The sequence below is a fragment of the Lathyrus oleraceus genome, chromosome 5 (genome assembly GCF_024323335.1).
Source record: "Lathyrus oleraceus cultivar Zhongwan6 chromosome 5, CAAS_Psat_ZW6_1.0, whole genome shotgun sequence".
Lineage (NCBI taxonomy): Eukaryota > Viridiplantae > Streptophyta > Magnoliopsida > Fabales > Fabaceae > Lathyrus > Lathyrus oleraceus.
In genome coordinates, this window is record NC_066583.1 from 175,111,959 (window position 1) to 175,184,047 (window position 72,089).

A 72,089-nucleotide genomic window follows, 5' to 3' on the forward strand; every position below is an offset into this window, starting at 1 on the left:
ATTACCATGTGTGTGGCGCGTTGACTAAAGCGCATCGTGGATAGCACACACTTGTCCATCAGATCTTCCATCTCAATTAATGAGGGAGATCTGATGGCCCTTGTTTTTTTTGTATTTTATGAATTTCCATTTAATCCACTTATTTTGTTTAATTCATAGAAATTTCACTTTTAACCCAAAAAATATGGAACTTTCACCAAAAATCTTCAAATATTTTTTTCTTCCATATTATGAATTAAATTTTTTTTTTGGATTAATTTTGGTATTTTTCATGTATTAAATGTTTTTATGCATATTTTTAATTGTTTAAAAATACTTCTGACTTTTCAAAAATAGTGATTTTTTTGTCTAAGGTCCTTTGACCTTGTTTGACCTAGGAAATATCCATTGGCCATTTATTTGGTATTTTGAAGGGATTTTAGGTTTTGACCAAATTAAAATACATTTTTATCCATTTTTAAATTGATTTTTAATTGATTAAATGTTTAAAAATGTTGTTGAGCCATTTTTATGGTCTTGTGTTGTTTGAATTTCTATTTGGGCCTTGGTCAAGGTTGATTTGACTTTTGTTGGATCAAAACCATTGGATTTAGGGGATTGATGAAATGTACATTTCATCTCCCAAAATGAATGGATGGTTTTGATTTGATGAAATTCCTCCCACGATCAATTTGTATTTCTATCTTCCCCTTCGTCTTCATCTTCAATCCTATTCCTCCCCATTTCCTCATTTGACCAATGAAATCTCTAATGTTTAAAGGCTAATTGGTTCATTAATGATCTTGTGTCAGATGAATCAATATAAGCATGACTGAGATAGGTCCCTCCCTCTTGATCTTTTATTTTAGTGTGTGGTATGTTTTAGGAGTTTGGTTCTTCATACAAAATCTCTAACATGCATTAACACCTATATTTTTATTGCCCGACCTCAAATAGTTGTGACTTCTACATAAGTCCAATTATGATTGCTTAACATAGAGCTAAATTTGACCCTCAAGGCATAACATTCTAGTAAGTGAGATTGTAAGTCTCCCATTCTTCATGGCATTGTGTAGAGACTTGACCTTTTTTTCCTTTCATGAGAGCTAGTGGCATACTTGTTGAATCATCCAAGTTGGAGCCCTTCTCATGGAAGATGTCTTGGTTCAAGGATCCATACTTGTGAATGAATGGTTGAGTGTTCTCCAAAGAATGACTTGATCAATTAAAACTCAACACTAACTTTTGACTAACCATTGACTAACCTTTATTCATTATGCTTTTACTTTCAAGTCATTTACTTTATGCTATTTAAATTTCATTCATTTACCATTCATCTGCCATTTTACATTTCATGCAACTTGTTTATGATTATGTCATTTTCACTTTGCTCATTTGAGCCATATCTTGTGATTGTATATTGTTTGTGTGTTTTGGTTTTTGTTTGTGGTCTTAGGACCTTAAAACACCTAATAACAACAAAAAACCCTAAAAAATATTTGGTGGACTATTGGGACTTGATATTTTTGATTGAGCTATTCTTGACAAGTGACCTTCATCTGATGCAAGCCTTGAGAATTCCTTGGATTCATCTGTTAATCTGTCTTTGTGCTTAATTGTTATTTTGATCTTGTGTCTGATGTTTTGTTCTAAGTTGATCAAGAAATATTTCATCTGATACATGGGAAGACAATGAAGACTGCTGGCTATTAGAATGCTTGCTTGGATATGGCCATCTTTATTTGATGCCTTGATGATGTCTGGATATGGATCATAGCTTATTGATCATTGCTTGATTAAAGTCCAAAGGAAAATGGGTTTCTATATGACATTCTTGTCTGTTGGATTGCATCCTATTGGTCAGATCTTTTCAACCCTTAACTTTTAAATTTGTGTTAATGATAGCCTCTTCATCTCCTCCCACTTCTTAAATTTCAAAATCTCTCCCCTTTTTCAAAAAATATTTTTGCTTGTAATTTCAAACTTAGACTTTGTTTTAATAAATAGAAACTTTGGCCTTATGCCATTGAATTTTCAAACTCTTTCTTAATCAAACTTGTAAATAAACTTAACCATGTCGACTTAAATTTCAAAAGACAAAAAGAATTAACAACCCCATCCAAACCTTTGGCCTATTGTGCCCTCTACTTAAATTTTTGTTAAAATTAACTCACCCACTTCTTTGAAATTTTTACCACAAACTACGAGGTTTTGTTCCCTCATTTTTATGTTGGTACGTAGGCACAAGACCAAAGGTCTTATCAAACACAAACATATAATCAATGAATTCTTTTCTCATCCCTACACTCCAATTTTTCTCAAATATCTTTTATACCAAAACATATGCACACATAAAAAGGGCTCCCTAGGAATACCTAGGACACTTTGGGTGCTAACACCTTCCCTCTATGTAACTAACCCCCTTACCTGTAATCTCAGGAATTTTATTAGTTTTAATTTGAAAACTTTTTATCTTTGGGTTTTGTTCGTACTTTTGCCCTTTTCCTTTGGAAACAATAAAAGCGCGGTGGTGACTCTGATTTTATTGACGTCAAGTTTATCCATAGCTTGATGGTCATGAATTTACCGCTACACCTGGTATGTACAACACATTTGAAATTACTGACCTCTTGCCATCTTTCCTCATAATCAGAACATCACCAACACCTTCAGTTGCTAGAGTGTTGTCATTTGCAAATTTCACCATGTTCTTCATTGAGGGCTTTATATTGACAAACCAATATTTTCTTCCAGACATGTGTGATGAGCATCCTGAGTCCAAGTACCACTAGTCCTTGAATCTCTCTTCATCTCTTGTTGTAACCATCAAAAACGTCTCTTCTTCTTCATGTTTAGCCAGGTTTGCATAAGTTTCTTGATTCTTCTTCTTTTCTGGATAATCACTAGAATAGTGACCATACCTTTGACAATTGTAACATTGAATGTGACTCTTGTATGACTTTTGACCATCACCTCTTCCTCTACCTACAACACCACCTATTTGGTTGCCTTGGTTCCAGGGTTTTCTCTGATTCGACCAGTTTTCTTCTTGCTGATTTCGACCAGTCGAATTGTTGTAACCTCATATGCCTTTGTTGCCATTCCAGCTTCCTCTGCCTTTTCTTTCTTTTGTTGATTGAGTCTGCAAAGTCATATCACTCTTTTACTTTCCTGCAGCTCTTTCAGCCATTCTTTGTTCATGAGATTCAAGTGTACCTTGAAGCTCTTCCTTTGTCAGTTTTGATAAATCTTTCAACTCTTCTATGACTACTACCACATGGTCGAACTTTGAAGCCAACAACCTCAAGATCTTTCCAACAACAAATCTTCTCCACATACCTTGATTCGAGACAACCAAATTCCAAAATGTTCTATTTGACAAAGCAGATCACGTATTTTAACAAAGTTTTACTTCCTACAAAATCAGTAAAATTGTATTCCTCATTTGACATAGTTCATCGTTGTAAATAAATCATCTTCTAAAGATTTTTGAAGACCAAATAAAATCTAAAAAAACAAATATGAATCAAATGTTTTCATCGTAATTCAATTTAGACAAATTTTTAATGTTTAGACAAAGCATTTCCTTTATTAAGACAAAGTCTTACTTCCAAAAAAGTCAGAAAAAATAGAAATTATTGCCACAGTTCATCATCTTCTAAAATTCATTTTCGAAAAAATGCCATGGATGAACATTGTTTTGTGTTCTCTAATTTCGATGAAATAGAAGTGAGAGAGTGAATAGAAATAAATTTGAAGGATCAAATGGAAGAGGAGAGAAAGAGTGAAATAGAAAAAGTTGAAGTAATGTTATGTAGCCACGTCACCGGTTTATGAAGTTTGTGAGTGTTGTTATTTATTATTTTGTTAATTAGGACAAAAGTTAGTGTAACTTTTTCATTGAGGAAAGGCTAATTTTGGGTGTTTGGAGGCAATATCTAATCTTAGATGGTTAGTTGATTAATAACTATATGTTGCCTTTGAAATATTCCATGCAATACATATATTATATGTACTAGCGTCCAAATGGACATTCCCATGCTCGTTTGTCCGCTTTTTTAATGTCCATACGTGTCAATGCATAAGCATATTTTATTGCGTTAACAAATGTATATTTTTTATGATATTTTTGATATACATCCTATTAAAAATAATTCTTTTGAGACACAATTATTAGAATTAAATAAAATTAAGATGAAAATAAATGTATGTTGTCTAAATACATTAATAATATTATTACATTTTAAAAATTATAAACAAAGACATTCTAAATCTTATCCAAAAACTGAAACATACAAAGTACTATTTATATTATGTCATCAATAACATTCTTTTTTCCTGTCGTTATTTTTCTGTAGTAGTTCAAAAATATAAGACTTTCGTATTAGAACTTACATCAACTTTTAAAAAGATAATGAAATGAATAGTAATTAGTGTAAATAATATTCTCTCTCACGCACACACGCACACACATTATTTTTAAAGGGTATTCATTTTATATGAGAGGTTATAGAGACACGTGCGCTTGTTTTTAGAAAAATTAATTATTTCATAATATAAATTTAGAGTAATTAAGAAATAAAATAAAATTAGTCCAAAATTTTGTATTTTCTTTATAAATAATTATAGATATCTAAATGTCATTTATAAAAAAAAATCCCTTTCTTTCCTTTCATTTTCTCTTCTACCAAATAATTCAAAAATCATCTTACTTTATATTCATTTGTTCTCTTTTTACTTTCTTTCATTCTATTTTCTTTTCATATTCAAACAAGCCATAAAATAAAGATGGTATTATCGGTGGTGCCTCTAAAGCCCCTTTTGTTGGTGACTTTAAGCCATTCTTAGCCTAAACGACGAGGACATTCAATGTTGGAAATAAAGGGGTCAAAAAAGTCCTAAATGATAAAGCCCTAACAATTAGGCTCCTATTTGGCCCTATTTTTTTAGGCCCCCTACTAAATCAATAACTCTTTGGCCCCTTATTTTTAAGCCCCTCATATTTTTGTTTTTTAAAGGGCGTAAATGAGGGGCTCAAAATATAATTTATTTGAAACAACATATTTTATTTTTTAAAATAAATATTTTTAAAAACTATTTTTTTTCGAAAAAACCTTATTTTTTTATAATAAAAAAAATCAATTTTTTTAAATAAAAAAAAATCAATTTTTTTAGAAAATAAACATAATCGATTTTTTTTAAAGTATTTAAATTTGAGATTAATTGAAATACAATGTCAGTGTAAAAGAGTTTTACACCATCACTTAATTATAGACGTTGGATATTAAAAGAAGTTTGACTTTTATTTTAAAAATCTATAAATTAATACAAACGGGTGATGGTGATGAACCGACGCTGTAAAATTTTTTACACTGACAGTGTATAGTAATTAATCTCTTTAAATTTTTAGTTTTTTTTTTTAAATTGATATTTTTGAAAAAAAATAAATAGATTTTTTTCGTAAAAAAAACTGATTAATTTTTTAAAATGAGAAAGGCAGTTTTTCTTTAAAAATAAAAAATCAATTTTTTTCGCAAAAAAAGTCAATTCTTTTTTAAAAGAAAAAATTATTTTTTTCGAAAAATAATATCAATTTTATTTTGAAAATAAACAATCGATTTTTTTTGAGAAAAAAGTCGATTATTCCTGAAAGTGAAAATTTTGTTTTTTTTTGAAAAAAAAATTCAACTTTTTTTATATATAAAAAAGTCGATTTTTTTTTAAAAAAAAAGGTGATTTGTTTTTGAAAAAAAACCCGAATTTTTTCGAAAATAAAAAAAACTGACTTTTTTCGGAAATAGAAAAAACAAGTCAAAGTTTTTTCTAAAATAAAAAAAATCGATTTTTTCCAAAAAATTAAATAGATTTTTTTAATTAAAAAAGTTTAATTTTATTTGAAACAAAATCGATTTTTTCCTAAAATAAAAAAGTTGATATTTTTTGAAAAAAATGATTTTTATGAAAATAAAATAATAAAATAATTTTTTCTTTAAAAAAAAAGTCATTTTTTTTTCTTTAAAAAATCAACTTTAAAAAATGATGGGGCCTTAAGGTTTTACTTGAATTTTATGGGCCTTTAGTTTATGGGGCCTATATATATTTTAGGGCTCATTTATTTTTAGAATTTTGGGTCCCCCATATTTTGGGGGCCTTAAAAATTAGGCCTCGGCCCCCTAAATTGACGGTTCTAGTTGGAAAGTTATTTTTTTAGACACTCTTAAACAAAATCGAATAAAAATAAAGTTAAGTTGCAAAAATAAAGTTAGATTCATTTCAAGTTGGTATATATATGATTGCAATAAAATTGGACAATGTCAAATTATTATAATTTTACTATCACATAAAATACAAATAATGTATAACTCCTTATTTAGTAAATATATCAAAAGCTATATAGATAAGTAGTATATTTAACTGGTCTGGATCTTGTCTTTCTCTCTTCATTCTTTTCTTAATCTTTTTATTTCTCTCTTTTAATTTCAGTTTTCCTTTATTATAAACTAGTTTTATAATAAATGGAAGTATTAAAATTAAAATAAAGAAAAAAAATTAAGAAAAAAAAAGAATATGAGAAGAGTCACGGAGGATATGAGACATATCCCCCATATTCTCCGGTCTTGTAAGTAGGCGCAGGATTCTGGAAAAGTTTTCGCCCTACACCATATGAAATTTAAATAAAATTATTTTGTCAATTAAGTAAAGAAAAGAAAGAAAAAAATAAGATAAAAAGTTAACAGTAGCATACCATGTTTGAAACTGGATTGAGCATCAATAACCATCATAGATGACATGAGTAATAAAAGTATTGCTAAAACAGAAACAAATGACTTCAATTTGTAGACAAGTTCCATTTTTCTTTTAAAAATTACTATACAAATTGCAAGTTTAGGATGGGAAGCACATTTATCATCTCTTGAAGAATATGTATTTATAGAGAAACATAGATACTTTGAAGCATGATAATCTTCTTGTTGACTAATTCTTCCTCACATATATTGTTCTTGTTGGTTCTTAATTTTTGTCAATGTAAGATGATCTCAGTTTAAATAAAAGTAAACGAGGATGAGTTCTATATCTCAGTTTTGAATTGAAGAGTCAAATCCATAATTATTAGTTTGCTTGTTTCAATATTTTTGAAAAATGATTTTTAAAATTTTATTTTATATATTTGATCTTTTTGCTATAATTTTTAAATATTAAAATTTTAAAAATTACTTAAATTTAAAACTATTTAAAATAGTTTTTCATAAAAAATATATTTGAAATATTTTTTTTATAAAAATTATAATTTTAACTATATTTTAATTTTCAACAATGTATATTTATATTATAAGATGTTAAAATTATTATTTTTTAATTTTAAAAAATATTATAATATTTTGAAAAATATTTTTATAAAATCCATTTTTAAAATTTTAAAAAAATCAATTTTTTTTAAAGCTGAGCCCTATGTATGATGAGCGCAATTTGTTTTTTTTTTGTGTCAATGATGTCAGTTTAAATAAAAGTAAACGAGGATGAGTTGTATATTTAACTTTTGAATTGAAAACCATAATACAACAAAACAAATTTCCAACTTGTTTGTGTTCGTAGAAAATTTGGCATGACTTTACTCGAGGAATAAAGATAACTTGGAATTTGGCAAACTTGGAATTTGTTACACTTGCACATATGACCAACTCGAACGTTCAAGCTTGATAGAATATTCAAAATTTATTAAGAAAATGTTTCGATCAATTAATTGAAAAATTTAAAGAAAATTAAAATTTTAAGTAATTCAAATAATTTAATTAAAATTTATTTATTTTCAAGTTATTTTATTTGTATAGAGTATTAAAATTATTCATCGTTAAATTTTTGCGATCATTTTTATAAATTTTAAATTTTTTTAACCAAATTTAAATTTGAAAAATATGGACTAATTTATAATTATAAAAAAATTGATGAACTAATTTGTAAAATTTAAAAATTACTAAAGATTAATTTGCAAATATTTAAAAAATTTGGCGGTCACTTTTAAAATTTTGTAAACCATGGAGACTAACTTACAAAATTTAAAATAATAATAATCCATTTGACATTTATATTTTATTGAGTTTAAGAAGAATTTCAAATTCTTTAATTTTTTGATATTCTTTTTAAAAATAATTAAGTTTAACTTGGATAAAATGTTTCATAAATTTTCATTATTTTAACAATTTTTTTTTAGTTAAACAATAAATTTTGTTTGAATCATTTTAAATTTCTTCAAAATGTTATATCTCTTCTATAAAATATTTCATCCAAACCTATTATAAAAAATAATTTTAATGGTAGATTGACATGTGATGAATTAGGATAAACTATTTCTTTTCGAGCCAGTGTGTTTGATAAAATTAATAAGATATGTTAAGCTTTTTTTGTCTAACATGGTATTGGATCCACGCCTTATTTTTTATTGGGTAGTTTTTTTTATTCTATCAGCCTCCCACTTACATTCTCTACTAATATGATAGATTGTACTATGTTTAAAGGGTTATTATGATTTTCTCTACCAGACCTCTTAAATTTGTTAGAGAAAAACAAAACATAGATAAAAAAGAGGAACACAATCACAATACAAGGATATGACGTGAAAATTATAAAATCGAAGAAAAAACTACGACAATTGTCAATATACAACTAGAGAATAACAATATGAAAAAAATTATTACAACACATAATATATCCTCAACTAACCTACATCTTCCAAAACAAATATTTAACTGCATCTTAAAACACTCTAATACAAAAATATAAGAAAACAAAGAAAGTCAAATACTAACTTAAAGTATTTTTGACAAGTGCATCTTAGAATGAAGTACTTGAGTCCTATATATAGTCTTGGACTCCCTCTTTCTTCACAAAAACTAAGTAATGTGAGACTTCAAAGAACTTGTATCTTATATATAACTTTAGACTCTCTCTTCATTCACAAAACTAAACGATGTGAAATTTCTTCAACATGTATATTTTCAACCAATCCCAATAATTTCCACCTTGATTGAAAATAATACATCAACTTTCATTATCTTCAACAACAATCATACTTCATCATAAAAAATATAGTCATTTGAAGTTACATCACTCCAAGAATTTTCACATTGTCTTTACCGACAATCATAGTTTTAAAAACTACCATACTCTCTCATGAAGAATATATTTCACTTGAAGATAAACCACTTCAAGAACTTCACATTGTCATCACCGACAATTATATATTTTATCATGAAGAATAAATTTCACTTGAAGCTAAACCACTCCAAGAATTTTACATGTCAAAAAGTAAGTTAAAAACTTATGGTGCAACTTCCTTGTTGGCAAGAAGCTATTCAACCACCGACATAATCTTACACCTTATGTAATCTTGATTGTATCAACACATCTTTGACTTGAACTTTCCACAAGTCAAAAAATTCTTCCATTAATTTTCTCTAACCCAAACTGCACAGTGAAATTTGTGAATGTAGCTCAACACCTCTTTCACAACACCAAAAATCTTTTCTGATGTGGAAGATCAGACAAAGCTGCAACCGTAGAGCATACTAAGAACTCATATCTTAGGATCGAACCAAAAACTTTTATATCAGTTGTTGGGAAAAAGCAAATTATTACAACATATAATATACCCTTAACTAACCCATCCCCCAATACACCCACACCATCCAAAATAAATATTTAACTACATCTCACAATATTCAAATACAAGAGTATAAGAGAACAAAGAAAGTCAAATACAAGTTTAAAGTGTTTTTGACTGGTGTATCTTGGAATGAAGAATTTGAATCCTATATATAGTCTTAGATTCCCTTTTCCTTCATAAAAATTAAGCGATGTGGAACTTCAAAGAACTTGTATCCTATGTATATAGCCTCAGACTCTTTTTTTATTCATAAAACTAAGCGATGTGGGACTTCTTCAACATGAATATCATTCTCATTTGGATCGCTTCTTTCTCTCTTTTTCTTACTTGTAAGACCCCAATTTTTACCCTAAGATCCCTCATGTAATTTCATCATAAGCATTAGCATTGAGATCATACCTTGGCATCCTCCTTACCCTTATTTCATTGGGTTTGTTCTGGGAGAGATCACCAAGCACTTTGTGATTGTATCATACTTGTATTTTATCATCTCACTAACCAAAATACCAAAAATATGTCTTTGCATTTGCCTAACTCTTTTGTAGGAAGGGCATGATCTCCATTGATTTATCAAGTTCACATCTAGGGTTTGAGACCCTTATGAACAAAGAGAACAACCAAGAATTGATCCAAGAATGGTTATGAGAATCATATATGAGTCCCAATGTTCTCTACATGTTATATTGATCAAGTTTTCTTCAAGAGTTTGAGGGTGATTTGCCTTGGAAACCCTAGTTTGATTGGGTATCTTGAGTAACTTCTCCAACAAGCTATCTCACCAATTGATCAAATTTATCAAGGGAAACTTCAAAAATCATCATCTTATGCATATATGATCTACCATAAGCCAAGAAAGTCAAGAGAATTGGAAGTTAGTAAGTTGGTTGATGGTGGTTGGCCAGATGGATTCATCTAACCAAAACTGGGTCTCCCTAGACCCTATCTCCTACAATTTTCACCATATGAAAATGATTCCAATAGAAAACTTACTTCAAATGACATTCCAAACAACTTTCATGTTGAGACCTATAACTAGTTTTGCTTGGAAAGTCATTTTCTATGTTGAAACATTATAGGTCATTTTGTCTAAACCCTAATTTGAAAGTCAACTTTCCAAGGTCATAACTTGCTCAATTTTTATGAGATGAAATATTTACAAGTTGAAAAATAAAATTCAATATGTCTACTTCAACTTTGATGTTTGGAGTGAGAACTAATTCAACTTTTGTGAGCATGTGATATGAGGTTACATTATAGGTCACTTTTGACCTATACCATTGATCAAGTGATTTTTCCAAACTTCAAAAATGCATAACTATATCATTTCAAATCCAAATGACATGAAATTGGTGACAATTTTGAAGGTCTTTGAGAGAGATACAACTTTTATGAAGACACTTTTCTCATTTGAAGCTCACATAAAAAGTTAAGCAAGGTGGAATATTGAGACATATGGCTTGACACTTAGAAAAAATTTGATATGTAAAAAATTTCCAAACTTCCACCTCAAATTTCTTTAAGTTACAAACTCCAAATGGAAAAGTGTTGAACATGAAATTTATTCCTCTTGATCTCACCTTTCTAAAGAGCTAAAATTCATTCATTTTGGACAAGGAATTCATAGGCTGCGCATGGCATGAACATGGTGTCATCACTTGGCAAGGATCAAACATCAAATCAAAATGTAAACTTGCCTTACAATCCAAGCTGAATTCAGATCATCTGACACTCATTTGTGGACTTATGGCAATGATTTTATGGGCCTATGTGCGCCCATGCACCCATGCATCATCAATGACCAAATTTGGAAAGTGAATTCAAGTGTGCAAAAAGCAATGGATTCAGCTATAAATAGAGCCTCATATGCTCAGCATTACATACACAATTGCGCCAGCTTTTATCCCCTAACTCTAACCCTCACATTGCAAAGGATAAACCTGAGAAATTCACTTGAATTTGAGTTTGAATATCCACTGTTTTGAAATTCAAATCTCTAGGAATCCATAGCCTTTTAAGCATTCAATCCTTCTTCTGCAAGAATTTGGAGTGAGATCAAGCACGAGCAAGAGCAATATTAGTTGAATCCAGACCTCCATTGAAGGTATTTTCCAGAAATTTTGATCTCTTCGATTCTCTCTAATTCTTGCTCAATTATATTGATTCTTTGGTTGTCTGAAGTCCTACCAATGTAGGCAAGAAGATTGAGTTGCTTAGAGGCCAAATCGAAGCAACTCAGTTCATGTACCTTAAATTTCAACTCCATGTATCTCTCAATATACTTGGAGTTAGAGTGAATTGAGGCCAGATTCGAACCAGTGCCATTTTTACTTTGAAATCATGTCCTTGTTTTAATTTTGGTGATGGTTGATGGTGGACCAGACCGGTGAGGTCTACGGAGAAGAAGATCGGAGCTATAGCTCCGGCCATGCGCTGGCATGTCTCACAGCCACAGGATCCTCTTGTTTTGTTTTAATCACGATTGTCCCTTTTAAATACGAATGTTGTGGCACGTTGACTCATGTCCATCGTGGATAGCGCGTTTCTGGCCACTTGATCTTCCACCTCAATTAATGAGGGAATTCAAGTGGTCCACGTTTTTTCTGATATTTTAATTTTCATTTTAATTGCATTATTTTTAATAATTCATATTAAATTCAATATTGATCCAAAAAATATGGGACTTTCACCAAAAAAATTCAAATATTTTTATCTTTCATATTCTGAATTAAAATTATTTTTTGGATAATTATTAATATTTTTCATGAATTAATTGATTTTTTATTTGTTTTTAATTGTTTAAAAATATTTTTAAATGTCCAAAAATTATGAAATTCTTTCTCCAAGGTCCTTTGACCTTGTTTGACCTATGATAAATCTCATGGCCATTTATTTAGTATTTTGATGAGATTTTAGGAATTGGACAAACCATATTTAATTTAAATCCACTATTTTAGTATTTTTAATTTGAATAAATGCCAAATAAATTTGTTGACCAATTGTGATGGCTTGTTTATGTTTGACTCTTGTTGTTGGGCCTTGGTCAAGGTTGATTTGACTTTTTCAAATTAATATCATTGGATTTAGGGGATTGATGGAATGTACATTCCATCTCCCAAAATGAATGGATGATATTAATTTGGTAAAAGTCCTCCTTTGACCAATTTGTGTTTTCATCCATTCCCCTCCCACTTCATCTTATTCCCTTTCTTCATTCATTCATTCCATTTGGCCTATGATATCTCATAATCCTAAGGCTAGTTGATTGAAAAATTGACATGAGTATGGATGAGATTAGGCCGCACCTTTTGCATATTCTTTTTGTGTGTGGTATGTTTCATGAGCATAGTCCATTATACTATGTCTCTAACATGCATTAACACCAAAATTCTATTGCCCGTCCTCAAATAGTTGTGACTTTTACATAAGTCCAATTACGATTGCTTAACATAGCGCTAAATTTGTGACATAAAAGGCATAAGCATTCTAGTTAGTGAGATTGTAAGTCTCCCCTCTTTCATGGTATTATGTGGAAACTTGGCCTTCTTTCCTTCCATTGGAAGATGTTTTGGTTCAAGGATTCATGCTTGTGATAAGTGGGTTGAGTGTTCTCCAAAGAATGTCTTGAAATGAAAAGCAAAAGCAAAACAATACTAACTTCTAACCAATTAACTACTAACTTTTAATTTTAAGCCTTTACTTTAATGCAATTTACTTTTAGCACTCTAATTCATTTGCCATTGTTCATATCATTCTAATTGTTTATGTTAATGCAATTTTCACTTTGTCCATTTGGACCATATTGTGTGCTATATTTTGCTTGTGTATACTTTGCTTGTTTGTATGGTCTTTGACCATTAATGTACATAATAATAACAAAAACCCTGAAAAACTTTTGAGTGGACTGTTGGCTTGATTTTGGACAAATGGACTTAGAATCTAGGCAACCTTCCTATGCTAAAGGACTTGGCCAATGCCAACTTTCTGAGAAATCAAGTGCTTGCAATTTCAACTTCATCTGATATATCTTTGAAGACATCTCTAAGTTCATCTGCAACATGATCATTGTGAAGCTGTTATTTTGAACCTGTGACTTGTGGAATTCATCTGTTGCATGGGTTATTTTGGAGAAGATCATGGAATGGTTAAGTTTGGATGTGGCCATCTTTATTTGATGCCTTGCTCTTCAAGATAATATAATTGTGCATTTGTGTGTTGCTTGATTCTAAAAAGTCCAAGGGAATTCTGGGTTTCTATTGACATTCTTGTCTATTGGATTGCTACCCACTTGGTCAGATCTTTTCAACTCTAAACTTTTAATTTTGTACATAGGATAGTCTCTTCATCTTCTCCCCGTTTCTTTAATTTCAAAATCTCTCCCTCCATTTTTCAAAATCTTCTTTGTGTGAACTACTTTTGTTCTAAACTTTGACCACTTTTGCAAAAAGATAGAAACTTTGGCCTTATGCCATTGCATTTTCAAACTTCTTTTCTTAAATCAAACTTGTAAATAAACTTAACTATACTTGACTTAAACTTTCAAAAAGCCACAAAAAGAACTAACACATTCAAACCATTTTTAGGCCTTTGTGCCTTTCAAACTTAATTTTTGTTAAAAACAATGCATCCATTTTGAAATTTGTATCACGAACTACGAGGTTTTGATCCCTCATTTTTATGTTGGTACGTAGGCACAAGATCGAAGGTCTTGTCAAACACAAAAATATAATTAGTGAATTCTTTTCTCATCCTCTCATTCTATTTGTTTGTAAATATCACTTTATACCAACTTCATATGCACACAAAAAGGGCTCCCTAGGAGTACTTAGGACACTTTGGGTGGTAACACCTTCCCTCTGTGTAACCAACCCCCTTACCCGTGATCTCTAACTTTCTATTAGTTTTGATTTGAAAACTTCTTACTTTTTGGGTTTTGTTCATACTTTTTCCCTTTTCCCTTGGAAACAATAAAAGCTCGGTGGTGACTCTTGTTATTTGATCTCTAGCTTGTCAATAGCTTGATGATCATGAATTTCCTGCTACAGAAATTAAGTGGCGACTCTGCTGGGGAGAAGTCTCCAGTGGGTTTAGCCTACTTTTTGGGTGTATATATTTGTATATATGTGATGTTTATATATATGTATATGTGATATAATCTGCTTGTCATGCTTGGTGATCTCTGAGTGGTGAGATAAGTTCTAACCCGAACATGAGTGCAATTAAGATAAGAGGATGGTATAGTCATGTTCGACTTGTGTGGAGTAGTCCTTAACAAGTTGGCTTGAGATCCATCTGCTCAGTGGAAACTTCTTTGGATTTGGAAATGTCACACAAGTATTTATGGTTAGGCATTACTATTTCTAATTGGGTATGAGAAGCTGAGGACCTTAGAACATTTAACCCATCTTTTCCTATTTAGGACGTAGTGCGGAAACTGTTCAAGTGTGGACTTGATAACAGTTGTTACGCGATACTACACTCATATATTATGGGTCGATGAGTCAGTCATCTTAACCTGTAATATCCGATAGATGGAATTAAGACTCTGGGAACTTTTTAGAACATGATCTACAGATTTTTATCCTTAGTTCACTCTTTTGGGATGGTTCTTACCCAAACTCCATGCTCGTGACTTACAACAAACCCTTGATTCTTGGTTGATCCAATCAAGTCTTGTCAATATCAATGGAACTTGGGTGTTGATAAGGTGTAAACCATAATCCACCAAAATGGATGATTGATCTTGACAAAGACTTGATTCATCCCTTGACCTTTGTTTGCCTTGTGTGTGATCCCTTATTTGTGATTGTTGCATTCATGCATTCATGTGCATCATAACATTCATCGCACGAAAATTTCAAGGAACTAAGGTATCATTTGCAAATATTTTCAGACCATGGATTGTGGACGAAGGAACACTAAGAAGTACAGTCTCAGATGTTCCGACTTGAAAGAGTTAAGGAAGCTAGCATCTTTTGTATTAGATCCCTCTGACTTCAAACAACGTCATGGGAAGCTTCTGTCCATTTTGTCTGCTGATATGGTTGAAAGACTTTTGAGTGTGCTAGTGCAGTTCTATGATCCTCTCTACCATTGTTTCACTTTCCCAGATTTTCAGCTTGTGCCTACCTTGGAGGAGTATTCTCATCTTTTGGGGATACCTGTTTCTAGTAAAGTGTCTTTTAGTGGATTGGAGGAGATTCCCCGATCTAGTATTATTGTTGAAGCTCTTCACTTGAAGAAGTATGAGATAGAGGATCATTGGGTGAAGAAAGGAGGATTATTTAGGTTGCCATCTGTTTTCCTGATCAAGGAAGCTACTACTTTTGCTCAAGCTGGTAGTGTGGACGCTTTCAAAGCTATCTTTGTGTTGCTCATCTATGGATTAGCTTTGTTCCCTAACATTGACGGTTTTGTTGATGTTAACGCCATTAGACTTTTCTTGATTGGGAATCCCGTGCCTACTTTGTTGGGTGATATGTATTTCTCTTTGCATCTAAGGAATTCTAAGGGTGGTGGAACGATTGTCTGTTGCATTTCTCTTCTATACAAGTGGTTTATTTCGCACTTGCCTCATACACCTTCTTTTATGGATAACAAACAATGTCTAAGGTGGTCTCAAAGACTTATGTCTCTCACTAATGATGATATAGTTTGGTATGATCTGTCTTTAAGCAGTTTGGAGATTATTGATAGTTGTGGTGAATTCTCTAATGTGTCTCTCATTGTGTTAGCTGGAGATTTCGACAATTAGGTGAAGTTCTTTGAAAGTGTTATATTTTGGAGAACAAATAAAATGGCTGTGTCGAAGCTATTTATTAAATCCTTTTCTTGGGAGAAAGGACCTTTCTTGTCGAAGCCTGAGACTTAGGAAGATTTTTTGGGTCTCCACAAGTTCTCTTCGACGTAGGCGTTTGACAGATTCGAGGCTTCAAGCGGGAAAGATTTGAAATTCAAATGAAACAGGTTCGTCAGGCCAACGCGTGGAAGCATCTGAGACACGCAACGCTTGAAAATGTCAAACGTGGCAGTCATCTGTGTAGAGACCGTTAGGGTCGAATTGTTATAAATAAGAGTCTTAATTTCTAGATTTAGTGTGTTCAAACAGATATACAAAAATTCACTAAAATACTCAAAGTACCAGAGCGAGAGAAAAGATTCTTTACTGAAAATGTATGTATGAAGAACACCATGATTTCGTTTCATGTTATTTATTTTATGCAAGTTATTTAAACTAAAACCATTTACTGTCTTTTCTTTTGTCGAATTGCCCTTATTTTTAGTATTTCATCATCACTTTTACCTTTGCATTTACGTTTCGCCAAACTTTCATTTCCAGCACTTTCTCAAAACTTAAAATGTTTACTTTAAGTTATTTATCTTCACCTTTGCCAAGTACGTTTGTTATCTTAAAAAACCTTTTTTACAAAGTTACTGCCATTTACTCTTTGCCTACAAAGTCATGAATTTCGTTTAGAATTATTGTCGAAACACCTTTCACTATTCATAAACCAGAAGCAAACTTAATCATGAGTCAAACCACCATAACAATAGTTCTTGAGACACATGTCCTAGGATCAATCTAGTTGATCCTGTAAGTTACCAAAATTTATAATATTGGAGGACTAACGGTTGTTTGTCAGAAATTGCTGGTAAACAAATTGGCACACCCGGTGGGATAGTGTCAAAAGAATTGTTAATTATAATAGTTTGCTTTACTTTTACAATACAAAATCGTTGTTATTCTTTTGGTTTAAAAAATCATAGTGTTGTGTGAACCTTAGAAGTGGTAAGATATCCAACAATTCTCAACCTATAACCAAAAGAAAAAACACAAAAAAGATGGTTAATACAACCAGTCAAGGGGAACAATTTCCTCCCCAGGGAACAGGCACAATCGGAGCAAATTCGATTGACGCATCCGTGAGATTCCTAGTGCACAGGCCATACCAACATCTGGATCCATGGCCTTGCATAATTCGACAACAATGCCTATTATGTCAAGCGTAGCAGACACTTCTGCAATTTCAACCCCTAGGCCACCAGGATTTGAGAATTTTAGGCCTTTGAGAGAATACCCATATGGAATGCCATCTACTGCCATGGCAAGACTTCAAAATAATACTTCCATATATACTCAACCCCATAATTCGGTTATTTCGCCAATTCAAAATTCTGGTTCTGGCATGAACCATGTAGGTCGAAATACCCAAACACAAGGAGTCTCCACCCTATTACCTACCCTTACAACGAATAACCAGGCAGCCTTTAGACAACAAATGGATGCCAGTAACCATGATATGGTAGGAGTTTTGGCCAGAGAAATGAATACCATTTTTTCTCCCCTAATACAGAATGTGAATAGGACTAACAATGACAATGCCCAAACATACCAACAACTGTCAGCGCAGATGGGACGCATAGCAGATTTCCTAGGCACCCCACAGTCCTCTGTTTGACGCAGACCAAACCAGGTTATAATCTAGGAAGAAGAACCAACTATAAATCAGGTTCGACCACCAGGACAAGCGCCTGACGAAAGGGTCATGGGGGCAAGATTAGAACAGCAGCCAGTTCGACGGGAAGTCCCTGAAGAACAACCCAGGAGAGTAATAATGGTTAATAGAGACCAGGATGCAGACGAAGTAATTCATAGGGTTAGGCGGGAAAACATGATGGAAAATGACTTAACTACTATGATAGAAAGAATCATGGCCCAAAATGGTCTGAATACAGGATTTCGACGACCAAATTATTCCTCTCCTTTATCAGAATACGTCCTACAAACTGAATTACCAAGGGGTTGTAAAATCCCTAAGTTCACCAAATTCTCAGGGGACACTAGTGAATCCACTATAGAACACATAGCCAGATACATGACTGAGGCAGGGGATTTGGCGAACAGTGAGAACCTAAGAATGAAATATTTCCCCAGTTCTTTAACGAAGAATGCCTTCACGTGGTTTACAACTTTGCCACCAAATTCCATAGACACTTGGCCTCACTTGGAAAGATTGTTTCATGAACAATTCTACATGGGCCAAACTAAGATAAGTCTTAAGGAATTAGCCAGTATCAAAAGAAAATTCACTGAACCTATAGATGATTATCTGAATAGGTTATGTTTGTTGAAATCTAGATGATTTACAATAGTACCTGAACATGAGTTGGTCGAAATGGCCGCTGGAGGTTTAGACTATTCCATCAGGAAAAAGTTAGATACCCAGTATCTAAGAGATATGGTCCAATTAGCAGACAGGGTTCGACAGGTCGAACGCTTAGAAGCTGAAAAGGCCAGAGCGAATAAGAATTATAAGAAAGAAAGGGTTGCTTATGTCGAATTCGAAGATGGGGAGTCTGAAATCTCTAATGACCCTTATGGTCTTGAGGGATTCGAAGTAGATTTGGCTGAATTAAAAGAAGCACCACCTTATGCCTGTAAATTACTTACACCTTCGAATGGTAGGAACCCTATCGAAACTAAAAAGAATGATAGATTTCCTAAAAAGACTTACACATTTGATGTTACCAAATGTGACGAAATCTTCGATTTATTAGTAAAAGATGGCCAAATGATAGTGCCTCCTAATACCAAAATTCCTCCATTAGAACAACGGAAGAAAATAGGCTTCTGTAAATATCACAATTTTTTAGGCCATAAAACCTCACAGTGCTTTCTTTTCAGGGATCTTATTCAGAATGCAATTAAGGATGACCGCCTCAAGTTCGCTGACAAGGGAAAAAACCAGATGAAGGTTGACGTTGATCCCCTCAACATTGCTGACACAAATTATGCTGAACCTGTCGAAATCAAGATGATTGACATAGGGGAAGTGGAGGCTGTGAAGGAGACAGGAACTGAAGGCTATGCGCTAGATGGAAAGTGGGCTACTGATGGCCTAAATAACGATGTTCCCTTTGGAATCTTTGTCAAAGGTGAACAGGTTGCTAATGTCGAAACGGTGGCCACTGAAGGTCTTAATGGGAAAGCAACTGAGGCTACTGAAGGCCTAAGGAAGAAATTTGAGGAAATTTCAATCACTGATGGCGCCAATCTAGGTGTCAACATGGTGGATCTGAACCAACCCCCCCTAGAAATAGAGGAAGTGGAGAGATGTCTGAAGATGAAGCAAGAGGGGATGCAGTTTGGCTATCCCAAAGCCAATGAAAGCCTACGTGAATACCTTTGGAGATGTCACAAAAGAAATTCTGACATGTTGTTGTGCCCAAGGTGTAGTATCAGGATATGTCGAAGGGTGGCTGAGGACTATGAAAGATGGAAACGAACAAAGACTGAGAGAAACTGGAGGAAGGAAAGCCAACTACAGAAGGTGTATCCCAAGCCTGGATAAAGCCTTCTTGGTTTTATTGTGCGTTGCTACAAGTACGAAACAGAATGCTTGATGTGTCCCAGATGTGGGGCAGTGTACAACAGAGAATTAGCCGAAGCATTCGAGAGAATCCCATCTAACCAAGGTTGGGACGGACATGGAGGTAACCCGAATATGTACATCTTCGACAAGAGGGGAGTTCCTAGGAGGCCAGACAGCTCTCACCCAAGGGCGAAAAGAGTTATGTTTAAACTTCCAGCAGAAGTCCCTGAGGACAAATTGACTCAAGCAGGGTCGAAGAAGGGAAAGTGGAGAAGTTTTAAGGATGGAGGAAGAACCTCTTGGGCTTATAGAAAACAGTTCCAGGCGTCTAAGAGAGAGGCTATCAGACTGGAGAACTATAAAGGAAAGAATCCCATGTCAATATCCCAGTGGAGAAGACATCAGAGGTTGAGGAAGGCTGAAAGAGAGATGACTTCAAGGGAGATTGGAGAATCCAACAACGTCAAGGTTCCCCCAAATGTCACAAATTCGACCAAACCACCTGTAGGAAGGAAGTTGTTTCCAGATGAAAATAAAAATCAGAAAGTTCAGGAGGAACAAGTAAGAGAGGAAGAAATGCTCACTGACGACTTTGAGTCCGACAGAGTGTCATCTGTTAATATGAATTGCAATGTGGTCTCAGTTCTGCCATACGAATATAATCAGGAGACGGAGGTTGAAGATAATAAGGAAGCAGATGTTGTGGAGATGGCGAAGCATAAACCTGTGTGTTACTATGTTCTCAACAACGACACTGTCGAAGAGCAGAACGCTCTTTTTGAAAGGCCTCACCAAGGGATGCAAAACCATCTCAAGCCCCTATACATTAGAGCCAAAGTTGGACATGTGGGGGTGAATAAAGTTCTGGTGGACGGAGGAGCAGCAGTCAATCTGATGCCTCAATTCATGTTGAAAAAGATAGGTATGTTCGAAACTGATGTCAAACCTCACAATATGGTATTGTCAAACTATGAGGGTAAGATATGACATACTCTGGGTGTCATACAAGTAGATCTGACTGTTGGATCAATCACAAGACCAACAATGTTCATGGTGATACCTGCGAAGGCGAATTACAACTTACTACTAGGAAGGAAATGGATACATGGAATAGGGGCAGTTCCTTCGACCATGCATCAGAGGATATCCATCTGGAGAGAAGATGGTGTAGTAGAAAATGTTGAAGCTGACCAAAGTTACTTCATGGCAGAAGTGAACCATGTAGACAAGAAGAACTTCCACAGGAACTTGGCTCATATAGGACCATGCCACCCAGCTGAAGAAGGCTACGCCACAAATAAAAATGCTTTGTATTTCTTGACTCTACATCCCAATGGCTTTCAGTGGGATAAGGAAATTATGCGGGACCCAGAAGAAGGGGAATCATCTGAAATACGGCCAACAGGCTGGGATGAAGACCTGTATTATGCCTGAGTCTTCCTTTTTCGAAAAGATTTCGACCTACATAGCTGAGAACAAAAGAAAAGCGGCTCTCAAAGCCGAGATAACTAACATGGCTGACGAAGCCACATGTGGTGAAATCTATAATACAGGACCTGGGGAGTACTTTAAACCAAAACCCCCTGACGAACAGGTACTTGTGAAACTAACAGAACAGAGGTTAGATGCCATCTATGATGAAGAGCCTCTGGCATTCGAGAAAGATCCAGTGACGTCGAGTGCGAAGATGTTAGCGCAAGATCCTCTTGAAGAAATTGATCTTGGAGATGGGAGTACAAAAAGAATCACCTACATCAGCACTAAACTGGACCCCAAGTTGAAAGTAAGAGTAATTGAACTGCTAAGAGAAAACAAGGATTACTTTGCTTGGGACTACGACGAGATGCCTAGTTTGAAGAGGGACCTGGTCGAACTGAAGCTGCCTATCAAGGATGGCAAGAAGCCCATCAAGCAGACTCCAAGGAGATTCGCCCCAGAGATCCTTTCAAAGACCAAAAAAGAGGTCGAAAGACTTCTTCGTTGCAACTTCATTAGGACCACAAGGTATGTCGAATGGATTGCAAACATAGTTCCTGTTATCAAGAAAAATGGCTCTTTAAGAGTGTGTATAGATTTTCGTGATCTAAATGCAGCAACTCCTAAAGATGAGTATCCAATGCCTGTGGCAGAAATGCTGGTTGACTCAGCTGCAAGCTATGAATATCTTAGCATGCTTGATGAAAATTCTGGCTATAACCAGATTTTCATTGCAAAAGAGGATGTTTTCAAAATAGCCTTTCGATGTCCAGGGGCAATAGGCACTTATGAGTGGATAATTATGCCCTTTGGTCTAAAAAAACGTTGGGGCAACATACCAACGAGCAATGAATTCCATATTCCATGATTATATAGAGACATTTATGCAAGTTTACATAGATGATATTGTGATAAAATTTATATCAGATGAAGATCATCTAACCCATCTCAGCCAATCATTCGAAAGAATGAGAAAACATAGCTTAAAGATGAATCCTCTTAAATGTGCATTCTTTGTGCAGGCTGTAGATTTTCTGGGCTTTGTGGTCCATAAAAAGGGGATAGAAATCAATCAGAATAAGACGAAGGCTATTATGGAGACCAAAGCACCATCAACTAAGAAAGAATTGCAATCATTATTAGGAAAGATAAACTTCCTGAGAAAGATTCATCTCAAACTTAAGTGGTCGAACTCAAGCCTTCTCTCCCCTCCTACGCCTGAAACAAGGGAAGTTCGAATGGAATGATGAACATCAAAAGGTATTCGACAAGATCAAACATTATTTGACGAATCCTCCTATCTTGGCACCACCATGTGGAAAGAAGCCTATGAGACTGTATATATCAGCTTCCGACACTACTATAGGTAGCATGTTGGCACAAGAGAATGAAGATGGCGTCGAAAGAGCCATTTATTATCTTAGTAGGGTTTTAAATGATGCAGAAACTAGATACACTTCAATAGAAAAGTTGTGTCTTTGTTTGCATTTCTCTTGTACTAAACTCAAGTGTTATATAAAACCTATTGATTTATACGTCTCTTCACATTTTGATGTCATTAAGTATATGTTATCAAAGCCAATAATGCACAGTCGAATTGGCAAATGGGCATTAGCGCTCACTGAATAATCTTTAGCCTTTATGCCTTTAAGGGCAATGAAGGGACATATAGTATCAGACTTTATTGTAGACCATGCAGTGGTCGAAAGTCCTCAACTTCAAGTTGAGTTGAAACCTTGGAGATTATTCTTCGACGGTTCCACTCATAAGGATGGAAGTGGAGTTGGGATCATGATAATTTCTCCTGATGGAATTCCAACAAAACTCAAATATAGAATTGAAGGTCCCCTTTTTTCTAACAACGAAGCAGAATATGAAGCCCTTATTGCCGGACTTGAGGCTTTGATGGAATTGAGGGCAACTAGGGTCGAAATTAAAGGAGACTCAGAATTAGTAATCAAGAAACTAACGAAGGAGTACAAATGTATAAAAGAAAATTTGATTATGTACTTCGTCATTGCAAATAGGTTGCTCAATTTTTTTGAATATATAGACATAAAACATGTCCCTAGAATAAAAAACCAAGAACCTAATGACTTAGCACAAATAGATTCAGGGTATAGAATTTCAAAAGAGAAGCTAGAGGAACTTGTCGAAGTAAGAGGAAAAGCAATGCCTGCCAGATTGTCTCCGACAGATTTGGAAAGCACTCAGTTAGGATATGCTAACAAAGAAGAGTTTGAAGTACTGGCCATTGATACCTTAATGGATACAGATTGGAGGAATCCAATTATTAATTATCTCAAGGACCCTTCAATAGATACAAAAAGAAAAACCAAGTACAGGGCTTTATCTTATGTTTTGATGGGGAATGAATTATTCAAGAAAACCCCTGAAGGGATCCTGTTGAAATGTTTAGGAGAAAACGAAGCATACTTGGCATTATCTAGTGTACATAGTTGAGCTTGTGGAGCACACCAGGCAGGCCATAAGTTGAAATGGTTGCTTTTCAGATATGGAATGTATTGGCCCACCATGTTAAAAGATTGTATAGAGTTTGCTAAGGGTTGCCAAGAATGTCAAATACATGCAGGAATTCAACATGCTCCTGCAAGTGAGCTTCATGCAATTATCAAGCCTTGGCCTTTCAGAGGTTGGGCATTAGATCTAATTGGGGAAATTCGACCCAATTCATCCAAAGGTCAAAGGTACATACTTGTAGGAATTGACTATTTCACTAAATAGGTCGAAGCAGTACCTTTAGTAAATGTGGATCAAGAAACTGTCATTGAATTCATTCAAAGGAAAATATTATATAGATTTGGAATCCCAGAAAGTATAACAACAGATCAAGGATCAGTTTTTACTGGTCGAAAGATGCAAGTGTTTGTAAAGGAAATGGGTTTCAAATTATTAACATCCACACCCTATTACGCTCAAGCCAATGGGCAAGTCGAAGCAGCCAATAAAGTAATAATTGGTTTAATCAAAAAGCATGTAGGGAAGAAGCCAAAAAATTGGCACAAAACTTTAGATCAAGCACTTTGGGCTTGTCGAACCTCCCCTAAAGAAGCTACTAACACTACACCTTTCCAGCTTACATTTGGACATGATGCAGTATTACCTGTCGAAATCTACTTGCAATCAGTAAGAATCCAAAGACAAGGAGAAATTCAATCTGACTTATACTGGGAAATGATGATGAATGAGCTGGTTGATTTGGACGAAGAAAGGTTGCATGCGTTAGAAGTATTAAGAAGACAGAAGGAGAGGGTAGCAAGGGCATACAATAAGAGGGTCAAAGGTAAAACTTTCACTATGAATGATTTAGTTTGGAAAGTTATATTACTTATGGATCGAAAGAATAAAACATTAGGAAAATGGTATCCACATTGGGAAGGACCTTTTCGAATTTTAAAAGCATTTTCAAATAATGCATACGAAATAGAAGAACTAACAGAGGATCGAAGAATCCTAAAAGTAAATGGGAAATACTTAAAGAAGTATAAACCATTTGTGCATGAAGTTAAAATCATAACAACGTAGTAAGCAAAGTACTATCATGGCCAAAATGGTGAAGATATTTAAACTCCTAATTTTGCCAAAATGGCTTTCGTCTTAATCAAATTATAAATGAACAAGAGTCGAATAGAACAAATACAAGTGGAAATAAAAAAGGAATAGTGGCCCTCATCCGATCATACTTTATCTTTGCCAAGCCAATCTTGTATTGAACGAAGCATTCTTGACGTTAAAGTCAATTAAGTTTTCGCAGTCTTGATAGGGGTCGAAGGTTTCTCCTGTCGGAGGAAGTCCAGAAATGGCAGCTACGTCGAAGAGTGTAGGAGTCATCATTCCACAAGGGAGATGAAAAATGTTATATGTATTGTCCCAGAAATACAGGCTGGATAATAGTAAAGGTTGGCAGTAGCTAAACCCCAGCTTCGACATCTGGATCAGGTCGAAAATGCCTAATTCTTTCCAAAATGAAGCTTTCTTTTTCTCAACTTTCGTCAACCAAGATAAATAGGATTTGTCTAGAGTTGGACAAGAACGAAAGGGTCTGAAACTATCAGTGATAAAATCCAGTTGAAAAGCCTCTCTTTGGACTGAATCTTCAGCATTTCTGGAGGAAACGGTTTTGTTGGCTATGGGTTTTGTAGTATGATAACAGGGAAAAAACTTTGCACATTTCTCTAAATGACCTTCAGAGACTAATGGGCCTAAAAACCCTAAAGTATTTCCAGAGAGTAGAGAAGGAATCATTACCTGGGAAGCAAATATTGCTTTCTGTTCTTTGATGAGTTTTGGAGAAGTGATGTACTCCAGATCCCCAACAGTTATGATTTTGCTAGTTGGAATGTTCTGAGAAGCAGAACTTTTTAAGGATCCAACACCTTTAATGTTCTTTGTTTGCTTTTGCTGTTTATCAGAAGACATTGTTATGGGTTTTTGGAAGTGTTGAAGGATTAGGGTTTTAAGGAAGAAGAAACGCTTTCAGAAGAGTTTTAGAGATAAACTCAGGTTGAAGATGAAGATTTTCGTAAAAAAGGGAAGAAAGAAGTGACAATGAGCTTTTATAGTATTAACCTACGAAGCTGATTAGTTACACCTTGCAGAGATAGTGGGCCACGTGGTAGTTTTTCTGTGAAAAGGGTATAGGGGTTACTGTTCATTATTCTTGGAAGTTGAAATTCATGATGACAATAACTACACACACGTCTTGATGAGACGTTTTGAAAAAGTAAATCATGATTAAGTGACAGATATGGACTTTTAGGTTTATGAAAGGTCTCTGGTCGAAATCTGGTGATTACAAAAAATGCCCATTTTTGCATTGATTCGAAATAGACATTTATTGGGGGAAATTTGTTAGCTGTAGATTTCGACAATTAGGTGAAGTTCTTTGAAAGTGTTATGTTTTTGAGAACAAATAAAATGGTTGTGTCGAAGTTATTTATTAAATCCTTTTCTTGGAAGAAAGGACCTTTCTTGTCGAAGCCTGAGACTTAGAAGATTTTTTGGGTCTCCACAAGTTCTCTTCGACGTAGGCATTTGACAAATTTGAGGCTTCAAGCGGGAAATATTTGAAATTCAAACGAAGCAATTTCGTCAGGCCAACGCGTGGAAGCATCTGATACACGCAACGCTTGAAAATGTCGAACGTGGCAGTCATCTGTGTAGAGACTGTTAGGGTCGAATTGTTATAAATAGGAGTCTTAGTTTCTAGATTTAGTGTGTTCAAACAGATATACAAAAATTCACTAAAATACTCAAAGTACCAGAGCAAGAGAAAAGAGTCTTTACTGAAAATGTATGTATGAAGAACATCATGATTTCGTTTCATGTTATTTATTTTATGCAAGTTATTTAAACTAAAACCATTTACTGTCTTTTCTTCTGTCGAATTGCCCTTATTTTCAGTATTTCATCATCACTTTTACCTTTGCATTTACGTTTCGCCAAACTTTCATTTCCAGCACTTTCTCAAAACTTAAAACGTTTACTTTAAGTTATTTATCTTCACCTTTGCCAAGTACTTTTGTTATCTTAAAAAACCTTTTTTACAAAGTTACTGCCATTTACTCTTTGCCTATAAAGTTATGAATTTCGTTTAGAATTATTGTCGAAACACCTTTCACTATTCATAAACCAGAAGCAAACTTAATCGTGAGTCAAACCACCATAACAATAGTTCTTGAGACACATGTCCTAGGATCAATCTAGTCGATCTTGTAAGTTACCAAAATTTATAATATTGGAGGACTAGAGGTTGTTTGTCAGAAATTACTGGTAAACACATTGGTACACAAGGAGGAATTAACTACAACCCTGCTTTGGCTCGTCGTCAACTTGGGTTCCCCTTGAGAGATAAACCTAATAACATGTTATTAGAAGGTCTTTTCTATCAAGAGGGTAAAGATTACCAACATTTGAAGCAGAAGATTGTGCATTCTTGGCATAATGTGCATAGGAAAGGAAGATCCGAGCTTGGTCCGTGCAATTGTGTAGCTTTGGAAGCTTACACTCTTTTGGTGAAGAAGAGAGCTATGGAGTTGAAGATGCCTTATCCTTGTGAAAGACCTATGTCTATGGTTGTGGTTGAGCCATTAACTCTCCCTAACCAAGATGTAGAGGAGTTGGAAGACGCACTCACCAAGATGAAGCAAGAGAAGGATATGTGGGAAGAGCGTTTCCGTGCTTTGAGCAAGAAGCATGAAGAGTTGCAGTTGGAGTCTAAGGACAAAGATGCACTTATCGAGCTACTTGAAGACCGAGTAACGAAGAGACAGAGAGAGCCAGAGGTTTCATCTTCTAGCATGCCTCAGCCTTCCGTTGCTTGGAAGAAGATTGTTGACCAGCTTGTCCTCGAGAAGATTCAGATGAAGGCTTCTTTTGAGACCGAGATCCATCGCATTCGAAGGAAGTACGCACCTTCAGCCAGATCTACTGACATTGTTGTTAGGGATCCTTAGGATGACTAGTCTCCTTTTCTCTTGTATCTTTTTCATTTGGTTTCTGAAATTGTACTCAGTGTAATACTTCCAATTTATATAAATAAAAAGAGATTTTTGGTCATATCAAATTGTTGCAATTGCCATTTAAATATTATATTTGCAAATGATATAGTAAGTTCCTTGAAAATAAAAATAATCAAGCATTGCATTTCATGCATCATTTGCATAAACAGGTTTTCGCCATATGTCTGATTGGTGTTTCCTCTGTGCTTTAGCCAAGCTGACTCACCGGTACAATACCCAAGCCAATCATCTGAAAATCATGGAACATTTGGAGCAAGAGAACAGAGAGCTGAAGGACGAGATCGCCCACCTGACTGCCATGATGGAGTCAGTTCTTCCTGCCCAAAGTCAAGCTTCTCCAACACCTACAACTCCTCCTGCGAGGACTGTTACTTTAGAGGTGACTACCTCTACCATGCCTGCTACAACCGCCTATTTCGCACCTACTATGCCTGCTGGATTCTGGTGGGGAATGCCGCTGAACTTCATGCCTGAAGGCTCTGCGCCTGCATTTGCTTCCATGCTGACATCTAACCCGGTCATGTCCATGCCACCTCCCGTTGTGCACACTTTGCCTCGTGTAGAGGATACCATCTATCATTCCGAGCCGTCTGAGGGTCCGGACGTTTATGAGAAGATGGACGAAATGAAAGATTAGTTTCTTGAGCTGCGCAAGGAATTGAAGATGTTGAGAGGTAAAGATCTGTTTGGGAAGAGTGTCGTCGAGTTGTGTTTGGTGCCCAATGTCAAAATCCCGGTGAAGTTTAAAGTGCCTGACTTTGAAAAGTATAAAGGGAACTCTTGTCCGCTCAGTCATCTTGTGATGTATGCTTGCAAGATGTCTACTCAGACAGATAATGATCAATTGCTTATTCACTACTTCCAAGATAGCCTGACTGGTGCTGCACTCTGTTGGTATATGGGGTTGGATAGTGCAAGCATTCGCACTTTCAATGACTTGGGAGAGGCTTTTGTGAAGCAATACAAGTATAATGTGGACATGGCGCCGGATAGAGACCAACTGAGATCTATGTCTCAAAAAGACAAAGAGACATTTAAAGAGTACGCGCAAAGATGGAGGGAGTTGGCTGCCCAGATCACTCTTCCTTTGGAGGAGAAAGAAATGACAAAAATCTTCTTGAAAACTCTGAGTTCATTTTATTATGAACGCATGATCGCTAGTGTCCCCAGTAATTTTACTGAAATGGTAAACATGGGGATGAGACTTGAGGAAGGAGTCCGTGAAGGACGGTTGTCAAGAGATGAGGCGTCAACAAGCAAGTGATATGGTAGCAACTTTGGTAGGAAGAAGGATAGTGAGACCAACGTAGTAATCAGTGGGAGGCAGAGGAGGCCTCAGATCAGAAAAAATCCACCATCGCGTCAACATCAACATCATCAAGTGTCATCAGTAATTCCGGTATTTTCTAATCAACAAGCAACACCAATTCAACAACAACAACATCAACGCTAACAACAACAACCGCAACAAAGAACGAACACCTACAACAACAATACCAACAACAATCATCATCAGCAGAACTTTGAAAGGAAGAAGGTCTCTTTTAACCCGATTCCTATGTCGTATGCAGAGTTGTATCCCTCGCTAGTTCTCAAGAACTTAATTCAACCGAGGAACCCACCGCAGATCCCAAAACCACTTCCCTAGTGGTATAAACCTGAACTTCGTTGTGCTTTTCACCAAGGAGCACCCGGACACGATATTGAAAATTGTTATCCATTGAAGTATGAGATTCAAAAGCTTATGAAGAGTGGTATGGTGTCCTTTGAGGACCGCGTGCCAAATGTGAAAGCAAACCCTTTTCCCGCTCATGGGAACTCTTCAGTGAATACGGTGGACGGTTGTCCTGGAGAATTCAAAGTTTTTGACGTCCAGTTTATCCGAAGATCTTTGGTGCAAATGCACAAGGATATCTGTTTGGTGAGTGACTGTGAACATGACCATGATGGTTGTGTTGTTTGTAGTGTGAACCCAAGAGGGTGTGATGTAGTGAAAAGGGATATCCAACGTCTGACGGATGAAGGCATGATCCAAATTGTTCAATCTCGTCATGTAGATGATGATGTCAATGTCATAGTACCCGTTTTCAAGCAACAAGAGCGGTTGGTAATTCAATATGATAACAACAACAATAATAATGTCAGTCAAAGATCAGTATCGCCGTTGGTAATACAGTTAGTGGGCCCAGTCCCGTATTCATCTGATAAGGTTGTGCCATACCAGTACAATGCTACAATGATAAAGAATGGTCAAGAGGTCCCGTTACCTATGACTAGTTCAGTAGTGACCATTGCCGATGTAACAAAGGTGACCAGCAGTGGTAGAGTGTTTGGGCCGGTGTTCCCAGAAAGTAAAGAAGAAATGATTGTTGGTAAGAAGGTGGAGGTGCCTAATGTAGATCTAGTTTGTTGTTCAAAGGATAAGTCTGGTGAATCCAGTAATTTGAAAGCCAATGATGATGATGAGGTACTCCGATTAATAAAGAGGAGCGAGTTTAATGTGGTTGAGCAACTGCTCCAAACCCCCTCAAAAATTTCAGTGTTGTCTCTGCTTTTGAATTCCGAAGCACATAGAGAAGCACTATAGAGAGTTCTTGAACAAGCATACGTAGAGCATGATGTTACTGTGGATCAGTTTGATCACATCGTGGCTAACATCACTTCATTGAATAATTTGAGCTTCTGCGATGAAGAGCTCCCTGAGGAGGGAAGAAATCATAACATGGCTTTGCATATTTCAATGAACTGTAAGGAAGATGCTTTGTCAAATGTGCTTGTTGACACCGGTTTGTCACTAAATATGCTTCCGAAGTCAACTTTGTCAAAGATATCTTACCAAGGAGCACCTATGAGGTATAGCGATGTAATCGTCAAAGCTTTTGATGGTTCACGCAAGACAGTAATTGGTGAAGTGGACCTTCCGGTCAAGATAGGTCCGAGTGATTTTCATATTACTTTTCAAGTAATGGATATCCATCCAGCCTATAGCTGTTTATTGGGAAGGCCATGGATTCATTAGGCAGGGGTTGTTACCTCAACTCTGCATCAGAAATTGAAATTTATCAAGAATGGCAAGCTTGTGATTATTGGAGGAGTGAAGGCGATGTTGGTTAGCCATCTGTCATCTTTCTCGTATGTTGAAGCTGAGGATGAGGTTGGAACTCCATTCCAAGCCTTATCTATTGCTGTTGAGAAGAAAGTTGGGGCACCTATGTCCTCGTTGAAAGATGCCAAGAAGATTGTGGAAGAAGGCACCGTTGACCAGTGGGGGCATATGGTAGAGGTCTCCGACAACAAAGGCAGAACCGGTTTGGGGTTCCAGAAAGGCTCATCAATTGCAAGATCTGAAGATATGCAACTCAGCTTCCGTAGCAGAGGGTTCATTCATGGCAATGAACAACACTTAGCTGTTGTGCTAGAGGACGACGAAGAGGAAGACTGCACCAACTTTGTAACGCATGGAAAGACATGCAACAATTGGACTGCTGTTGATATTCCTGTTATTTTGCATTTATGTAAGTAATTACTTTTATATTTTAAAATCCTTCTCTTATGCCTAAGGGAGAAGTGAACATTGTTTGGGAATTTTAAATTGATCATTAATAAAATTAATTCTATTCATCCACATCTTTGATGTTTATTTTTACTTTTTGCTTTATTCTGAAAATGGTAATCACAAAAAACATAAATAAACAATATAATTGTCCATATGCATAATATTTGGTCACAAATTCACTTCTCTAAAATCAAAATATCAAATCATTATGCAGGTTGGTTCCTAACCCCATTGAATACAATGATCCTTCTCCTTCTCAAAATTTTGAATTCCCTGTGTTTGAAGCCGAGGAGGAAAGTGATGTAGAAGTGAGTGATGAATTGTCTCATCTTCTTGAGCAAGTCGAAAAGATTATTCAGTCGTTTGAAGAGCAGATTGAGCTAGTCAACTTGGGTTCCGAAGATGATGTGAAGGAAGTCAAGATTGGGTCTCGATTGTGTCTAGATGCTAAGAAGGGGTTGATTAATCTTCTTCGAGAATATTCAGATGTGTTTGCTTGGTCCTATCAAGACATGCCTGGGTTGGATTCTGAGATTGTGGAGCATAGATTGCCGTTGAATCTAGAATGCATGCCAGTCAAGCAGAAGTTGAGAAGAACGCATCCTGATATGGCTGTAAAGATCAAAGAGGAAGTGCAGAAGCAGATTGATGTAGGTTTCCTTGTAACCGCTGAATATCCGCAATGGATGGACAATATTATGTCAGTGCCGAAGAAAAATGGAAAAGTATGCATGTGTGTTGATTATAGAGATTTGAATAAAGCCAGTCCGAAAGATGATTTCCCTCTGCCACACATTGATATGTTGGTAGACAATACTGCTAAATTCAAAGTCTTTTCATTTATGGATGGATTTTCCGGATATAATCAGATCAAAATGGCACCTGAAGATATGGAGAAGACCACATTCATTACACCCTGGGGCACATTCTGTTATAGAGTGATGCCTTTTGGTTTAAAGAATGCTGGTGCAACTTACCAGAGAGCAATGACTACTCTTTTTCATGATATGATGCATAAAGAGATTGAAGTTTATGTCGATGACATGATTGCTAAATCAATTGATGAAGAGGAACATGTTGAGCATTTGTTGAAGCTATTCCAGCATTTGAGGAAATATAAACTCCGCTTGAATCCCAGTAAGTGTACTTTTGGTGTTTGTTAAGGTAAATTATTGGGATTTATTGTCAGTGAGAAGGGTATTGAAGTTGATCCTGCCAAGGTCAAAGCAATACAAGAGATGCCTAGGTCCAAAACTGAGAAGCAAGTCAGAGGTTTTCTCGGCCGCTTGAATTATATTTCTAGATTCATTTCCCATATGACTGCCACATGTGCACCTATATTCAAGCTTCTTCGGAAAGATCAGTCTTGTGATTGGACCGAAGATTGCCAGAAAGGTTTTGACAGTATCAAAGAATATTTGCTCGAACCTCCGATTTTGTCTCCACCCGTCGAAGGAAGACCGTTGATCATGTATTTGACTGTGCTTGAAGATAGTATAGGTTGTGTTCTTGGTCAGCAAGATGAGACTGGGAAGAAATAATTTGCAATTTACTACCTCAGTAAGAAGTTCACCGACTGTGAGACTCAGTATTCTATGCTTGAGAAAACTTGTTGCGCATTAGCTTGGGCTGCTAAGCGTCTGCGTCAGTATATGTTGAATCATACCACTTGGTTGATATCCAAAATGGATCCAATCAAGTATATATTTGAGAAGCATGCTTTAACTGGGAGAATTTCCCGTTGGCAGATGTTGTTGTCAGAGTATGATATCGAGTACCGATCTCAAAAAGTAATCAAGGGTAGTATCTTAGCTGACCATTTGGCTCACCAACCAATTGAAGATTACCAGTCAGTACAGTATGACTTTCCTGATGAAGAAATTTTGTACTTGAATATGAAAGATTATGATGAACCATTGCTTGAAGAAGGGCCATAACCTGGTTTCCGTTGGGGTATGGTATTTGATAGAGTTGTTAATCAATATGGAATTGGCATTGGGGAAGTGATTATTACTCCTCAAGGCACGCATCTACCATTTATAGCTAGATTGACTTTCAAATGTACAAACAACATGGTAGAATATGAAGCTTGCATTATGGGGCTTGAAGAGGCCATGAATCTCAGAATCAAGTATTTGGATGTCTTCGGTGATTCGACATTGGTTGTGAATCAAATCAAAGGAGAATGGGAGACAAATCAACCCGGTTTAGTACCATATAAAGATTATGCAGAAGGATTTCAACTTTCTTTACAAAGGTTGAGTTTCATCATATCCCTCGAGATGAGAACCGGATGGCAGATGCTCTTGCAACATTGGCATCAATGATTATAGTGAAGTATTGGAATGAAGTTTCCAATTTATCTATGACGCGTCTTGATAGGCCAACTCATGTGTATGCTGTTGAAGAGATCAAAGACGAAAAGTCGTGGTATTACGACATCAAATGTTTCCTCCAAAGTCAGATTTTACCCGCCTGGGGCATCTTTGAAAGATAAGAAGACTTTGAGAAGATTAGCCGGTAATTTCTACTTGAATGGTGGTATACTGTACAAGAGAAATTTCGACATGGTTTTGCTCAGATGCATGGATAAAGACGAAGCAGACTTGTTGATGACCGAAGTGCACGAAGGTTCCTTTGGTACTCATGCCAATGGACATGCAATGCCGAAGAAGATGTTGCAAGCAGGTTACTATTGGCTGACAATGGAATCTGACTGTTGCAAATTTGTGAAGAAGTGCCACAAGTGTCAAATTTATGCTGATAAGATCCATATTCTTCCGACACTATTGAATGTTATCTCTTCCCCATGGCCCTTCTCCATGTGGGGAATTGATATGATTGGGATGATTGAGCCAAAAGCTTCGAATGGACATCGTTTCATTTTGGTGGCAATTGACTACTTCACAAAATGGGTTGAATTGGCATCGTATGCAAATGTAACCAAGCAAGCTGTTGTAAGGTTTATCAAGAATCAGATCATATGCCGTTATGGTGTGCCAAGTAAGATCATTACTGATAATGGATCGAACTTGAATAACAATATGGTGGAAGCCCTTTACAAAGACTTCAAGATTGCACATCATAATTCTTCTCCCTACAGACCCAAGATGAATGGGGCTGTTGAAGTTGCGAATAAGAACATCAAGAAGATTATCTAGAAGATGGTTGTCACATATAAGGATTGGCATGAGATGCTCCCATTTTCTTTGCATGGGTATCGTACATCCGTCCACACTTCAACAGGGGCAACCCCTTTCTCTCTTATATATGGTATGGAAGAAGTGCTCCCCGTAGAGGTTGAGATTCCTTCATTACGTATGCTCATGGAAGCCAAGTTGACTGAAGCTGAATGGTGTCAGACCAGGTTTGACCAGTTGAATTTAATTGAAGAGAAGAGATTAACTACTATGTGTCATGGTCAGTTATATCAGCAGAGAACGAAGAAGGCTTTTGATAAAAAGGTCAAACCTCGAGTGTTCAGGGAAGGTGACCTTGTGCTCAAGAAGATTTTGACGTTCAAGCCAGATTCTAGAGGAAAATGGACTCCTAATTATGAAGGCCCATATGTTGTTAAGAGAGCCTTTTCAGGCGGTGCTTTGATTCTTACAACTATGGATGGTGAAGAGTTCACTCGTCATGTGAACGCAGATGCAGTCAAGAAATACTTCGCCTAAAAAGAAAAGAATAGCTCACTAAGTTGAAAACCCGAAAGGGCAGCTTAGACAAAAATGAGCGTCTCGATGGATTGAAAACCCGAAAGGGCGATCCAGGCAAAAATTAGAGACATAAAACAGAAAGAATTTCTAGATAAGTTGAGTACCCCACCGTGGGACAACTTATGCAAAAGTTAGGGATTATGGCAAGTAACTACATTCTGCTGATCTTCAGTGTTTTGAAGGCTTGTTTGAGCACAAGGGTTAACATCGATTCATCACCCCAACAGCAGTCAAGAGCACAATGGATATCAAGAGTTGGTAGAGGGATTGAGGATCATTTGTATTCAATGTAACCCTTTTCCATGTAAATTACCGTGTTCAACTTTGTAAAATCTATGGAGTCTTGTCATTTACAGACTACCATTCTATTAAATAAAGTTGAGCTTTTATCCAAATTGTTTCTACTCTTATTTACTTCAGCCAATAATTTTAAATTTTATTAATATCATTTTGAAATTAAATTTTTAAATCAAAATCAAGTTTTCTTTAATATATAAAAGCAAGAATTTTTCCAAAGCAAGTAAAATGAATATCAACAACATTTTAATGGATAGCAAGTCCTTAAGTGTGAAACATCAGAGGTTTCCCAAGCAGTTAACCCTTCGGGTATCCCTAGACATTAGTGTTGATTCAGTTCCTCGGCGGAGTGTTTGATCCTCAGTGGAATTTCTTTCCTTGTCCCCAGCTGATTTGGTTGATTCAGATACCCTGCGGCGTGTTGTTTTCCCCGACAGAGTTTCTGCCTTCCCCAGCGAAGTTCGTATTTCCTCAACAGGGTTGATCTTCAGAGATGGTTGATCTTCCCTAGTGGATCGCATTGGTTTCCCCACCAATCACCATTCAACTTGCTCCCAGTCAGAGTTTCCTCTTGGTTTCTAAGCAGCTTTTGTTATGATTATTCTCTGTAGGGTTGTCTCCCATTTTTATGGTGTTGACCTAAAATTCCCCACAGATTGGATGTTCTATCCTCAACAGATCTCCTCTTTCCCCAGCTAGGTTTGAACCTTTGGGATGTTGATCTCTTTGTTCTCCAGGAGTTGTCTCCATTTTTTGTGGATTGACCGAGGATTGTACCGATGGTTCAATTTCTTTGCGACACCTCTGTATCCTTTGTGATCGTTTTGTCAGCATAATCATCATATATACATATACATATACATTCATATAATTTCATAATTTGCATATCTCGCATCTTCATATTTGATTTGTTTGAGATTTTTATGGCGGTATTTTATCCCCATACCAAATCTGCTGTTTGTCCTCCTTCAATTGTAGAGTGTCATCCCCTTAAGCAAAAAGACTTTAACCTTTCTCCGTTTCCCCACTGAGTTTATTTCCTCGTGGATGGTTGTTATTTCAGGTTCCTCTCCAGTAGATTTTCTGGATGGAATTACTCCCCTTGAGTTATGTCCTCATTGGATTGAGTCTTGATTGATTGTTTCTTTCTAGCTCTTACCTAGATAGATGCTTTGGTCCCCTAAGAGTCTATTACCTAGTAACTGGTAATATTCTTCTTAGTTTGCAGTTTGTTACTTCTTGCCCAATACCCGACAAAAGTACCCTTATTTTTCTCCTCAGTAGAGTCCCTAGGAAGTATATCCTTGATATGTTCATCCTAACCGGTGACGAATATCTTTCTTTCCCCTGCCTAAGTCTATCCTTGATATGTTCACTTTAACTAGTGACAGATATTCTCATTTTTGGTATTCTACCCAGTAAAAAGGTAGTTGAAATCCCTATTTTGTTCCTCAGAGAGTTAATCCTTGATATGTTCATCTTAACCGATAATGAGTTTTCTTCTCTTTGTGGTTTTCTACCCAGTAACTGGTAGTTGTAAATCCTACTTTATCCCCTTTTCAGAGTCTATCCTTGATATGTTCACCTTAATCGATGACGGATTTTCTCTTTGATTGGTTTTCTACCCAGTAACTGGTAGTTGTAAATCCTACTTTGTCCCCTCGCAGAGTTAATCCTTGATATGTTCATCCTAATCGGTGACGGATTTTCTCTCCGACGGTTTTCTATCCAGTTTTCGATAGATGTAATTCCTACCCTTTTTGTTCAGTTGGTATATCCTTGATATGTTCATCCTAACCGATGACGGGTATCCTCCTTGGCATTTCCAAGCAAGTCTATCCTTGATATGTTCATCTTAACCGGTGACAGATTTTCTTCCCTGTCGAGTTTATCCTTGATATGTTCATCCTAACTGATGACGGATATCCTCCTTGGCATTTTTAGGCAAGTCTATCCTTGATATGTTCATCTTAATCGGTGACGGATTTTCTTCCCTGTCGAGTTTATCCTTGATATGTTCATCCTAGCTGATGACAGATACTCTCACCCTTGGTCTTCTGCCCAGTAACTGGTAGTTGTAAATCCTATTTTCTGCAGTTTTTCCCCATCAAGGCTATTCTTACCCAATAACCGGTAATGAATACTCCTTCCTGATGGTTCCCAGTGAGTCATCCTTGATATGTTCATCCTAACCGATGACGGGTGTTTCTCTCTGTCAGATCTTTATTATCTCCTTACCCAGTAACAAGTAGTAGATAATAGATTTCTGCTCCTCCTGTGTTGAAGTTTATCTTCCCCAGTTGAGTTGAGTGTGCATTTCCGTAGTGAAATCGCTTTTCCTGCATGAGGCGAGTATTTCAGTTTTATCCTGACTTACTCGTATCCCCTGCAGATGTTGTTGTTTCCCCGGCTGAGTCTTTCCATATTTGTGTGGAATCCCTCTAGTCCCCCAGTAGTTTTAAGTCGTAGCCCAGTCGACGCATAACTCCTTTTTCCCCTAGAGTCTCTGTCTCCCTAGTGAGTTTTCCTTACGGAATGCATTGTGCTCCTGCGGATTTTCGGTTTCTCTGATTTCTTTTTCCTTTGTGGCAATATTTCCCCACAGAGTATTAACTTTTACATTCATATCATATGCATCACGAGGTCTCTTAGGGACTAAAATTTATTTCTATATGTTGTTATTTAAGCCCATTCTACTGAGTCGAGCCGAAGATTTTAACCTTCACCTCCTGAGTTAGAATGTCCTTAAATAGGGGAAACTGAAAGACCCCGATTTTGACCCTAAGATCCCTCATGCATTTCCATTATAAGCATTAGCATTGGGATCATACCTTGGTATCCTCCTTACCCCTCTTTCATTGGGTTTTGGGAAAGATCACCAAGCACTTTGTGATTATATCATACTTGTATTTTATCATTTCACTAACCAAAATACCAAAAATATGTCTTTGCATTTGTCTAACTCTTTTGTAGGAAGGGCATAATTCCATTGATTCATCAAGTTCACATCTAGGGTTGGAGACCCTCATGAACAAAGAGCACAACCAAGAATTGATTCAAGAATGGTTATGAACATCATATATGAGTCCCAATGTTCCCTACATGTTATATTGATCAAGTTTTCTTCAAGAGTTTGAGGGTGATTTGCCTTGGAAACCCAAGTTTGACTAGGTATCTTGAGTAACTTCTCCAACAAGATATCTCACCAATTAATCAAATTACTCAAGGGACACTTCAAAATTCATCATCTTATGTATATATGATCTACCATGATCCAAGAAAGTCAAGATAATTGGAAGTTAGCAAGTTGGTTGATGGTGGTTGGCCAGATGAATTCATCTGATGAAAACTAGGTCTCCCTAGACCCTATCTCCTACAATTTTCACCATATGAAATGATTCCAAGAGAAAACATACTCTAAATGACATTCCAAACAACTTTCATGTTGAGACCTAGAGCTAGTTTTGTTTGGAAAATCATTTTCTATGTTGAAACATTATAGGTCATTTTATCTAAACCCTAATTTGAAAGTCAACTTCCCAAGGCCATAACTTGCTCAATTTTTATGAGATGAAAGATTTAAAAGTTGCAAAATCAAATTCTATGTGTCTAATTCAACTTTTATGTTTGGAGTGGGAGCTAATTCAACTTTTTTGAGCATGTGATATGAAGTTACATTATAGGTCACTTTTGACCTATACCATTGACCAAGTGATTTTACCAAACGTAAAAAATGCATAACTCTATCATTTCAAATCCAAATGACATAATATTGGTGACCATTTTGAAGGTATTTGAAAGAGATACAAATTTTATGAAGACACTTTTCTTATTTGAAGCTCATATAAAAAGTTAAGCAAGGTGGAATATTGAGACATATGGCTTGACACTTAGAAAAATTTTGATATGTCAAATATTTCCAAACTTCCACCACAAATTTCTCCAAGTTGAAAGCTCCAAATGAAAAAGTGTTGAACATGAAAGTTGTTCCTCTTGGTCTCACCTTTCCAAAGAGCTCAAATTCATTCATTTTGGACAAGGAATGCATAGGCTGCGCATGGCATGAATATGGTGACATCACTTGGCAATTATCAAACTTCAAATCCAAATGCACACTTGCCTTGCAATCCAAGCTGAATTGAGACTATTTAACATTCATTTGTGGACTTATGGAAATGATTTTATGGGCCTATGCGCGCCCATGCACCCATGCATCATCAATGACCAAATTTGGAAAGTGATTTCAAGTGTGTAAATATCAATGGTTTCAGCTATAAATAGAGCCTCATATGCTCAGCAATCAAGACACATTTGCACCAGCTTTGACCCCCCATCTATAACCCTCACTTTGCAAAGGATAAAGCTGAAAAATTCATTTGAATTTGAGGTTGAATTTCCACTGTTTTGAAATTCAAATCTATAGGAATCCACAACCTTGTAAGCATCCAATCCTTCTTCTGCAAGCAAGTGGAGTGAGATCAAGCACAAGCATGATCAAGATCAGTTGAATCTAGACCTCCATTGAAGGTATTTTCCAGAAATTTTGATCTCTTTGATTCTCTCAAATTCTTGCCCAATTCCATTGATTCTTTGGTTGTCTGAAGTCCTACCAATATAGGCAAGAAGATTGAGTTACTTTGAGGCCAAATCGAAGCAACTCAGTTCATGTACCTCAAATTTCAACTCCATGTATCTCTGAATATACTTGGAGTTAGAGTGAATTGAGGCCAGATTCGAGCTCAGTGCCATTTTTACTTTGAAATCATGTCCTTGCTTTTAATTTTGGTGATGGTTGATGGTGGAGAAGCCCGGTGAGGTCCACCGGAGAAGAAGATCAGAGCTACAGCTCTGGCCATGCGTTGGCATGTCTCACAGCCACAAGATCCTCTAGTTTTGTTTTAATCACAATCGTCCCTTTTAAATACCAATGTTGTGGCGCGTTGACTCATGTCCATTGTGGATAGAGCGTTTCTGGCCACTTGATCTGCCACCTCAATTAATGAGGGAGATCAAATGGTCCACGTTTTTTTCTGATATTTTAATTTTCATTTTAATTGCATTATTTTAAATAATTCATATTAAATTCAATATTGATCCAAAAAATATGGGACTTTCACCAAAAACTTTCAAATATTTTTCTCTTCATATTCTGAATTAAAATTACTTTTTGGATCATTATTAATATTTTTCATGAATTAATTGATTTTGCATTTATTTTTAATTGTTTAAAAATATTTTTAAATATCCAAAAATTATGAAAAAATTTCTCCAAGGTCCTTTGACCTTGTTTGACCTATGGTAAATCTCATGGCCATTTATTTGGTGTTTTGATGAGATTTTAGGAATTGGACAAACCATATTTAATTTAAATGCACTATTTTAGTATTTTTAATTTGAATAAATACCAAATAAATTTGTTGACCAATTGTGATGGCTTGTTTATTTTTTACTCTTGTTGTTAGGCCTTGGTCAAGGTTGATTTGACTTTGTCAAATTAATATCATTGGATTTAGGGGATTGATGGAATGTACATTCCATCTCCCAAAATGAATGGATGATATTAATTTGGTAAAAGTCCTCCTTTGACCTATTTGTGTTTTGATCCATTCCCCTCCCACTTCATCTTATTCCCTTTCTTCATTCATTCATTCCATTTGGCCTATGATATCTCATAATCCTAAGGCTAGTTGATTGAAAAATTGACATGAATATGGATGAGATTAGGCCACATCTTTTGCATATTCTTTTTGTGTATGGTATGTTTCATGAGCATAGTCCATTATACTATGTCTCTAACATGCATTAACACCAAAATTCTATTGCCTGGACTCAAATAGTTGTGACTTCTACATAAGTCCAATTACGATTGCTTAACATAGCGCTAAATTTATGACATAAAAGACATAAGCATTCTAGTTAGTGAGATTGTAAGTCTTCTCTCTTTCATGGTATTGTATGGAAACTTGGCCTTCTTTCCTTCCATTAGAAGATGTTTTAGTTCAAGGAATCATGCTTGTGATAAGTGGGTTGAGTGTTCTCCAAAGAATGTCTTGAAATGAAAAGCAAAAGCAAAACAATACTAACTTCTAACCAATTAACTACTAACTTTTAATTTCAAGCCTTTACTGTAATGCAATTTACTTTTAGTACTCTATTTCATTTGCCATTGTTCATATCATTCTAATTGTTTATGTTAATGCAATTTTCACTTTGTTCATTTGGACCATATTGTGTGATATGTTTGGCTTGTTTATACTTTGCTTGTTTGTATGGTCTTTGACCATTAATGTACATAATAATAATAAAAGCCCTAAAAAACTTTTGAGTGGACTGTTGGCTTGATTTGGGACAAATGGACTTAGAGTCTAGGTAACCTTCCTATGCTAAAGGACTTTGCCAATGCCAACTTTCTGAGAAATCAAGTGCTTGCAATTTGAACTTCATCTGATACATCTTTGAAGACATCTCTAAGTTCATCTGCAACATGATCATTGTGAAGCTATTATTTTGAACCTATGACTTGTGGAATTCATCTGTTGCATGGGCTATTTTGGAGAAGATCATGGAATGGATAAGCTTGGATGTGGCCATCTTTATTTGATGCCTTTCTCTTCAAGATAATATAATTGTGCATTTGTGTGTTGCTTGATTCTAAAAAGTCCAAGGGAAATCTGGGTTTCTATTGACATTCTTGTCTATTGGATTGCTACCCACTTGGTCTGATCTTTTCAACTCATACCTTTTATTTTTGTACATAGGATAGTCTCTTCATCTTCTCCCCATTTCTTTAATTTCAAAATCTCTCCCTCCATTTTTCAAAATCTTATTTGTGTGAACTACTTTTGTTCTAAACTTTGACCACTTTTGCAAAAAGATAGAAACTTTGGCCTTATGCCATTGCATTTTCAAACTTCTTTTCTGAAATCAAACTTGTAAATAAACTTAACTATACTTGACTTAAACTTTCAAAAAGCCAAAAAAAGAACTAACACATTCAAACCATTTTAGGCCTTTGTGCCTTTCAAACTTAATTTTTGTTAAAAATAATGCATCCATTTTGAAATTTGTATCACGAACTACGAGGTTTTGATCCCTCATTTTTATGTTGGTACGTAGGCACAAGACCGAAGGTCTTGTCAAACACAAAAATATAATTAATGAATTCTTTTCTCATTCCCTCATTCTATTTGTTTGTAAACATCACTTTATACCTAGTACATATGCACACAAAAAGGGCTCCCTAGGAGTACCTAGGACACTTTGGGTGCTAACACCTTCCCTCTGTGTAACCAACCCCCTTACCTGTGATCTCTGACTTTTTATTAGATTTGATTTGAAAACTTCTTACTTTATGCGTTTTGTTCGTACTTTTCCCCTTTTCCCTTGGAAACAATTAAAGCGCGGTGGCGACTCTTGTTATTTGATCTCTAGCTTGTTAATAGCTTGATGATCATGAATTTCCAGGTACACATGGGTGCATGGGCGTGTACAGGCCCATTATATCATTACTTAAGGTCCACAAATGAGTGTGAGAGGGTTTGAAATCAACTTGGATTGCAAGGCAAGTGTGTGTGAAGACTTGAAGTTTGATCTTTGCCAAATGATGATACCATGTTCATGCCATGTGTAGCCCTAGCAATTCTTGTCCAAAATGGATGGTCTTTGACTTTTTGGAAAGTTTAGACCAAGAGGAACATCTTTCATGTTCAACACGTTTCCATTTGGAGCTTGTATAATGATGAATTTTGAGGTGGAAGTTTGGAAATTTCAACATGTTGAATTTTTTTCTAAGTGTCAAGCCCTATATCTCAATATTCCACCTTGCTTAACTTTTTATGTGAGCTTCAAATGAGAAAAGTGTCTTCATCAAAGTTGTAGCTACTTCAAAGAAATTCAAAATGGTAACAAATTTCATGGCATTTGGATTTGAAATGATAGAGTTATGCATTTTTGAAGTTTGGAAAAATCACTTGTTCAATGGTATAGGTTAAAAGTGACCTATAATGTAGCCTCATATCACATGCTTATAAAGTTGAATTAGCTCTCAATCAAAACATAAAAGTTGAAGTAGACATATCGAATTTGATTGTGAACTTAGAAATTTTTCACCTCATAAAAATTGAGCAAGTTATGGCCTTGGGAAGTTGACTTTCAAATTAGGGTTTAGACAAAAGGACCTATAATGTTTCAACATAGAAAATGATTTTCCAAGCAAAACTAGCTCTAGGTATCAACATGAAAGTTGTTTAGAATATCATTTAGAGTAACATTCATCTTGGAATCATTTTCATTTGGTGAAAATTGTAGGAGATAGGGTCTAGGGAGATCCAGTTTTGATCAGATGAATTCATCTGGTCAACCACCATCAACCAACTTGCTAACCTTCAATTCTCTTGACTTTTTAGGCTCATGGTAGATCATATATGCATAAGATGATGAAATGTTGAACTGTCCCTTAAGAAATTTGATCAATTGGTGAGATAGCTTGTTGGAGAAGTTACTCAAGATACCCAGTCAAACTAGGGTTTCCAAGGCAAATCATGTTGGTGTAATAGCCCTAGAGGCCAATACTTTTTGGTACTTGTATCGAATTATTTAAGGCATTCTCTTTAGTATGGTTGATTAATAAAGTCCCTGGAATAGATAGTCCGTTTAATGTATTAAGTGTGACTTAATCATGAGAACACATTAAACATAAGGACACTATTCCTAAAGTATCCGTAGTCGAGCTTTAGTGTGAAGTGGGATAACATTAAAGCATTAAGACTATTATATTTGTAGACTGATGATCACATCTCATGGATCATGGATGAAGAGTTATCAAGTCTTAAACATAGGTATGAATATTAGGAGTAATATTTATACCGGATTGACCCGCTATGAGAATACTATATAGAAAGTTATGCAAAGTGTCATAAGTTATTCTCATGGTGATAATAGTGTATACCACTCTTCGACCTGAAACCACTATGGATCCTAGATGTAGAGTCAAGTGCTTTATTGCTGATCCAACGTTGTCCGTAACTGGATAACCATAAAGACAGTTGATGGGTACTCCACAAAGCATGCTGAGGGACATGAGTGTCCTAGATGGAATTTGCCCATCCTGCGTAACAGGATAAATGTCTATGGGCCCAATATTGAACTGGACAAGGGTGACACGGTCTATACCTTGTGTTCAATATAGACAAAAGGGCAAAGGGGTAATTATACACATAATTATTATCACAGGAGGTTTTGTCAAATCACATGACATTTTCGTGTCTTGGGTAGCAGTGATGTGTTGCTAGATACCGCTCACTATTTATTATGTTAAATGCGTGATTTAATATAATTGCCAACGTCACGAAAACCTACAGGGTCACACACAAAGGACGAATTGATGAGAGATAGAGTAACTAAGGTATACCGTAAGGTACGGTGCCCTTAAGTGAATTATAGAACATCGTAAGGTACGGTGTACTTGAGTAGAATACGAAATATGGTAAGGTACCATGGGCTTAAGTGATTTTGGGCATATTATAAGATATGGGCCAAAATACACTTAAGTGGGCTTTTTAGCTTGAAGCCCATACAAGTGGTTCTATAAATAGAACCCTTGTGCAGAAGCATTAATTGCGGTTGCATTATTTTCGTTTTCTCTCTCTCTCTCTCTCTCTCACTCAAAGCCTTCATTCGTACCAGCTAGCACTGAGATTGAAGGAATCCGTTCGTGTGGACTGAGTAGAGACGTTGTCATCGTTCAATGTTCGTGATCGCTTCGTGGATCAGCATCAAAGGTTTTGATCGTCACAAGAGATCTGCACCAAAGGCTTCAATCGTCACAAGAGGTAAATATTCTATCACTAATCATGACCATTCGTAAGGATCTCTAAAGGAGAAAATTTTAATTTCCGCTGCGTTTTGGACCGCAATTCTCCTTCAAATCACCCTCAAACTCTTGAAGAGAACTTGATCAATATAACATGTAGAGATCATTGGGACTTATATATGATGCTCATAACCATTCTTGGATCAATTCATGGTTGTGCTCTTTGGCATGGGGGTCTCAAACCCTAGATGTGAACTTGATAGATCAATGGAGATCATGCCTTACCTACAAAAGAGTTAGGCAAACACAAAGACATATTTTTAGTATTTTGGTTAGTAAAATGATAAAATACAAGTACGATATAATCATAAAGTGCTTGGTGATCTCTCCCAAAACAAACCCAATGAATGAGGGGTAAGGAGGATGCCAAGGTATGATCCCAATGCTAATGCATATGATGAAATTGCATGAGGGATCTTAGGGTCAAAATTGGGGTCTTATAGCCGCCCCTATTTAAGGACATTCTAACTGAGGAGGCGAAGGTTAAAATTTTCATGTCGACTCAGTAGAATGGGCTTAAATAACAACATATAGAAACAAATTTTGGTCCATAAGAGACCTCATGATGCAAATGATATGAATGTGAAAGTTAATGCTCTGTGGGGATAACATTGCCACAAAGGAAAAGAAATTAGAGAGACCGAAGATCCGCAGGAGTATAATGCAATCCGTAAGGAAAACTCACTGGGGAGACCGAGACTCTAGGGGGTAAAGGGTTATGTGTAGGCCAGGCTACGACTTAAAACTACTGGGGGACTCGAGGGATTCCATACGAAATGGCAAGACTCAGTCGTGGAAACAAAAATATTTGCAGGGGATATGAGTAAGCCAGGATAAAACTGAAATACTTGAATCATGCAGGGAAAAGCGATTTCACTAAGGAAATGCGCACTCAACTCAATTAGGGAGAAGTAAACTTCAACACAGGAGAAGCAGAAAGCTATTACCTACTACCTGTTACTGGGTAAGGAGATAATAAATATCTGACAGAGAGGACATCTGTCATCGGTTAGGATGAACATATCAAGGATGACTCGCTGGGAAACAATAGAAAGGAATATTCGTTACCGGTTACTTGGTAAGAATAACCTTGCTGGGGAAAAGTGCAGAAAATAGGATTTACAACTACCTGTTACTGGGCAGAAGACCAAGGGTGAGAGTATCCGTCATCGGTTAGGATGAACATATCAAGGATAAACTCAACAAGGAAGAAAATTTGTCATCGATTAGGATGAACATATCAAGGATAGACTTGCCTGGGATTGTCAAAGAGGATACCCGTCATCGGTTAAGATGAACATATCAAGGATAAACCTACTGAACAAAAATTAGTAATTATATCTATCGAATGCTGGATAGAAGACCATCAAAGAGAAAATCTGTCACCGGTTAAGATGAACATATCAAGGATAGACTCTATGAGGAGGTAAAATAGGAATTACATATATCAGTTACTGGATAGAAAACCAAGAGAGAGAATTCGTCACTAGTTAAAATGAACATATAAAGGATCAACTCTGCAGGGGGAATAAAAGTTGGGTTTACAACTACCGGCTACTGGGTAGAAGACCGCAAAGAGAAGGAAATTCGTCATCGGTTAGGATGAACATATCAAGGATTAACTCTCTAGGAAACAAGAATAGGGATTACAACTACCTTTTTACTGGGTAGAATACCAAAAATGAGAATATCCATCATCGGTTAGGATGAACATATCAAGGATAAACTCAAGCAGGGGAAAGAAAGATACCTGTCACCGGTTAGGGTGAACATATCAAGGATATACTTCCTAGGGAATCAGATCCACTCGGGACTATACTGCTGGGAAAACCAGGGTACTTTTGTCGGGTATTGGGCAAGAAGTAACAAACTGCAAACTAAGAAGAATATTACCAGTTACTAGGCAATAAACTCTTAGGGGACTCAAAGCATCTATCTAGGTAGGAACTAGAAAGAAAATGGTCAATCTAGACTAAACCCAATGAGGACATAACTCAAAGGCAGCGGTTCCATCCAGATAAACAACTCGGGAGGAAACTGAAGTAATAATCATCCACGAGGAAACAACTCAGTGGGGAAAGGGGAGAAAGGTTAAAGTCTTTCTGCTTAAGGGGTTGACACACTACAATTAAGGGAGGACAGACACTGAAATTTGTATGGGATAAAGTATTGCCATACAGGGAATGAGAATCTCAAACCAACAATTTAATCAGATATGCGAATATGCAAATATGAAATTATATGAATGTATATGTATATGATGATTATGCTGACAAGGAAGATCACAAAGGATACAATGGTGTCGCAAAGAAATTGAATCATCGGTACAATCCCTGGTTAATCCATAAAAGATGGAGACAACTGCTGGAGAATAGAGAGATCAATAATCCAAAAAGGCTCAACCCTAACTGGGGAAGGAGGAGAACTGCTGAGGAAAGAGAAAATATCACCGAGCCTGTAGGGAATTTTAGGTTAACACCATAAAAATGGGAGACAACCCTACACGGAAAACCAACTGCTCAGGAACCAGGAGGAAACTCTGACAGGGGAGCAAGTCGACTGATGATTGGCGGGGAAACCAATGCTATCTACTAGGGAGATCAAACATCTCATCTGACGAAGACCAATACTGTTGAAGAAGCACAAACTCCGCTGGGGAAGGCAGGAACTTTGGCGAGGGAAAATGTAGCGGGGAATTCATGATCATCAAGCTATTGACAAGCTAGAGATTAAATAACAAGAGTCGCCACCATGCTTTTATTGTTTCCAAGGGAAAAGGGAAAAAGTACGAACAAAACCCAAAAGTAAGAAGTTTTCAAATGAAAACTAATAAAAAGTCAGAGATCACAGGTAAGGGGGTTGGTTACACAGAGGGAAGGTGTTAGCACCCAAAGTGTCCTAGGTACTCCTAGGGAGCCCTTTTTGTGTGCATATGTATTTTGTACAAAGAGATGTTTACAAATAAATAGAATGGGGGGATGAGAAAAGAATTCATTAATTATATTTTTGTGTTTGACAAGACCTTCGGTCTTGTGCCTACGTACCAACATAAAAATGAGTGATCAAAACCTCGTAGTTCGTGATACAAATTTCAAAATGGATGTATTGATTTTAACAAAATTTAAGTTTGAAAGGCACAAAGGCCTAAAAATGGTTTGAATGAGTTAGTTCTTTTTGGCTTTTTTGAAAGTTTAAGTCAAGTATATTTAAGTTTGTTTTAAGAAAAGAAGTTTGAAAATGCAATGGCATAAGGCCAAAGTTTCTATCTTTTTGGAAAATGGTCAAAGTTTAGAACAAAAGTAGTTCACACAAAGAATATTTTGAAAAATGGAGGGAGAGATTTTGAAATTAAAGAAATGGGGAGAAGATGAAAAGACTATCCTATGTACAAAATGAAAAGTTTAGAGTTTCAAAGATCTAACCAAGTGGGTAGCAATCCAACAAGAATGTCAATAGAAACCCAGAATTCCCTTGAACTTTTAGAATCAAGCAACACATAAATGCACAATTATATTATCTTGAAGAGCAAGGCATCAAATAAAGATGGCCTCATCGAAACTTATCCATTCCATGATCTTCTTCAAAATAGCCCATGTAACAGATGAATTCCACAAGTCACAGGTTCAAAATAACAGCTTCACATTGATCATGTTGCAGATGAACTTAGAGATGTCTTGAATGATGTATCAGATGAAGTTCAAATTGCAAGCACTTGGTTCTTCAACAAGTTGGCATTGGCCAAGTCCATTAACATAGGAAGGTTGCCTAGATTCTAAGTCCATTTGTCCAAGATCAAGCCAACAGTCCACTCAAAAGTTTTTAAGGGTTTTTATTATTATTATGTACATTAATGGTCGAAGACCACACAAACAAGCAAAGTATACACAAACAAAATATATCACACAATATGGTCCAAATGAACAAAGTGAAAATTGCATTAACATAAACAATTTGAATGATATGAACAATGGAAAATGAAATAGAGTGCTAAAAGTAAATTGCATTAAAGTAAAAGCTTAAAATTAAAAGTTAGTAGTTAGTAGGTCAGAAGTTAGTATTATTTTGCTTTTGCTTTCCATTTCAAGACAATTCTTTGGAGAACACTCAACCCACTTATCACAAGCATGAATCCTTGAGCCGAAACATCTTCCAAAGGAAGGAAAGAAGGCCAAGTTTCCACACAATACCATGAAAGAGGGGAGACTTACAATCTCACTAACTAGAATGCTTATGCCATTTATGTCACCAATTTGGCGCTATGTTAAGCAATCGTAATTGGACTTATGTAGAAGTCACAACTATTTGAGGTCAGACAATAGAATTTTGGTGTTAATGCATGTTAGAGACATAGTATAATGGACTATGCTCATGAAACATACCACACACAAAAAGAATATGCAAAAGGTGTGGCCTAATCTCATCCATACTCATGTCAATTTTTCAATCAACTAGCATTAGGACTTTGAGCTGTCATAGGCCAAATGGAATGAATGAATGAAGAAAAGGAATGAGATGAAGAGGGAGGGGAATGGATCAAAACACAAATTGGTCAAAGGAGGACTTTTACCAAATTAATATCATCCATTCATTTTGGGAGATGGAACGTACATTCTATCAATCCCCTAAATCCAATGATATTAACTTGACAAAGTCAAATCAACCTTGACCAAGGCCCAACAACAAGAGTCAAACATAAACAAAGTCATCACAATAGGTCAACAAATTTATTTGGCCTTTATTCAATTTAAAAAAACTAAAATAGTGCATTTAAATTAAATATGGTTTGTCCAATTCCTAAAATCTCATCAAAACACCAAAGAAATGACCATGAGATTTATCATAGGTCAAACAAGGTCAAAGAACCTTGGAGAAAAAAATTCATAATTTTTGGACATTTAAAAATATTTTTTAACAATTAAAAACAAATTCAAAATCAATTAATTCATTAAAAATATTAATAATGATCCAAAAAATAATTTTAATTCAGAATGTGAAATAGAAAAATATTTGAAATTTTTTGGTGAAAGTCCCATATTTTTTGGATCAATATTGAATTTAATATGAATTATTGAAAATAATGCAATTAAAATGAAAATTAAAATATCAGGAAAAACGTGGACCACTTGATCTCCCTCATTAATTGAGGTGGCAGATCAAGTGGCCAGAAACGCGCGTTCCACCATGGTCTCAAGTCAGCACGCCACAACATTGGTAATTCAAATGCACGCTCCAGATTAAAACAAATCAAGAGGATCATGTGGCTGTGAGACATGCCAGCGCATGGCCGAAGCTGTAGCTCCGATCTTCTTCTCCGATGGACCTCACCGGACTGGTCCACCATCAACCATCACCAAAATTAAAAACAAGGACATGATTTCAAAGTAAAAATGGCACTGAGCTCGAATCTGATCTCAATTCACTCTAACTCCAAGTATATTGAGTGATACATGGAGTTGAAATTTGAGGTACATGAACTGAGTTGCTTCGATTTGGCCTCAAAGCAACTCAAACTTCTTGCCTACATTGGTAGGACTTCAGATAACCAAAGAATCAATAGAATTGAGAAAGAATTTGAGAGAATCGAAGAGATTAAATTTTCTGAAAAATACCTTCAATGGAGGTCTGGATTCAACTATCTTGATCTTGCTTGTGCTTGATCTTACTCCACTTGCTTGCAGAAGAAGGATCAGATGCTTACAAGGCTGTGGATTCCTGGAGATTTGAATTTCAAAACAGTGGAAATTCAACCTCAAATTCAAATTAATTTCTCAGGTTTATCCTTTGCAAAGTGAGGGTTTGAGATGGGAGATCAAATCTGGCACAAATGTGTGTGAAATTTTGAGCAAATGGAGATCTATTTATAGCCAATTCATTTGATATTTGCACACTTGAAATGAACATCCAAAATTAGCAATGTGTGATGCATGAGTACCTGGGCATGTGCAGGCCTATGAAATCACTATATCTGATCCCTAATTGGGTGTAAGCAAGGCTGAAGTCATGTTGGAATGCTAAGCAATTGTGTATGGATGTTTGAAGTTTGATCCTTGCCAAGTGATGTCACCATGTTTATGCCATGCACAACCTATGCATTCCTTGCCCAAAATGAATGAATTTGAGCTCTTTGGAAAGGTGAGATCAAGGGGAACAACTTTCATGTTCAACACTTTATCATTTGGAGCTTGGAACTTGGAGAAATTTGAGGTGGAAGTTTGGAAATTTTTGACATATCAAATTTTTTCTAAGTGTCAAGCCATATGTCTCAATATTCCACCTTGCTTAACTTTTCATATGAGATTCAAATGAGAAAAGTGTCTTCATCAGCGTTGTAGATCTTTCAAAGACCTTCAAAATGGTCATAAATTTCATGTCAATTGGATTTAAAATGATAGAGTTATGCATTTTTGAAGTTTGGAAAAATCACTTCATCAATGGTATAGGTCAAAAGTGACCTATAATGTAACCTCATATCACATGCTCATAAAAGTTGAATTATCTCCCACTCCAAACATCAAAGTTGAAGTAGACACATTGAATTTGATTGTGAAACTTGGAAATCTTTCATCTCATAAAAAATGAACAAGTTATGGCCCTCGGAAGTTGACTTTCAAATTAGGGTTTAGACAAAATGACCTATAATGTTTCAACATAGAAAATGATTTTCCAAACAAAACTAGATCTAGGTCTCAACATGAAAGTTGTTTGGAATGTCATCTAGAGTATGTTTTCTCTTGGAATCATTTTCATATGTGTAATACCCCAAAATTTACCCTTCATTTTTCCTGGAAGCATACGCTTTACACCTCATGCATGCATTCATTTTCAGGTCATTTAGCATTTGCATTTCATCATGGCAATCGAAATCGGATCCAAGAAGCTTGAACATCATCCAGGACACTTTGTGGGCTCTATTTAGATGACCAGTCAACACAAGGGAAAGACTTGAGTTACTTCCAACAGGGGTCTATTCGTCAGTCAAAACGTTAATCTTGAAGGAGCAAAGGTTTGTTCATGAGCTGTCATGCTCATTAGGCGAAGCCCACGTGTTTTGAAAAAAAAAACAGAAAACGAAAAACGAAAAAAAATAAAATAAATAAAATTAATAAATAAATAAATAAATAAATAAATAAAAGAAAAATCTTGGACTTGGACCTCTCTCATTTGAGCCCACAGGTCCACAAAAATCAGGTTATAAATTCAGAGTTTCAGTGAAACAAAAAGCCTTTCTATTCCTATTACCCTGTCTGGGAAAAAGATAGTGAGAGAAGAACCCTGGCTGGAAAAAGATAGTGAGAGAAGAGCTAACAGAGTTCAGAGCAGCCTCCAAACCCTGAAGGGAACTCAACTGCACAGAATCACCTCTGCCTCACATAAACCCTAAAGATTGTTTTGTAAACCTCACGGGTGCAACTCAATTTCAATCAAGCTCTCCAATCAGGGATAACTTGCGTGGTTTTCCACTTTATTTGTGGGATACCGCTTAGAGGTTTCATTCCGATTACCTGTACTGACTCACTTTCTTTGATGGTGTTTAGCTTGGAGGGATCCCTGGGTTTCCCATTCCTCTAATTGTTGTTACCTCGGATCTTCATCCGCGTGGTACTTTTACATTTTTCCCGCATTTTACTGCTTTCCTAGCTGGAAGACCTCGATAGGAGGCAACGTTTCTGTGTGTTTATTTTTTTTACAGGTTCCTTCGCCAAGGACTGCCTTTTTGCATGAGTTTACCAAACCCTAACCCTTCATTGATTTTTCTTCTCCTAAACACACGTTTACTCCTTCTACTACAGGCGAGTAAGTCTCCAAAGGTCGAGCATCCGGTAGATTGCATGGTAACGTCGTTCGTCCAAAACCCAATCCATAACCCCGTAGTTAGCCGAACTACGGCTTGCTCTGATTCTCATTCCAGATGAGATACGTAGGCATAAGACGCGATGTCTTAGCGAGCACACATCCCCCAAACCTATAGGTCAGTCGAGCTACGAAGACTCTGATTCTCATATTCATATGAGATACGTATGTAGTGGATGCGACACCCGCGCGAGTCATTTTCATTTAACCCCTTTTTTAGTAAACAGCACAAGATAAACTCACACCCTTTAGACAAGAACTACAAAGGTGGATCCCGTAGAGTACTGCGGATGCGTAGGGGTGCTAATACCTTCCCTTCGCATAACCGACTCCCGAACCCAAGATTTGGTTGCGAGACCTTGTTTTTTCCTTTCCTTTTTTCAGGTTTACTTCGAGCGTTTCCTTTCCCTCCTTTGGGATAAATAACGCACGGTGGCGACTCTTCTATCATTTTCTTTTGCCGGTTGTTTTTTTCGCACACTGTATTTTTCAGGTTGCGACAGCTGGCGACTCTGCTGGGGAACCGGTTTCCCTAAGCGAGTCCCTCCTAGCTTTTGTAGTTTGTTTGTTTATTGGGTGTTCTTGCTTTTGTACAGTTATTTATTTACCTGCTTTACCTTATTGTATTGTGTACATATCATTGCTGTATCTGTTGGCTGGCTATGGCTGCTTGGTGATCTTTGTGAGATGAGTTCTATACCCGAACTCGAGTGCACTTAGGATAGGAGAATGGCATAGTCTTGTCGACTTGTGTGGAGTTATTCCTTAGCAAGTTGACTTGCAATCCCATTCACTTGGTGGAGGTCATGTTGAGATCAATAATGTCACACAAGTAAGTTGTGGTTAGACATTACTTTTTCCAATATAGACCTTAGAAGCCGAGGACCTTAGTTTACCAAACCCATCTTGGCCTATTCGTAGGACGTAGTGCGAAAGTCGTTCAAGTGTAAGATTTGATACGATTGTTACGCGATACTACACTCATAAGAGTCTCTCTTGAGAATACTTTTGGAATACGAGTAGTCGTTCCTCCGATAATATCCGAAAGATGGGATTATGACTATGGGAACCTTTTGTAGAACATGTTTGGCAAGTTTAAACCTTAGTACACTCCTTTTGGGTGGTTCTTAACCTAAACTCCATGCTCGTGACTTGCAACAAACCTTTAATTCATGGTTGATCCGATCAGGTATCCTTAATATCAATGAAACTTGGGTGTTGATAAGGTGTGAACCATAATCCACCAAAATGGGTGGTTGATATTAAGGATAACATGATCCATCCCATGACCTTTGTTTGGTGTGCTCTTAATTTCTCTCCAGACAGTGCAACCTGACATATGTTCAAGCAGATGCAGCGATCCTGATTCCCATGCCACTGCACTGCATTCATATCATTTTGCATCACATCATTTTGCATTCATAATCATTCACACATGTTTATCCATTTCTGTGGGGTTTATATCTTCTACTTGATTCTAGTCGGAATTTTCTTGGTTCTCATCAACGGCTTAATCTTTTTTTTTACATCGTTTATCTATTGAGAGACTGGAATCAAGGGGGTAGAATACCTTTGGAATTGATAAACATGTCATTTCATTTACATATTCATTAGCATGTCTTGCATAACAGGTACCGCCACAGTATTCTCAGTTTGTTTGGTGTTCCATCAGCAGGATAGCTGACCTAGGCATTCACCGGTACGGTACCCGCAGAAACCAACAGAGAGTAATGGAAAGCCTACAGGAAGAGTTCGCAGAGATGAAAATCCGCATGAATCAATTCATGGATGTGGTTCAAGGGGTGGCTCAGGGACAACAAGAGCTCAGGCAGATGATACAGAGGAATCCCCCTGCTCAACCAGAGACAGTGACTGGTCCTCCAGCTGGAGAGGCTAATGGACCCAATGGACCGGGGCCTATCCCAATCCTACATCTCACCTCCGGTCAACAGCCCGTTCATGATGATCAGGACGATCAGTTCCCCCTGCTACAGGAAGACTTTGGTATGGGTCATGGTGTGGACCCCATGTTTAGAAGATTGGAAGAGAGGTTAAAGGCAGTGGAAGGACAAAATCCTCTGGGAGTAGATGTTGCTGACTTGGGGTTGGTCTCAGGTGTGAAAGTGCCACCGAAATTCAAGGTCCCGATATTTGACAAATACAATGGCAACTCTTGCCCGAAGACCCACGTGCAAGCTTATTTCCGTAAAATGGTTGCATACTTCGATGACGAAAAGTTGCTTATGTACTTTTTCCAGGACAGCCTAGCTGGGGTATCCCTGGAATGGAATATGAGGCTGGACAGAGCCCACATCCGTTGCTGGAGGGATTTGGCTGAGGCTTTCGTGAAGCAGTATCAGTATAATGCAGACATGGCTCCGGACAGAACTCAACTTCAAAATCTGTCTCTTAAAAGCAATGAGTGCTTCAGAGAATACGCTCAACGCTGGAGAGAAACAGCTTCCCGTGTTCAACCTCCTATGTTGGAGAAGGAAATGGCTAACATGTTCATGAACACTCTGCCAGGACCTTATTTGGAGCGCCTGGTGGGTTGCAATGCCTCCAATTTTGCTGATGTAGTCTCTACCAGAGAGAGGGTGGAGAATTACCTGAGGACATACAAGACCCAGAGTGGAGGTGGATCCTCATCAGGGGTGAAGAAGCCGTTCATTCAGGGACAGAAGAGGATAGAAGGGGATGCAAGTGCCATATCTTCTTATCAGAACAGGGATAACCGGAGGAATAACTTTCAGAACTATCATCAGCAACCGTATGTTGCGGCTGTGACCATTCCAGCTGCAGCACCACTACAACAACAACAACCACAGCGTCAACCAGCTTAGCACCAACCACAACAACCGGGTAACAGACCCGCCTATCAACCGAGGCCAAGGACGATGGACCGGCGTTTCGACACTCTTCCGATGTCGTACGCTCAGTTGCTTTCTAGTCTTCAACAACTACAACTTGTGCAGTTGCGCACTCTGGCTCCTCCCGTTGGTAGGCTTCCGGTGGGTTATGACGCCAATGCTAGGTGTAGCTTCCACTCTGGGGCACATGGCCACAATATTGAGAACTGCAAAGCTTTTAAGCACGTAGTTCAGGACCTCATTGATTCAAAGGCCGTTAACTTTGCACTAGCTCCTAATGTCGTCAACAATCCCATGCCCCAGCATGGTGGAGCCAACGCTAACATGGTTGAAGGAGAAGTCAAATTAGTCTCTGCGGTCAACAATGAAGATGGGGATAGTGATTGCGACATCGATAACTGGGTGCGTCCGAGGATCCCGGGTGAAGTTCTCAACAATTGGTCTTCTGAGGAGATTGTCCAAGCCACTTGTCTGGAGGAGTAATTTTCTTTGTTTATTCATGCATATCCAAGTCTTACGTTCTGCCAGGGCGTAATGACTCATTGTAGGGCTCATAAATAAAGGACGTCTTTTTGCATTCAAATATATCGTTCCCTGTCTTTCTATTTTTGCAGTTTTTCAAAAAAAAATGGCAATGTTTTGTTTAGTTTCCACTTTTTTTTCCACACTCATAAGCACATACCATCACTCATGCAGATGCACATCACCGGATCCTATTGATAACGGTTTTGCTATGGCTCGCTTCGACTTTGAAAATCCAATCTTTCAAGCTGAAGAAAAGGGTGATGAAGACTGTGAACTCCCTGAAGAACTTACCAGGTTATTAAAACAAGAGGAAAGGGTCATTCAACCGCATCAAGAGTCTGTTGAAGTGATTAATCTCGGCACCGAGGACGCCAAGAGAGAAATCAAGATAGGGGCTGCTTTGGAAGACAATGTGAAGAAGGGGTTGATTGAATTGCTGCAAGAGTATGTTGACATCTTCGCTTGGTCTTATCAGGACATGTCAGGGCTTAACACAGACATCGTAGTACATCGCTTGCCGCTCAAAGAAGGTTGTCCTCCGGTCAAGCAGAAGCTCAGAAGAACAAGACCAGAGATGGCTGTCAAGGTAAAGGAAGAAGTGCAAAAACAGTTGGATGCAGGGTTTCTAGCAGCCACAAATTATCCGCCATGGGTTGCAAATATCGTTCCGGTACCTAAGAAGGATGGAAAGGTACGGATGTGTGTTGACTACCGGGATCTGAACAGGGCTAGTCCTAAAGATGATTTCCCCTTACCTCACATTGACGTTTTGGTGGATAACACGGCTCAGTTCTCGGTATTCTCCTTCATGGATGGCTTTTCTGGCTATAATCAAATTAAGATGGCACCAGAAGACATGGAGAAGACAACATTCATAACCCCATGGGGCATCTTCTGCTACAAGGTGATGCCGTTTGGTCTGAAAAATGTCGGAGCAACATATCAGCGAGCGATGGTGACTATGTTCCATGATGTGATTCATCATGAAATCAAGGTTTATGTTGATAATATGATTGCCAAATCTCAGACAGAAGAAGAATATTTGGTGAATTTGCAGAAACTGTTTGAGCGTTTGAGGAAATTCAAGTTGAGGCTTAATCCGAACAAGTGTACTTTTGGGGTGAGATCTGGAAAACTACTGGGTTTTGTTGTTAGCGGAAAAGGGATTGAGGTGGATCCGGCCAAAGTGAAAGCGATACAGGAAATGCCTGAGCCAAGAACAGAGAAACAAGTCCGTGGTTTCTTAGGGAGGTTGAACTACATTGCAAGGTTCATCTCTCAGCTAACAGCCACGTGTGAGCCAATATTCAAATTGTTGAGAAAAGATCAGGCTATCAGGTGGAATGATGATTGTCAAAGGGCGTTCGAGAAGATAAAAGAGTATTTGCATAATCCTCCTATCCTTGTGCCTCCAGTCCTAGGGAGACCGCTGATTATGTATTTAACAGTACTAGACAATTCCATGGGTTGTGTTCTCGGTCAACACGACGAGACAGGTAGGAAAGAGCATGCCATCTACTACCTGAGTAAGAAATTCACAGATTGCGAGTCAAGATACTCAATGCTTGAAAAAACATGTTGTGCACTTGCATGGGCTGTGAAGCGATTGAGACAATACATGCTGTCTCACACAACCTTACTGATCTCCAAAATGGATCCAGTCAAGTATATATTTGAGAAGCCAGCTCTCACCGGAAGAGTTGCTCGTTGGCAAATGGTACTGACAGAGTACGACATCCAGTATACTTCCCAGAAAGCCATTAAGGGGAGTATTCTGTCAGACTATCTTGCTCAACAGCCGGTTGAAGATTATGAGCCGATGAAGTTTGATTTTCCAGATGAAGACATCATGTTCCTCAAGATGAAAGACTGTGAAGAGCCAGTTGTTGAAGAGGGACCTGATCCAGACGAAAAGTGGACTTTAATGTTTGATGGGGCCGTCAACGCCAGAGGAAGTGGAATTGGTGTTGTCATTACAACTCCGAAAGGTGCCCACATGCCTTTCACCGCTCGTCTGACTTTTGAGTGCACCAATAATGAAGCTGAGTATGAAGCATGTATCTTGGGTATTGAGCAAGCCATTGATTTGAGAATCAAGACTCTGGACATCTTTGGAGATTCAGCTCTGGTGATCAATCAAGTGAATGGTGATTGAAACACTCTCCAGCCTACTCTGGTCCCCTACAGAGATTACACGAGAAGACTGTTAACTTTCTTCACAACAGTAAAGTTGTACCATATACCTCGTGATGAGAACCAGATGGCAAATGCTCTTGCTACTCTATCCTCCATGATCACGGTGATCCGTTGGAACCATGCTCCCAAGATCGACGTGATGCGCCTTGATAGGGCCGCGTATGTGTTTGCTGCTGAACTGGTAGTTGATGACAAACCCTGGTATCACGACATCAAGTGCTTTCTGAAGAATCAAGAGTACCCTGCAGGGGCATACAACAATGATAGAAAGACTTTGAGAAGATTGGCAGGCAGTTTCTTCTTGAACAAAGATGATGTTCTATATAAGAGGAACTTCAACATGGTTTTGCTCAGATGCGTGGACAGACACGAAGCAGACATGTTAATGCAGGAAGTTCATGAAGGCTCCTTCGGTACTCATGCCGGTGGACATGCAATGGCTAAGAAATTGTTGAGAGCAGGTTATTACTGGATGACCATGGAATCTGATTGTTTCAAATATGCTCAGAAGTGCCATAAATGCCAGATTTATGCTGATAAGGTGCATGTGCCGCCGAATCCTTTGAATGTGATGTCTTCGCCGTGGCCTTTCGCTATGTGGGGCATCGATATGATTGGAAAGATTGAGCCGACCGCTTCCAATGGGCATCGCTTCATCCTTGTTGCCATCGAATATTTCACCAAGTGGGTCGAAGCAGCGTCATTTGCGAAGGTCACCAGACATGTGGTTGCCCGACTCATCAAGAAAGAAATCATTTGTGGCTATGGGATTCCCGAAAGAATCATTACTGATAATGGTTCTAATCTCAACAACAAAATGATGAAGGAGTTGTGCCAGAACTTCAACATTCAGCATCACAATTCTTCCCCTTACCGCCCTAAGATGAACGGTGTTGTTGAAGCGGCAAATAAGAACATAAAGAAGATTGTGCAGAAGATGGTCGTTACGTACAGAGATTGGCATGAGATTCTACCCTTCGCCTTGCATGGGTACCGTACTTCAGTACGTACATCGACCGGGGCAACCCCTTACTCCCTTGTGTATGGTATGGAAGCAGTCCTACCTGTTGAAGTGGAGATTCCCTCTCTAAGAGTCCTGTTGGATGTCAAGTTAGACGAAGCTGAATGGATTCGGACAAGGTTCAATGAGTTGAGTCTTATCGAAGAGAAGCGAATGACAACCATTTGTCACGGGCAGTTGTATCAAAGTCGGATGAAGAGAGCCTTTGATCAGAAAGTGCGTCCTCGATGCTTCCAGGTCGGAGATTTGGTGTTGAAAAGGATCCTTCCTCCTCAGACAGATCACAGGGGCAAGTGGACTCCTAACTATGATGGACCGTATATTGTCACCAAGGGTTTTGATGGTGGGGCCTTAATGCTTGCAACGATGGATGGTGAAAACTTCACTTCCCCGGTGAACTCAGACGCTGTTAAAAAATACTTCGCATGAAATAGACCCGCTGGACAATAAAAAGAGTAGTCCAGGCAAAAATGGGCATCCCGGCGAACCAAGAAAATGAAAAAGGTTCGGGCAAAAATTAGGGATTAAAAGTGAAAAGATTGTACACCCGGTAAGTTGAAAACCTGAAAAGGCAACTTAGGCAAAAATGGGTATCCCGGTGGATTGAAAACCCGAAAAGGGCGATCCAGGCAAAAGTTAGGGATTAAGCGAATGACTGCGTTCTGAGTAGTTCTGAATCTCATCTCGTGTCAATGACTGGAAACTTTTGAAGGATAGGAAACAGTCCAATCACTCTTTTCAGAAAGCTGATCATCTGGAGGATCTTGAAGACGAGCAAGTCATAGCAGAATTGGAACCCAATAGAAATCCATTTCACATTGCCATTAGATTAATGTCTATTTTTTATCTGTTGTGCGATTACCTCTTTCCAGGGATTGCTTCCTGATGTAAATGCCTATTCAGAGGCCGCTCAATCAATAAAATCATGTTATTCAGTATATCTCTATTTTTATTTTCATTTTTCTGTTTTGTTTGCAAAAATGACGTCCGAATTTTTTGATAAACATTGCATCATGACACATAAGAGCTTTACAGGTACATGATTAATAAACATTTAAAATTGCTGTAAATTTTAAGTGCATTGGATCGTCTATTCAGAACAGGTACCCTCGGGGAATTTCCTTAAAATCCCCTGCAGGTGATCGTGAATGTTTTCCACCAACAGACGAATTCGATATCTTATCCCTGCAGAGCTGATCAGAGCGTTGGATTCTTCAATCCCCAGCAGGTTCTCACCACTGTACCTCCCCCCAAGCGGTGGTTTCAGATTATACACTCCCCAGTAGAGTTGACAGTGTCAGACTATATACCCCCAACGGAGTTGACAGTGCCAGACTGTATCTTCCTAGCAGAAGCGGCTGCTCCTCAGAGTTCGAGGCCAGATCGATAATCCCAATGCCAGATCCATGGTTTCTTTCCTTGAAGCAGAACCTCGGTACCGTATCGGTGTTTGCTTCCCCTGCTGAGTCATCTCTGGCAGATCGGGGTTTCCAGAACCACTATCGCTTTCCCCAACAGCAGGTTTTCAGTGCCGTTCTCTCCCCAGTAAGAATCTTGGTATTTCGTCATTGCTAGAACACCGTGTGGCGGGTCATTTCCCCACAGAGTTCTTTGCGCTGTGCATCTCCAGCAGCCTTGCCAGGATCCAGAAGATGGTGATCATTTCCCCAGCAGATCCCATTGCCTCAGCTTGGCATTCTGCCCAGCTTTTCGCATCCCTGCATGTAGAATCATATTGCATTGCATCCTCCCAAATCGCGTAGCATTTCCATTTTCATGGAGCATTACGCCATTGAAAAATTCAAACATACGCATGTAAGCATAAAACATTCTCGGTATCCCAAGTGATAAGCCAGAAGTTGTTTCCATTACTCAGACTGAAGATTGTTCATGACTCACCTTTGTTATCCCCAGCAAGTGTCATTGGCCCATGCGCCACCTCTATTATCGTTCCCTATTTCTGCCGATGCTGACAGGCATGAAGTTTCCGGTATTCAAACCGAAGTGGCGTTCAGGCCAGTTTTCCGATGTTCAGATCGAAGAAGTTTCCGACGTTCAAGTCGATGCAACTTGTGGCATTCGGGCCAGTTTTCCGATGTTCAGATCGAAGAAGTTTCCGACGTTCAGGTCGATGCAACTTGTGGCGTTCAGGCCAGTTTTCCGATGTTCAGATCGAAGAAGTTTCTGACGTTCAGGTCGATGCAACTTGTGGCTTTCAAGCCAGTTTTCCGATGTTCAAATCGAAGAAGTTTCCGACGTTCAGGTCGATGCAACTTGTGGCGTTCAGGCCAGTTTCCGGTATTCAGACCGAAGTGGCGTTCAGGCCAGTTTTCCGATGTTCAGATCGAAGAAGTTTCCGACGTTCAGGTCGATGCAACTTGTGGCATTCAGGCCAATTTTCCGATGTTCAGATCGAAGAAGTTTCCGACGTTCAGGTCGATGCAACTTGTGGCATTCAAGCCAATTTTCCGATGTTCAGATCGAAGAAGTTTCCGACGTTCAGGTCGACGCAACTTGTGGCATTCAGGCCAACCTCTCGGTGTTCAGACCGATATTAATAATCTCATATCTCCCGATGTTCAGATCGAAGTTATTTCCAGTATTCAGACTGATGAGCGGCATTCAGGCCATGGTTATTTCTGTGTTACCATTTATTTTGGTATCTAGGTTAACATTCTTTTCGGTATTCAGACTGACTCTCACCGTACCAGACAGATTCTTCTTTCAAGACCACCTCTTTGCCGATTCTGACAGGCATTGTTACTTCACTTCACTTCAGTGCAAATTTTCGGGCTTTTATTGTATTCAATCCCTTGATACCTCGAAAGCACGAAAGCCGCTGCTATCTTTTTTTCAGGTCTCCAGTTGATTGAATAGAGGCAGTTGTAATACCCCAAAATTTACCCTTCATTTTTCCTGGAAGCATACGCTTTACACCTCATGCATGCATTCATTTTTAGGTCATTTAGCATTTGCATTTCATCATGGCAATCGGAATCGGATCCAAGAAGCTTGAACATCATCCAGGACACTTTGTGGGCTCTATTCAGATGACCAGTGAACACAAGGGAAAGACTTGAGTTACTTCCAACATGGGTCTATTCGTCAGTCAAAACGTTAATCTTGAAGGAGCAAAGGTTTGTTCACGAGCTGTCATGCTCGTTAGGCGAAGCCCACGTGTTTTGAAAAAAAAAAACGAAAAACGAAAAACGAAAAATAAATAAAAAAATAAAATAAATAAATAAATAAATAAAAAAAAAAAAAAAAAAAAAATCTTGGACTTGGACCTCTCTCATTTGAGCCCACAGGTCCACAAAAATCAGGTTATAAATTCAGAGTTTCAGTGAAACAAAAGGCCTTTCTATTCCTATTACCCTGTCTGGGAAAAAGATAGTGAGAGAAGAACCCTGGCTGAAAAAAGATAGTGAGAGAAGAGCTAACAGAGTTCAGAGCAGCCTCCAAACCCTGAAGGGAACTCAACTGCACAGAATCACCTCTGCCTCACATAAACCCTAAAGATTGTTTTATAAACCTCACGGGTGCAACTCAATTTCAATCAAGCTCTCCAATCAGGGATAACTTGCGTGGTTTTCCACTTTATTTGTGGGATACCGCCTGGAGGTTTCATTCCGATTACCTGTACTGACTCACTTTCTTTGATGGTGTTTAGCTTGGAGGGATCCCTGGGTTTCTCATTCCTCTAATTGATGTTACCTCGGATCTTCATCCGCGTGGTACTTTTACATTTTTCCCGCATTTTACTGCTTTCCTAGCTGGAAGACCTCGATAGGAGGCAATGTTTCTGTGTGTTTATTTTTTTTACAGGTTCCTTCGCCAAGGACTGCCTTTTTTCATGAGTTTACCAAACCCTAACCCTTCATTGATTTTTCTTATCCTAAACACACGTTTACTCCTTCTACTACAGGCGAGTAAGTCTCCAAAGGTCGAGCATCCGGTAGATTGCGTAGTAACGTCGTTCGTCCAAAACCCAATCCATAACCCCGTAGTTAGCCGAACTACGACTTGCTCTGATTCTCATTCCAGATGAGATACGTAGGCATAAGACGCGATGTCTTAGCGAGCACACATCCCCCAAACCCATAGGTCAGCCGAGCTACGAAGACTCTGATTCTCATATTCAGATGAGATACGTATGCAGTGGATGCGACACCCGCGCGAGTCATTTTCATTTAACCCTTTTTTTAGTAAACAACACAAGATAAACTCACACCCTTTAGACAAGAACTACAAAAGTGGATCCCGTAGAGTACTACGGATGTGTAGGGGTGCTAATACCTTCCCTTCGCATAACCGACTCCTGAACCCAAGATTTGGTTGCGAGACCTTGTCTTTTCCTTTCCTTTTTTCAGGTTTACTTCGAGCGTTTCCTTTCCCTCCTTTGGGATAAATAACGTACGGTGGCGACTCTTCTGTCATTTTCTTTCGCCGGTTGTTTTTTTCGCACACTGTATTTTTCAGGTTGCGACAATATGGTGAAAATTATAGGAGATAGGGTCTAGGGAGACCCAGTTTTGATCAAATGAATTTCTTCTGGCCAACCACCATCAACCAACTTGCTAACTTCCAATTCTCTTGACTTTCTAGGCTCATGGTAGATCATATATGCATAAGATGATGAATTTTGAAGTGTCCCTTGAGAAATTTGATCAATTGGTGAGATAGCTTGTTGGAGAAGTTACTCAAGATACCTAGTCAAACTAGGGTTTCCAAGGCAAATCACCCTCAAACTCTTGAAGAAAACTTGATCAAAATAACATATAGAGATCATTGGGACTCATATGTGATGCTCATAACCATTATTGGATCCATTCTTGGTTGTGCTCTTTGTTCATGAGGGTCTCAAACCCTAGATGTGAACTTGATGAATCAATGGAATCCTGCCCTTCCTACAAAAGAGTTAGACAAATGCAAAAACATATTTTTGGTATTTTGGTTAGTGAAATGATAAAATATAAGTATGATACAATCACAAAGTGCTTGGTGATCTCTCTCCAAACAAACCCAATGAAGGAGGGGTAAAGAGGATGCTAAGGCATGATCCCAATGCCAATGCTTATGATCAAATTGCATGAGGGATCTTAGGGTCAAAATTGGGGTCTTACAGAAAACAAGTCGTAGGGCACCTGAATCAACCAGCTCAACTGGGGAAGCGGAATGAAGCTCCACTGGAAAATCCAAAAATTCCGCCGAGGAACTGAATCAACACAAGCGTCTAGGGATACCCAGAAGGGTTAACTGCTTGGGGAACCTCTGATGCTTCGTACTCAAGGACTTATTATCCATCGAAATGATGTTGATATTTTTATCAGTTGCTCTGGAAAATTCTTGCTTTATATGTTTTTAAAAAGATATTTTGATTAAATATTTTAAATTTTCAAAAATGATCATAATAAAATTTAAAACTATTGGCTTAAATAAATAAGAGTAGAAACAATTGGATAAAAGCTCAACTTTATTTGATAGAATGGTAGTCTGTAAATGACAAGACTCCATAGATTTTACAAAGTTGAAAATGGTAATTTTCATGGAAAAGGGTTACATTGAATACAAATGATCCTTAATCCTTCTACCAACTTTTGATATCCGTTGTGCTCTTGACCGCTGCCGAGGTGATGAATTGATGTCAACCCTTGTGCTCAAATAAATTTCTAAAACACTAAAGATCAGCAGAATGCAGTTACTTTTCATAATCCGTAATTTTTGCATAAGTTGCCCCAGGGTGGGGTACTCAACTTATCGGAAAATTCTTTCTGTTTTTATGTCTCTAATTTTTTCCTGGATCGCCCTTTCAGGTTTTCAATCCACCGAGACGCTCATTCTTGCCTAAGCCGCCCTTTCGGATTTTCAACTTAGCGAGTTGTTCTTTTCTTTTTAGGAGAATTATTTCTTGACTGCATCTGCGTTCATAGGACGAGTGAAATCTTCACCATCCATAGTTGTAAGTATCAAGGCACCGCCTGAAAAGGCTCTCTTAACAACATATGGGCCTTCATAATTAGGAGCCCATTTTCCCCTAGAATCTGGTTTGAACGATGAATTCTTCTTGAGCATAAGGTCACCTTCTCTGAACACACGAGGTCTGACCTTCTTATCAAAAGCTTTCTTCATCCTTTGTTGATATAACTGACTATGACACATGGCAGTTAATCTCTTCTCTTCAATCAAATTCAACTGGTCAAACCTAGTCTGGCACCATTCAGCCTTGGTCAACTTGGCTTCCATAAGCACACGCAATGAAGGAATCTCAACCTCTACGGGGAGCACTGCTTCCATACCATATACAAGAGATAAAGGGGTTTCCCCTGTTGAAGTGCGGACATATGTACGATACCCATTCAAAGCAAATGGGAGCATCTCATGCCAATCCTTGTACGTGACAACCATCTTCTGAATAATCTTCTTGATATTCTTATTCGCAGCTTCAACAACCCCATTCATCTTGGGTTTGTAGGGAGAAGAATTATGATGTGCAATCTTGAAGTATTTTCAAAGAGCTTCCACCATATTGTTATTCAAGTTCGATCCATTATCAGTAATGATCTTACTTGGCACACCATAACGGCATATAATCTGATTCTTGATAAACCTTACAACAACTTGCTTGGTTACATTTTCATACGATGTCGCTTCAACCCATTTTGTGAAGTAATCAATTGCCGCCAAAATGAAACAATGTCCATTCGAAGCTTTGGGTTCAATCATCCCAATCATATCAATTCCCCACATGGAGAAGGGCCATGGGGAAGAGATAACATTCAATAGTGTCGGAGGAACATGAATTTTATCAGCGTAAATTTGACACTTGTGGCACTTCTTCACAAATTTGCAACAGTCAGATTCCATTGTCAGCCAATAGTAACCTGCTCACAACATTTTCTTCTCCATTGCATGTCCATTGGAATGAGTACCAAATGAACCTTCATGCACTTCAGTCATCAACAAGTCTGCTTCGTGTCTATCCACACATCTGAGTAAAACCATGTCGAAGTTTCTCTTGTACAGTATATCACCATTCAAGTAGAAATTACTAGCTAATCTTCTCAAATTATTCTTATCTTTCAGAGATGCCCCAGGCGGGTAAATCTGACTTTGGAGGAAACATTTGATGTCATAATACCACGGCTTCTCATCTTTGACCTCTTCAACCGAAAACACATGAGCTGGCCTATCAAGACGCATCACAGACAAATTAGGAACTTCATTCCAATACTTTACCATAATCATTGATGCCAGCATTGTAAGAGCATTTGCCATCCGATTTTCATCTCGAGGGATATGATGAAACTCAACCTTTATAAAGAAAGTTGAAATCCTCCTCGCATAATCTCTATAGGGTATTAAACCGGGTTGATTTGTCTCCCATTCTCCTTTGATTTGATTCACAACCAAAGCCGAATCACCGAAGACATCCAAATACTTGATTCTGAGATTCATGGCCTCTTCAAGCCCCATAATGCAAGCTTCATATTCTGCCATGTTGTTTGTACACTTGAAAGTCAATCTAGTTGTAAATGGTATATGCGTGCCTTGAGGAGTAATAATCACTGCCACAATGCCATTTCCATATTGATTAACAGCTCCATCAAATACCATGCCCCAACGGGAACCAGGTTCTGGCTCTTCTTCAAGCAATGGTTCATCACAATATTTCATTTTCAAGTGCAAAATCTCTTCATCGGAAAAATCGTATTGCACTGACTGATAATCTTCAATCGGTTGATGAGCCAAATGGTCAGCCAAGATACTACCTTTGATTGCTTTCTAAGATCGGTATTCAACATCATACTCTGATAACAACATCTGCCAACGGGCAATCCTCCCAGTTAAAGCATGCTTTCCAAATATATACTTGATTAAATCCATTTTGGATATCAACCAAGTGGTATGATTCAACATATATTGACGCAGACGCTTAGCAGCCCAAGCCAATGCGCAATAAGTCTTCTCAAGCATAGAATACCGAGTCTCACAGTCGGTGAACTTCTTACAAAGGTAGTAAATTGCAAATTCTTTCTTTCCAGTCAAATCTTGCTGACCAAGAACATAACCCATACTCTCATCAAGCACAGTCAAATACATGATCAACGGTCTTCCTTCAACAGGTGGAGACAAAATCGGAGGCTCAAGCAAATATTCCTTGATACTGTCAAAAGCTTTCTGGAAATCTTCGGTCCAATCATAAGACTGGTCTTTCCGAAGAAGCTTGAATATAGGCGCACATGTGGCAGTCATGTGGGAAATGAATCTGGAAATATAATTCAAGCGGCCAAGAAAACCTCTGACTTGCTTCTCAGTTTTGGGCGCAGGCATCTCTTGTATTGCTTTTACCTTGGCAGGATCAACTTCAATACCCCTCTCGCTGACAATAAAGCCCAACAACTTACCAGAACGAACACCAAATGTACACTTATTGGGATTCAAGCGGAGTTTATACTTCCTCAAACGCTGGAATAACTTCAACAAATGTTCAACATGTTCCTCTTCATTAATTGATTTAACAATCATGTCATCGACATAAACTTCAATCTCCTTATGCATCATATCATGAAAAAGAGTAGTCATTGCTCTCTGGTAAGTTGCACCAGCATTCTTTAGACCGAAAGGCATCACTCTATAACAGAATGTTCCCCAAGGTGTAATGAATGTGGTCTTCTCCATATCTTTGGGTGCCATCTTGATCTGATTATATCCGGAAAATCCATCCATAAACGAAAAGACTTTGAATTTAGCAGTATTGTCTACCAACATATCAATGTGTGGCAAGGGGAAATCATCTTTCGGACTGACTTTATTCAAATCTCTATAGTCAACACACATGCAGACTTTTCCATCTTTCTTCGACACTAGCACAATATTGGCCACCCATTGCGGATACTCAACGGTTACAAGGAAACTGGCATCAATCTGCTTCTGCACTTCCTCTTTGATCTTCACAGCCATATCAGGTTGCGTTCTTCTCAACTTCTGCTTGACTGGCGGGAATTCTGGCTTCAACGACAATCTATGCTCCACAATCTCAGAATCTAAACCAGGCATGTCTTGATAGGACCAAGCAAACACATCTGAATACTCTCGAAGAAGATCAATCAACCCCTTCTTGACTTCTGGACACAGTTGAGACCCAATCTTGACTTCCTTCATATCATCCTCGGAACCCAAGTTGACTAACTCGACTTGCTCTTCGAACGACTGAATGGTCTTTTCATCTTGTTCAAGAAGACGAGATAATTCATCACTTGCCTCTACATCACTTTCCTCCTCGGCCTCAAACACAGGGAATTCAAAACTTGGAGAAGGAGAAGGATCATTGTATTCAATGGGGTCAGGAACCAACCTGCATAATGATTTGATATTTTGATTTTAGAGAAGTGAATTTGTGACCAAATATTATGCAGATGGACAATTACATTGTTTATTTATGTTTTTTTGTGATTACCATTTTCGGAATAAAATAAAAAGTAAAAACAAAACATCATAGATGTGGATGAATAGAATTAATTTTATTAATGATCAATTTGAAAATGCCCAAACAATGTTCACTTCTCCCTTAGGCATAGGAGAAGGATTTAAAAACATATAAAAGCAATTACTTAGATCAATGCAAAATAATAGGAATATCAACAGTAGTCCAATTGTTGCAAGCCTTTCCATGCGTCACAAAATTGGTGCAGTCTTCCTCTTCATCATCCTCTAGCACAGCAGCTAAGTTTGTTCATTGCCATGAATGAACCCTCCTCTACAGAAGCTAAGTTGCATATCTTCAGTCCTTGCAGTTGATGATCCTTTATGAAACCCCAAATCGGTTCTGCCTTTGTTGTTGGAGACCTCTACCATGCGCCCCCACTGATCAACGTTGCCTTCTTCCACAATCTTTTGAGCATCTTTCAATGAGGACATAGGTGCCCCAACCCTCTTCTCAGCAGCAATAGATAAGGCATGGAACTAAGTTCCAACCTCATCCTCAGCTTCCACATAAGAGAAAGATGACAAGTGGCTAACCAACAATGCTTTCTTTCCACCAACAATCACTAGCTTTCCATTCTTCCCAAATTTGAGCTTCTAGTGCAAAGTTGAGGTAATAACTCCTTCCCCATGGATCCATGGCCTTCCCAACAAGCAACTGTAGGCCGGGTGGATATCCATTACTTGAAAAGTAATTTCAAAATCACTAGGACCTATCTTAACTGGAAGGTCCACTTCTCCAATAACTGTTTTGCGCGAACCGTCAAAGGCCTTGACGATTACACCGCTATACCTCATAGGCGCTCCTTGGTAAGATAGCTTTGACAAAGTTGCCTTCGGAAGCACATTCATTGATGAACCGGTGTCAACAAGCACATTTGACAAAGCATCCTCTTTGCAATTCATCGAAATGTGCAAAGCCAAATTATGATTTCTGCCCTCTTCAGGGAGTTCTTCATCACAGAAGCTAAGATTATTGCAATAAGTGATGTTAGCCACAATATGATCGAACTGATCCACTATAACATCATGTTCTACAAAAGCTTGTTCTAGAACTCTCTGCAGTGCTTCTCTATGCGCTTCTGAATTCATAAGCAGAGACAGTACTGAGATCTTTGAGGGGGTTTGAAGTAGCTGCTCTACCACATTAAACTCGCTCCTTTTAATCAAACGAAGCACCTCATTATCATCATTGGGTTTCAAGTTGCTGGATTCACCAGACTTATCTTTTGAACAACCAATTGGGTTTATACTAGGCACTTCCACTTTCTTACTCACAACTGCTTCTTCTTTATCCTTTGGGAACACCTGCCCAAACACTCGACCACTGCGGGTCACCTTAGTAACATCAACAATGCTCACTACTGAACTAGTCGTAGGTAACATGACCTCTTGACCATCCTTCATCATTGTAGAATTATACTGATACGACACAACTTTATCAAATAAATACGGGACTGGGCCCGCTAACCGTATTACCAACAACGATACTGATCTTTGACTGTTACTGTTACTGGAATCATACTGAATTACCAACTTCTCAGGCTGCTTGAAAACAGGCACTATGACATTAACATCGTCATCTATATGACGGGATTGAACAATTTGGATCATGCCTTCATCCATCAGTCGTTGAATGTCCTTTTTCACAACCTCACAACCCCTCGGGTTAACACTACAAGCAACACACCCATCATGGTCGTGCTCACATTCACTTATCAAACAAACATCCTTATGCATCTGCACTAAGGACCTCCTGATAAAACGCACATCAAAAACTTTAAATTCCCTAGGACAACAATCCACCATATTCACAGAAGAGTTCCCATGATCGGGCTACGGGTTCACTTTTACATTCGGCGCACGGTCCTCGAAGGACACCATACCACTCTTCATCAATTTCTGAACCTCATACTTGAGTGGGTAACAATTTTAAATATCATGTCCGGATGCTCCTTGATGAAAACCACAACGGAGTTCAGGTTTATACCACCGAGGAAGTGGTTCTGGAATTTATGGCGGGTTTCTTGGTTGGATCAGGTTCTAGAGAACCAAGGATGGATAAAGCTCTGCGTAAGACATAGGAATTGGGTCAAAAGAGACCTTCTTCCTTTTAAAGTTTTGTTGATGATGATTGTTGTTGGTATTGTTGTTGTAGGTGTTTGTTCGTTGTTGCGGTTGTTGTTATTGACGTTGTTGTGGTTGAACTGGTGTTGTTTATTGATTAGAAAGTACCAGGATAACGGAATATACTTGATGATGATGATGTTGATGGGATGTTAGATTCCTTCTGATCTGAGGCCTCCCCTGCCTCCCACTGGAAACTGCGTTCGTCTCACTGTCTTTCCAAAATTACTATCATACCTCTTGCTTGTTGATGCCTAATCTCTTGACAAACGTCCCTCTCGGACTCCTTCCTCAAGCCCCATCCCCATGTTTACCATTTCGGTAAAGTCACCGGGGGCACTAGCAATCATTCGTTCATAATATAATGAACTCAGAGTTTTCAAGAAGATCTTTGTCATCTCTTTTTCCTCCAAAGGAGGAGTAATCTGGGCAGCCAACTCCCTCCATCGTTGCGCATACTCTTTTGAATGTCTCTTTATCCTTCTGAGACATAGACCTCAGTTGGTCTCTATCCGGCGCCATGTCCACATTATACTTATACTGCT

General features: G+C 37.7%; 3 protein-coding genes and 1 long non-coding RNA gene across 4 annotated transcripts; 3 read left to right on the forward strand and 1 right to left on the reverse strand.

Moving 5' to 3' along the window:
* Positions 1-6,283: 6,283 nt before the first annotated feature.
* On the reverse strand, positions 6,284-7,004 carry LOC127081433 (uncharacterized). The gene is made up of 2 exons (XR_007788094.1): positions 6,725-7,004; positions 6,284-6,633 (listed from the first exon to the last, which is right to left on the reverse strand). It is a non-coding gene; the product is annotated as an uncharacterized LOC127081433 (long non-coding RNA).
* An 11,179-nt stretch (positions 7,005-18,183) lies between these two features.
* On the forward strand, positions 18,184-18,780 carry LOC127079539 (uncharacterized). The gene has a single exon (XM_051019925.1). The coding sequence runs from the start codon at positions 18,184-18,186 to the stop codon at positions 18,778-18,780; it is 597 nt and encodes a 198-aa protein (XP_050875882.1).
* A 4,347-nt stretch (positions 18,781-23,127) lies between these two features.
* LOC127079540 (uncharacterized) lies at positions 23,128-23,949 on the forward strand. The gene has a single exon (XM_051019926.1). The coding sequence runs from the start codon at positions 23,128-23,130 to the stop codon at positions 23,947-23,949; it is 822 nt and encodes a 273-aa protein (XP_050875883.1).
* Positions 23,950-24,021: 72 nt separating this feature from the next.
* Positions 24,022-25,032, forward strand: LOC127079541 (uncharacterized). The gene is made up of 3 exons (XM_051019928.1): positions 24,022-24,194; positions 24,306-24,388; positions 24,488-25,032. The coding sequence occupies exons 1-3, from the start codon at positions 24,022-24,024 to the stop codon at positions 25,030-25,032; spliced, it is 801 nt and encodes a 266-aa protein (XP_050875885.1).
* The last annotated feature ends 47,057 nt before the right edge of the window (positions 25,033-72,089 follow it).

Excerpts from the sequence above, each read along its gene's own strand:
- LOC127079540 (XM_051019926.1), top strand. The coding sequence starts at position 23,128 with ATGCCTTTAAGGGCAATGAAGGGACATATAGTATCAGACTTTATTGTA.
- LOC127079539 (XM_051019925.1), top strand. The coding sequence starts at position 18,184 with ATGGGGGCAAGATTAGAACAGCAGCCAGTTCGACGGGAAGTCCCTGAA.
- LOC127079541 (XM_051019928.1), top strand. The coding sequence starts at position 24,022 with ATGTTAAAAGATTGTATAGAGTTTGCTAAGGGTTGCCAAGAATGTCAA. Across the intron at positions 24,195-24,305 it reads AATTCATCCAAAGGTCAAAG|ATTTGGAATCCCAGAAAGTA; the intron begins GTACATACTTGT and ends AATATTATATAG. Across the intron at positions 24,389-24,487 it reads AGTGTTTGTAAAGGAAATGG|GGAAGAAGCCAAAAAATTGG; the intron begins GTTTCAAATTAT and ends AAAAGCATGTAG.